This window comes from Natator depressus, chromosome 9 (genome assembly GCF_965152275.1).
Source record: "Natator depressus isolate rNatDep1 chromosome 9, rNatDep2.hap1, whole genome shotgun sequence".
NCBI lineage: Eukaryota > Metazoa > Chordata > Testudines > Cheloniidae > Natator > Natator depressus.
Window position 1 is genome coordinate 61,412,196 of NC_134242.1, and position 72,089 is coordinate 61,484,284.

At 47.7% G+C, this 72,089-nt stretch overlaps 1 protein-coding gene across 1 annotated transcript; it reads right to left on the reverse strand.

Annotated features, from left to right (window-relative positions):
- Positions 1 to 4,393: 4,393 nt before the first annotated feature.
- Positions 4,394 to 45,026, reverse strand: LOC141994191 (Krueppel-like factor 5). Its single transcript, XM_074964368.1, has 5 exons — positions 44,775 to 45,026; positions 16,937 to 16,981; positions 12,006 to 12,900; positions 9,019 to 9,078; positions 4,394 to 4,834 (listed from the first exon to the last, which is right to left on the reverse strand). The coding sequence occupies exons 1-5, from the start codon at positions 44,940 to 44,942 to the stop codon at positions 4,656 to 4,658; spliced, it is 1,347 nt and encodes a 448-aa protein (XP_074820469.1). The 5' UTR covers positions 44,943 to 45,026; the 3' UTR covers positions 4,394 to 4,655.
- Between the last annotated feature and the right edge of the window lie 27,063 nt (positions 45,027 to 72,089).

Sequence of the window (72,089 nt, forward strand, 5' to 3'; positions counted from 1 at the left end):
ATATCCAGAAAAGAAACCTTCCACCACAGTTTTCCAGGTCCCGATTTGGTGTGTGTTCATATTATACAATAAACAATTGCTTCAAATCCACATACAAAAAATCTGTACAGCATTCCCTACTATTTACAGAAATCCCTCTCGTGTGTTACACGCTCAGAAGCACAAATGACAATGAAAAAAGGACATTTACGCCCCAACATTTTGTTCTGAAGGAAGCTTGGGAAATCCAGCGAGTGGGTCCTGTGTCCTGAGGTGTTTCGAACATAGAAATAGCCCCCAGTGCTCTTCCCAAACTTTCTGATGGTCCACTCTTCTCAGCGCCCCATGACAGGGCCATATGTTGGTCTGGGCTTATTATGTTTCTTTTGGGAATAATAATAGACATGCCAGTTGGCAGTGAGAGCCAAAGACCTTCTATAATGATGTTCAACCTAGCAAGGAGGCACTATCCAAAAACCACTCTGGAGTATGTGGCTTCCTCAAATGCTATCAAGCCCCATCCAAAGACCCAGCATGTCTCTCTTGGGGATCAGGTAAAGCTGAAGAGCAGAGTGTTGTTTTGATGAAAAAATGGCTCTTGGACCAAAATTTTTAAAATAATCGATATTTTCTCTTTTCTTTCCCAAAAGTAAAAGTAATAATAAAATCCAGATATTTTTCAGTAAACTAGTTCAGTTTTCAATCAAAAACATTCAGTTCAAAAAACAATGGGGTTTGGTTCAGTTCTGAGGGAACAATTTGATTTTCAAAAAACTAATTTTTAAATTTTTGTTTTAAACTAACCATTTTACCAAAAACCATTTTTCAAAAACAAAAACTTTTTTGCCCCAGAAAGGGCCATCAGGAAATTTTGAAAACCTTGACATTTCCCGCCAAACAAATCAAATGGCCGGCTTTTACCCGCTCCAGTGAATAGGTAATGCCCATTAGTCCTCCACTGCCAGCATGACACTGCGTGGGTGTGAGAGATTTAACAGGGAGGAAGAGAGGGAGTTTGGTTCTTACTCAGCTCTAAAGCCAGGAGATCCAAGGTATAAAATATTTCACATTTTAACCTGCCGTTCATCTCTTTTGCAGGGAAATTTTCCTTTGATTCTGTTGAAGTTTAGCATTTAAAAACAAACACCAAAAGCACACAGGATACCATGCAAAGTCCAGTCTTAAGCATGCTACAGCAAAGCCCTCTGCAGGTAAAGACATCACTCCCTCATTGTGCTGTCACAGTGCAGCTGATGTGGTACTTTAGCAGAGGCTCTCCCACCACCAGCCTTTCACACTGTGGGCTCTGTACTCCCCCAAATCCACAAACAGAATGTGGCTCTTCTCAGTGTGTCCAGGAGGGCTGCCCACACAGCTAGATGGTGGAATATGGTCAACACATAGCCCAACTGTGAGAGTCAGAACTCTGATTTGCTAATGTTGCATTCTCCAGCTGCCCTATTCTACGGAACTGGTGTAACCAGGCTGCTAATCATTAGGATCCTGTGTTGCGGATATTTGGGGTGTGTGCATGTGGGTGGGGGAGTTTCATGAGCAACAGGGATGGTGGGATTTGCAATATATCGCAATGCTATGTCAGCTGAACCCAAGCCAACACTGGGTTGGGCTTGACAGGCTCCAACATGGTTAGTTTGGGTTCCCACCCAATCCATCCACCCAGCCCTAACTTCCAGGAGCCAGGAGATGTGACTGGTTAAACATGTGTTGTTGTTTTACAATGAAATGCCTTTCAGCTTAGATAATTCCGAATGACAGAGACTCTCTCTGTGTGTGCGCGCATGTGTGCGTGCATGCAATACTGAAGGCCTGAACATTCTCAACAACAAGACCTTTCTCAGGGCACAGAGAACTTCCCCACCCTGCAATCATACAGTAGAATCCACACAAGAACCCCTCTCTACAAACGGATGCATGCTGGCACAACCGGCGGAGTACAGATTCAGTGGGAGGCATCTCGTTGATGGATACATGGCACACCGAGCCCAGAAAATGGCATGCCTGGGATTGGCTGTGCTCTGGTGTGACATGGTGTTTGTTGGCATAGCATTGGTCCCAGCTCAGGTTTAGATGCTTGCTACGAAGCTTGCTTTAAAGCAAGTCATGAACTAAAAGGGAACGAGCCATGTACACAGAGAACCGTAGCATGAGAAAGTTGAAGACCAGAAATCCTAGATCATCTAATCTGATCTCTTGTATATCAGAGGCCACCAACTCCACCCTATACACTGAGCACTGGAGAATTAGGACCACCACCTCATTGCCATGTTCCTTTGCACACCAGAATCTGTGCCAATGAAGCAGATGCTGCCCTACACACGCACACACACCCTATATATATATATATACATACACACACACACTTATATATATGCGCACATACATACCTATTTGACAAGGTACATGATAAAATAATGCATCCGTTACAGCAATGAACATATGGCACATATCAATTCCCCAGGGGTCTTTGTATTATAACAAGGGCCTTCCATTAAAGAAATGCAGCCCCCTGACGGCGGTGCATCAAGGAGCCTCCAAAATACCCTAGAAAGGGGTGGGTGCAATTCAGAGTCACACCCTCAGGCTCCCTTCCTCGTTTATTTTGGCTCCAGTTATGATTATCCTCTCTGACTGCTTTTCAAGCCTGGCTTTGGAGGCCCTGACTGGGCGTCTGCCATTTGTCAGGGTCAAAACAGGAAAGACGGGGCAGGCAGGCAGGGAGCATGCTGGAGGACCACAGCCACCAGAGCTTCCCGGACCATTTGGCAAGGAACTCAGGTGAGCTGGCAAGTCTGAAGAGCAGAATCAAGTCAGAGCCGGTAAGCCCAGGGAAAGCAGCTCAACAAGCCAAGACATGAGCCATGTCCCTGTTCACAGACCCAGGGCCAAGCTCTGCAGGGACTTCTCTGCTCCCAGCTCTGCCTGCACATCTGGAGGTCACTAAAGTTTAATCCCAATGAATCACTGCAGTTGGGTAATTGACATGGTCTAACATGTGCCCCCTGGACTGGAGAGAGAAACTGCTTAGAAAGCACTGAATCAGGGACAGCCCAAACATTGAGACTTTGTGGGTAGCTTGCCAGGTATCCCAGGGCCACACCTACAGTAATGCATGTGTAAATCTAACTCAGTAACTAACGAGCGTGTACAAGCCCTGACATCTGCCTTCCCTTGTATCTTCTTGGACAGACATACAGGACTGGCTATGTTCACCAGAAGTTTGATTGGCTTCCTTCAGAGCAGAGATGGGCCACATTTGACTTGTAGGCTGCATGTGGGATAAAGTTTCCAGAATCTCCACAGCCTGTGTGGTTTTGCCTTTTGGTTGATTTTTTATCACACATCACTGTCTGTACATTACTTACATTTGTTAGCCAGGAAAAATCAAAGTACTGTTGAACATGCTAGGCTGATTCCGTGTCCTGATTTGCTTCTTATCTACTATGTTGCTGCAGTTTCAGTGGGTATAACCTATTCTTACTCTGCCCATGTTTAATTTTTCGTGTGCTTCAGGGGCCTCCCCTGTACGCTGCACATCGAGGCATTCTGCGGAAGACAAGTGAAGGCTCCTTGCAGAGCGTGGGGCCATGAACCTGTGAGGTAGGTAACATGATGTCAGTTCGCACAAGTTTGTTTTCAAAGCTGCTTTTCTGGACGTGGTAAAATGCACAAATGGCAACAGGAAAAAGTGGTTTGTAATGACCAGTCTCTTGTGTTTGAGGCCTGAGGGGGGCCCCACTCAATGTATCCTTGGAAATCAAAGGCACAATGCATTCTGGGAAACCAGTGTGTCATCTTTTTTTTTTCTTCATGGGGATTGGCCACTTCCGGCCTTGGAAAGCCAACCTAGTTCTCACAACAGAGAGAGCAGAAGCCAAAACCATCCTCCAAACAGAAATGCTAAGGGCCCGATGTTGGACATGCCTGGCAAAGAAACATAGGAATTCATAACCCAAAGCCGCCTCTCTTGCGGGAAACATCAGGTGGTCTCAGTAAAGCATGAACAATGGCTTTGTCGTCTGCTTTGGATCTGTCCCAGCCGCGGCAGCACTTCTTGGGGATAGGTTTTCCTGCCCTTGTTTCTTGCAACCACAGGGGTGAAGACTAAAGACCTGACTTTCCAAACAAGCCATGAACACTCACTGCTATTCCTGCATGGCCTGAATGTCCTGTGTGCTAAACCTGTGGTGACAACTTGGTTATGGAATAGCTCAGTCCAAGAAGGCTCCACAAAGAACTTGATAAAGGCTTCCCATAGCCCAGCGGCCCATCTGCCCAACATATTTCTGCTCATTCCCAACCAGAGGCAGACCCCGAAAGGGAAGGAAAGGCTCCAAAGAGTTTGAGACAAAAGGGAAAATTGCTTCAGAGTGAAAAATAAATAGCAAATTCACTGGAAGGGAGAGTCCTGGAGTCCAAGGAACATCTCCTGGTCAGGAAGTGGGATCCTGGCCAGGATACAGATATAGTTTTAATCATCCTTTAACTAAGAGTACCTTGGTGACAGGGCACAAGGAGGGAGCGTGCACAGAGCTCACACGCTGCCATTTGATCACAGCATGGTTTTGTTCCTATGTACAAGACGAGTCATCCGTCCAAGAGGAAGGAGTCCCAGCTGCTCCTGGAAGGGAGGCAAGAGCAGTGCAGGAGCTCTACCACTAGTTCTGGTGTCTCTTCATGTGCAGAGCCAGGTGGTCGGAGCGGGAGAAACAGCGCCCGCAGGCTAGGCACTTGAAGGGCTTGGCACCTGTGTGCTTGCGGTAGTGCCGGGTAAGCTCGTCGGAGCGGGCAAAGCGCCAGTCGCAGCCTTCCCAGGTGCATTTGTATGGCTTCTCTCCTGCAGGGGGCAACAGGCCAGAGGTTACGGTGTGCACCAGAGCAGCATACCAGTGTCCAGTACTTACCTGTCTAGGCATCCATCCGTCAATCTCCATCCATCCCTTCTCTTTAGCTATCCATCCATCCTTCCTTCCCTTCTCTTCTAGCTATCCATCCATCCTTCCTTCCCTTCTCTTCTAGCTATCCATCCATCCTTCCTTCCCTTCTCTTCAAGTTATCCCTCCCTCCCTCATCTTCTAGCTATCCATCCATCGCTCCCTTCTCTTCTAGCTCTCCATGCACCCATCCCTTCCCTCACACACATACCCCACTCTCTATCTATCCACCATCCACCCATGCCTACGCATACTCCTCTATCCATCCCTCCCCTCTATCTATCCATCCATCCATTCCTCCTCCTAAGCACATACCCCTCTATCTATCCAACCATCCTCTCATCCCTACACATACCCCTCTAGCTATCCATCTCCATATGCATTCCTCTATCTATCCATCCAACCCTCCCCCTAAACACATATCCTTCTATCCATCCATCCCTTCCCTGCACACATACTCCACTCTCTATCTATCCACCATCCACCAATCCCTACACATACTCCTGTATCTATCCATACATCCATCCATCCCTCCTCCCAAACACATATCCTTCTATCTAACCACCATCCAACCATCCCTACACATACCCCTCTCGCTATCCATCCCCGTACTCACTCCTTTATCTATCCATCTTTCCCCCTCTATTCATCCATCCTGCCTCCCAAACACATCTTTCTATCCATCCATCCATCCCCCTACGCACCCCTCTGTCCAACCATCCATCCCCGGACATATCTAGCTAGCTAATTATTCTGGTACGTAGGCATGTTCTCCTATGACATGTGCAGTCACTCACTGGGCGATGCCTAACTCTTCTTGCTCAGCTGTACCTGAACGGTCACTCTCCAGACCGTGAACTTCCCCTCCGAGATGAGGGTATCCCTACAGCAGCTGAGTCAGGCTCAGTCAGGTTAGGCTGCAGTGCTTTGTACAAAGTCCCTGGGTGTTTCTGCTTTGACTTTTGATGAAACATCAAAATTTTCCATGGAAGAGTCCAAAGATTTTTGTTTTCCAGCTAAATTTTCCCTGGAACTCTGCCCCCACCTCACACTCCAACCAGCTCTATATTGGCTCTTCACACTGTAACATTTTGGTGCGCAGAAGAGCTCCTGCAGGAACTTTTCAGTGTGTTTTTGTGCCTCAGTGTCCCCACCTCCCTGTTTATCCTGCAGATCAAATGGGGAAGTGTCTCTGCCAGCCAGGAGCTTGTGTGGAAAAGCCACTGCCAGCCTCACCCAGCTCCTCTCCAAATCCAGACAGGCTGGCCGCACCCTGCAGCGGTTGCAGCCCGGGAAGCTGAACTGAACTCTGGACTGAGTGCCGCAGCCCACGCTTTGGCAGGGCGTGGTCCCCTCAAATATTAGTCCTCGCTCTTTAACAGCCTGAGCAAGCAGGCAGAGTTCATGGAATGTGCTGACTTTCCCGACCTCAAATATTTACCATTTCATCGGCCAATTATGGAGAACTTAACAACAGCTCAAGTGCACGTACACAGGCAACATGCATGTGCATGCCTTAGGATGGGTGCACGTCAGATGTGCCCACAGACACAGGCATACATATTTGAGCATAAACATATCTGTGCATGCACACAAACATGAGCTCTCACACACACACACACCAAGTTCTCACATGATGCATGCACACACAGACCTGTGCATGCTAACACAGAGACAGGCATCTCTGGGCACATATGACACATACTCATGAACATGCCTGTTTTCATGCACAGAAAGCTTCTGTATACAAGCCTACGTGTACATTTGCATGCCCCCACACAAACATTCCCATGCACGCATGCACACACACAGAATGAGGCGTGAACCCAGCAGCAAACAGAATGTGAAGAAATGCAAAGCAACTTAGCTTTCTGCCAGGCGTGAGAAATATGTTTATAGCTCAGGTCAATAAGAATTTAAGCTCGATTTACAAGCAGCACTTGGGAAATTTTATGGCACACTCAGGATCACATGGGTTTGTGGGCGTCTTTATTAGTTTTCTAAACTGAAAGACAAAGGCGAGGTTTGCCCCGCTCAGACTCAGCCATTGTCCCAGCCAGGTCATCTGGCTGGGTCAGCCACACCAAGGCCTTTTACTTTCAAACAATAACAGGTTGATCTCCAGGATGGAAACAAAATGCTTTCCATTGTCCTGCAAGCTGGCTCCTTCCCCCAGGACAGCATGGCAGGACAGGCTGGAACAATGGGCCCAATTGGCATTCCGATCCCCCGGGAGGTGGGTGAGCGGCCAGTGGGTTATATATTTAATCGCACAATGGCGCCAGGGCAATGAATGGTGTCCCCTGGAGATTGATATGGCCTAGACCATAGCAACAGGCAAACCACAGGGGAAGGTGTTCGTGATTGGGCCTGATAGACTTCCCAGGCTAGATCCCATTGGGTGGGTTATCCCAAATAGCTTTATTAACCCTTCAAGTGACTGAGCGAAGTCACTGCCAGAGTGCAGCTACTTGTGGGATGCTAAGGTACCATGCGGGTTAATACTCTGGCCTTTCCACTCTAGATTTCTGGGTACTCATTAGGCTGAATATGGTGGCCTTGAGCTTGTGCGTGGGGAACACTTGCCTGCTACATAACCTCCCAATATAGTTGACTCATCAATGGCTTCCTCTCCACCATTCTGGATTTCCCCCTATCTATTTTCACCAATACTCCTGCCAGTTCAAGGCACATCCTCTTTCGTCCCTCTGCCCCAGGAAGAGGGCATCTTGAGGCAGGTGGTGGAAGGAAGTGGTCTTACGTCAAACTCAGGCCCCAGCAGGGCCAATAAATGGCTCCACAGAGAGGCTGGGGTTTGCCTCATCGGGTCACTGTACAATGGCTCAGGCAACTTTTGAGAGCTACACATCTCTCATGCGAAGGGCTAACGGGCAAGGGCAGGGCCCTGGTTGGGGTCAGCAGAAGAGCTCTTTATTAGTAAAGAGGGGACTGTTGTTACCATCTCCCCATCCTGAAGCTCCTTCTCTGGGAACTCAGTGCCCTTCCTTACTACCGTCTGCCCGTAGTAGCTTGGACACAGCCCTTGGCCTTCTTTCCTCCCATCTCCTCCTGAGGCATTCTACGTCATACGTCTCTACGGTGCACGGCTGAGAAAATACTGCACCTCATGCCTCGTTCCGGAGCCTGATAAGATGAAATAGGAGCAGAGCCAGGTGGGAGAAATGATTCCCAGGCTTGGGACTTGCTTTGTGATTTGTTCGTTGCTCATAAAAAAAGAAAAGTGACCCCAGGGACAGCTTAATTGCACCCAGTAAAGATCAACACTTCTATAAAAGAGATTTATGAGAGAAGCTCTGGTTCTGGGACTGGCCAAGGATCTGATAAGGGCTCAGGCCGTCCTCGGAGGAGCCCTCCGCCTGCCTGCGTTGAGAGGGGCCAGGGGGCTGGGTTTATGCAGGAAACGCTGGGGCACTGTTGGATATTTTTTGTTTTAATTAATTGTTCAGGGCCCAGAGTATCGAACGCTGGGGCTCTCCCCTTGGCTCAAAGGGGAAACAATTCACCAAGGGGATGGCCCTTCCCCTTCTGTATTCTCCTCATACGCTGTGTATATGCAGCCAAATCACTTCAGGCTGCACTCCCCTTGGCTAAACAGTGCAAGGCCTGGTTAGTACTTAGATGGGAGACCTCCAGGGAAAATGCAGAGGGCACAGAATGAAATGGGCAGGACTCCTCCCCAAGTCTGTATTGAACCAATACCCTAGCCAAGTGCAGGAGGTCTCTAAAGGTAACTCAGGGCATGTCTACACAGTGCGGTAATGTGCAGGTGCGATTTCTAAAGCACACCAACGTGTCACGCACCAACTAGTATGTCTTTTGTTCTCCCAAACACCACTAGACCTCTGTGACTGGTTCCTCCACAAACACCGCTAGACCTCTGTGACTGGTTCCTCCACAAACACCGCTAGATCTGTTTATCTAACTGCATTCACTGTGTTTGCGATCAGATTGCACTTGGAGTAATACCACTGAAATCAACAGCTACCACCCCAATGATGGGTATGGTATAAAAATACCATGGCTAGAGAGATCCTAAGTATTATGGCGTACTCAGGTGTACACTTACCTGTGTGAGTTCTCTGATGTGCCTTCAGGTGGGAACTCTTGGTGTAAACTTTCGTGCAACCTGTAAAAACAAAACAGAAACCCCTTAGGGTGAAAAATGTTTCATTCTAATGAAGCTTTAAAATACACACACCACGGTTATGGTGAGCTGCAGCAAATCCGAGTTGCCAGAAGGAAAGAGGATTGAAAAGAACTGTGGGTAATCGTTTGCAAATTAGTACATGTGTAAGGCTTGTTTCTACAGCAGCTAAACAAGGACACTTGTTCAGACTGAAGACTGCATGTGTCAGTGGGGGCGGAGGAGTTTTTTCACCCATAAGTTGAGAGCTTTTTGCAGCAAGGAGTGCACAACAATGGCAAATCAGGCATGCAAAGGAGCATCCAAACTTTCTAACAGGACCCCCATGTGTTATTCCTTAGTACAATCAATTCTCACATGTACGTGTCTTGACTGGGGATGGGAGAATCAGTTTGAATAAGATCAAATCTATCAGACCCAAGATACCATCCCACGCTCAATCTGAACCTTGTACGTAGGTGGCATAAAAATGTTAACTTCTGCATTATTATTTGACAGTTTTGCGTTGCCTCTGACTTTCTGGATTCTAGAACCACTGCCAAAAGACTGCAAGAAAGGCTCTTTTTTTGTGGTATTTCCAGATCCAGCAGAAGACGATGATGTATGAGAAAGTGCAAAGAATTGGCAAATGTGTGAAGCACTGGCCCAGTTTTCAATATTCAAGAGCAGAGCAGACTGAAAAATGTTCGGAGGCAGAGTTTGCAATCAGAAAATGCAGGTTCATCTAAATCAACGTATTTCGGAGAAATGTGTCAATTTCAATGATACTTTTGAGGACAAGTGCCAAAATTTATGATTTCGACTCTCTCATTTCTTTTCTATAATCGCTAAAGGTTTTCCTTCTAGGAGATAAAAAAGTTTCACTTTTATTTAGTGTTTCATTTCGTTTCATTTCAACTTTTATAATATAAGAATCATTTTAGTATTGCATTATATTTATATATTGCATCATTAATATATTATAGTGTTTTGATATTATCAAAACAATGTCTTTACCTTATTTCAACATAATTGAAACAAAACATATTGATGTTTCTGTACCAAAAACCTTTTGGAATTTTGATTCCATGAAAAATTTTGAAATTCAACTTTTCTGAATCAGAAGAAAAACAAATGTTGAAATGCTAGACTCTCCCATGGGATGGAAATTCTGCTTTCCAATTAGCTCTATTCACAACATGCAGATAGTTCAGCTAAACATCAGATTCATCCAGACATTTGGTGCTCATCGGAACTGAAGCCATACTCCAAATTCTTTGAGTTTGGCACCTCACTAGCTTTCCCAGCTCACAGCTCTTTTATGCTCTCTCTGGAGTTCAGACCTCAGCTTCCCTAAAATTTAAGGGCTATTTTTTCCTCTGCTAGGAATCTGTTTTACCAAGATCAGATTGATTCTTCTTTGTTTGAAGTTTACCATACATAAACCAATGTCACTGAGAGATTGCTGTGTTGCATCTACCAGTCTGGTACTCAGATGCCCCAAGGAAATGCAGCTGATTAGGGGAGTCCCCCACCTCATCGCTGGAACTTGTAGTGACGTTTACATAAGCCACCTTTGCAGCTGAGGTTCAAACCAGGTCTCCTTTGGTCTCTATCAGTTAGAGATGGGACCAGATCTAAACACACTTCAACTTAGAGGGAAACTGGAATTATAACTGAATTTTACTAATGACCCCTGTATGATGGGCTAAACCAAAACGTTGGCTCTGAACATCCCCTAACTTTGGTGTGTCCTAAACAAGGCCACTCGTAAAACTCTTGGTTGTTTTTGAACCACAGCTATTGTAACTCTGGATATTCTCATCACCCGTATCCTTTTTTGAACCTTGCTAACATCTTGGCCTGAGGGATATCTTTTGGCAATGAGTTCCACACGCTATTTGTGTGTTGTGTTAATACAAGCATTTCCTTCTATCAGTTTTCAATGCTTTGCCTGTCAGTTTCCTTGAATGCCTCCATGCTCTTGTATTATTCGTAGATTCCAAGGACAGAAGGGACAATTGTGATCATGTAGTCTGACCTTCTGTATAACATGGGCCAGAGAACTTTCCCAAAACAATTCCTAGAGCAGATCTTTTAGAAAAAGATCTAATGCTGATTTAAAAATTGGCAATGGTGAGAATGTTCCAATGATGAGTTGTTTCACTGGTTAATTACTCTCACTGTTAAAAATTTACACCTTATTTCCAGTCTGAATTTGTCTGGCTAGACCTTTCTCTGCTGGATTAAAAAGTCCATTATTAAATATTTGTTCCCCAACAGATACTTACAGACTGTAATCAAGTCACCCCTTAACCTTCTCTTTGTTAAGCTACATAGATTGAACTCCTTGAGTCTATCACTAGAAGGCATGTTGTCTACTCCTTTACTCCTTCTCGTAGCTCTTCTCTGAACCCTCTCCAATTTACAAACACATTTATTAAGACAAAGGGTAAATAGCAAGACTTGATCTACCTCCTCTGGAGAATCCATTATTCTTTATACCTTTATCATGTCCCCTCTTCTTCAACATACAATCTACCACATGGGAAAGAATAGCTCATATGCAAGCTTATTAGCCAGCTGCATCAAAAGGAGAATGTTGGCTCCAGAGTCTGAAACTGCTTCTTTGATGGCCATTGCAGAGATGAGCTGTCTGTCATGTGGACTGGAGCCAACATAGTATTAGTGGTGATATGCCTCTCACAGATACTACAGTGCACCTTCATATAGTATGCACATAGATATCGCTGCATAGCTCACCACTACAATGCATCCACCTCTGGTGGAGGGTGTCAGTCAGCTACATAGAACAACTTTGGGAGGAGGGGACATTTTGGACAAATGCATGGCAAATTTCAGACAGGCTAGAGCTACGCCCATCACGAAAGAATTCCGACACCAAACCAACACAGCCGCTGTGGCTATACCTGGGTAATCACAGTGATGGATCCTCCTTTTCTCCAGCTCTGGGTTGTTGCGTCTGTTGTATTTGGGCGTTGGCATGATAATATGCCCCTGAGAGAGGGTCCCGAGACCGTTTGGGAGTGTGGGGATCTGGGACGACTGTACCAGCTTCAGTCCAAATGTGGCTTCATAGGAGGGCGGGGGCGAGATGGTGTTGATGAGCTCGGGTTGATTCTCAGGGCTGCCAGGCTGTGAGTTTGGAGGTGAAGGGGGCAGGTTCAGTCCTGGGACAGGGTAGAAATGCCCGGTGACGTTGAAGTTCCCCTGACCTTGGGAGACATTTTGGAAGTGCTTCACTTGTCCGCCGGGCTGGATGGGTCTGGGGAGCATGGCGCTGCCCGTGGACATGGTGACGCCACTGATGGTGTTGATGGCTGTGGTGCTGCCAGTAGAGGGCACCATTGTGGTGACATCAGCATCACCATTGCCAATGGGCATCTGGTAAAGCTGGGCCTGCTGTAGGCTGCCAGACAAAGGGATCTCCGAGGGCATTTCCTGCTTGATGAAGATATTGTTCACCGCCACCGACTGCGGCATGCTGAAGACACTGGTGAAATCTGGCAGCGTCTGCGTCGAGCCTGCTGCGGACGAGCAGGGCTGGGTGAAGCTGGTGCCAGGCTCTGTTTTGATCTGTGGGAAGGGGGTGAGGGGTTTGGCTGGCCGGTAGAGCCCGGTTCGCAGGTGCGTGGTGTCAGGCAGTATCACATTGATGTTCACGCTGTATGGCGTGGAGGAGGGCTTCTCTGTCGAGAAGAACTCATCTACCACAGAGGCACTCTCCCTGCGGTACTTTTTGTCTGGCACCATTGGAACTGGCAGCAGCTGACTGGAGAGGTACTTGTCCATTTCAGAACGTGCCTACGGGGAGAACAAAAGAAAGGAGTTCTTGAGTAAAGCATTCAGACGCTATGGTGATGGGCGTGCTACAAACATCTAAGATAGGAGGGTGGCTAAAGGGCACGAAAGGACAATGGATTCGGATGCAGGAGTGCAGCTCAGCCACTGACACCCTGTGTGACCTAAGGCAAAGCACTTACTCAAGTCTGTGCCTCCATTCCCCGCTCTGTGAAATGGGCATAATCCTTCCCTAGCTGTTGTGAGGATAAAATGGCTGTTAGGTGCTTGAATACTGCAGTGATGAGGGATGCATAAGTAGTTAGGGAGAGAACACAACAACAGCGAAAGGGATGCAGTCAAATAAAGAAGTCTAGGATTTAGATTTTCTATATAAATAATAAGAGGGGGAGAACTTAAAATTAAAGCTGATGAGCCTAAGTCCGAGCACCAGATCCAAGTGCCCTCAAACCTTGGGGGAGTTAGGATCAGGATCTGAACTTTGAGGTTCAGGCCCAACTCTCCTTTAAACTATATAAAACTCAATTGGTTCATTGTTCCTTCGTACTGCTTTGAAAATAAAAGGATGAGGCTGGGTTTTAACTGTCGCCCACAGCCCTGGGAACACGTTGGCCTCGTACTAGCACATGAGATCCTAGATCTGAAACAGACTAGAACAAAAGGGAAACGGATCTATTTTCATTCTCCCTATGAAACATTCACATCTGTAATACAACAGAGCAGAGTTTTAGTCCTATGAATTTCTATGTATGTTTACGAATATCATCAAACTCCAGATTCCTTCATGATTCCTATCTGACAGAGCATCTTCTGGACATGTTCCCATTGATTCAACAGTCTAAGGGCAGCAGCATACTAAGAAATTCAACCCCTAGCATCTGACGACTCAAACTGTGCTCTGTGGTTAACGATACTACCAATAATACTCCTTAATGGAGCTGCAGCCTTTAATTATGTGGTTACCCATGTGTCATTCTTATTACATAGACCTCATATACTCACTCATATGTAACAGAGCTGGCAAAACAGTCCAGTTTCCCTGGGCCCTGCAGATACAGGCTGGCAGAGCCCACTGAATACTGCAAGAAACCAGGCTCATCTCTTCACCGCCCACTGCGCATTCTGCCAGAAGGCTTTGCAGCAATGAACAGCATCGCTATGCGCCAACGTCTTCCCTGGTGCAACCTGACTGCCGTCAATGGAGACTAATTGGGCCCAAGGTGTTTTACTCACCCTGCACATTATATGGCACAAGACATGTCTAAATCTCCTTCAAAGGATTCCCAGACTTTGCCCAATTGAGAGCCATACTGGCAATGCGCCAGGAAGCGAGAACCACGCCTAATTTGTATTTACTGGAGCAAGTATTGCAGCCGCCCTGCTCTTTAAAATGGAGGCAGCTCCCTGACACTACATGTCCCAGCATGCAATGCTCCATCTTGATCAGAGCAGTTTGGCTGGGACATGAAATCTCCAACAGGCTGCTGCTGCAGAACTGTACCGGCTGCACTGGGACCTTAGGCTGCTGTTGGCTGCACCTAGACTAGCAAGAAGTGTTCTACCCACCTGTCTGGTGTTATTAGCATATCATCCTTGTCAAGCCAGATGTGCTGGAAAGCTCCCAGCTATCACTAGAGGGGACATTGTCAAAGCAGGGGGGTGAGGGATAGTTTGTTGCCCCAACAAGTTCAGCTTGTATTAAATGCCTGACCTATTCCCCTAGGTGCTATAGGTTCAAACACTCTCCTTTGATCTGGGACCACCCCTGTGTCACAGTGACAGACAATATGGACCGGAGCCACAAAGTGCAAACCTAGAATCAGATCAAACTCTGAACTTTTCCAACGTTTCAGAGATGTTTGCACTCAGGTACTGGGGCTGGGCTCATTCTAGGGACACGCCCGCACTGCAGTTTGGATCTGAATCCCAATTTCCACAGCATTAGTATCCGTGGTTCTTATTTGGACTCATCCCTGGGTGAGGACTGCACAGAGCCCTTGGAGCTCCGCCTGCTCTCACCTGGTTTTTCTGCACTCGTGCCACTCCAGCCTGTTATTTTTAGAGGCAGGAATCAGATCACTGCTAGGCAGTACCAGGGGCTCTCCCTCCGCCTCTGAATGCCGCACATACCTGAGCAATGAAATGACCCACTCGCCAGGGAGATGGAGGAGGGAAGTGTGGGTGTCAGACATATTTTACTTCTAAGGTTCCCTTATCTCTGGTATTTTGATTTCTTGCTTTCACTTTACAGGAAAGGAGTTTTTCTAAGAGGTTTCCATAAGGATGCCCAGATCCTCCAAGGTATTTAGGCACCTAACTTGCACTGAAATCAATGGGAGTTAGGCACCTAAATAGCTTTGAGGATCTGGTCCACTGGGTCTTTGTGCATGAATTCCATGCTGCTCTGTTTAATCCTGTGCATTCTCAGACAGGGACTCCTTAATCCCCACCTCACCTCTGCAAACTTCACTGAACCACCAATCATAATAAATTACACCATATTGCATCTGCTGCCCCCAAAGGAGACTCAGCAAACTGAATCTACCTCTCCCATTACTGAAATGCAGCCAGCTCAGGGATGGGATAGGGCAGCTGATTAGCAGCACCCCACAAGCCCATTGTGTGGAACAGGAAGTGTACCTAGGCTCAGCTGGAGCACCATTTATAGGCCAGCAGAAGGGGATGACCTGAGCCCAGATACAAGCAGGATACCTGGGCTAGCCCCTGCACTGTAAAGTGCAGTGGAACCTGGAGTAGTTGCCAGGACACCCCTTTGTGTGTCATCTGAAAGGCAATCCCCCTGGCATCAAAGTGCACCCGTAACACTGTAATTGGACACTGGCTCTATCCTGCGTCCCAGGGAAGAGTGTTTTTACTGTTGTATGACTACGCCTGCGTTGTGCCAGGCACTTTACAAGAACATCATAAGAGACACTCCCTGCCCCCAGCGCTTCTCAAAGGTGGCCACCGTGGCCGCATCGCGCCACCAGGGGCTTTTCTTGCAGCCACAGCCTCCTGGGCTGTGATTGGGCAGGAGGGAGGGCAAAGTAGTGGACCTTCCCCGGTGCTCCTGGATGCACTGCCCTGGTGTTGGCTGCTGGGGCCGCCAGTAGGGGTTGGGCCCTGCCCACCTCTGGAGACACCTGGGGCACAGCGCTGGAGGAACAAACAGCTGGTGAGATCCCCACCTTCCCAGGGACGGTGGGCTTTGGGCTTCAGCTACAGCCTCCAGCAGCATGCTTCGGGCTCCATCCCTTGGCCCCATCCTCCGGCCACAGAGCTTCGGGCTTCAGGCTCCAGCCCCCCGTTGCCTCCCCAACCACTCCCATCACCACTGGCCCCTGCTGCCTCCCCCGACCCTCCATCCCGGGCTTAATTTGTCCAAGACTGAGTAAGGCTGCTGTGAAAAGTGATACTTTATGTTTGTTAATATCACTTTTCACAACAGACTGGCTAGCTAGCAATCAATCAATTACAGTGATTTGGATGTGTGTATGTGCCTATTTATTTGGTTTTCCTAAAGCTAATTAAGTATTTTAGGAAAAAGTTTGAAAGTGGCCACCAGCAAGAGTTGGTGGCTGCACTGAGGCCACTCAAAAATTTGTCCTGAGAACCCCTAGCAGATAATATGGAGGGAGGGAGAAGGAAATAGGTGGAACCCATTTTACAGCTGTAGCATAGAGATGCGGAGAGATTCAGAGTCTTGCCTGTAGTCACATATGGAACGTGGTAGAGCCAGGAACGGAACAAGATCTCCTAAGCCCCAAGCCAGAGCTTTCACCACAAGACTCCGCTTCCAATCAGCAGTACAGCTCATCTACAGCGTGTACTGCATCCAGTATAGTGGGGAGAGGGACAGGGAGCGGAGAATTCAGCACGCTCTATTTACAGTTTCTTGGCCCTTAATTGGGTTCTTAGTGAACCCCGGGGATGGATCTGCTAAGGAGAAACCAGCTGCATTTCATGAAGGCACCCGCTACCCCGAGTGAGCTTTACGTGTGGCAGAAATACGCATGTATAGAATAATAAAAACCTTCACCTCCATAGTAAGCGGCATTCGCTGCTCCATCCTCAGTGCAGTAAGCTGTGGAATAAACACAGCCCGTTACTGGGCAGTCGTGAAGCAGTTCATAGTAAACACGAGACTCAGCATCTTATGGAGCTTTACCCCCAGACAGGCCAAGGCGTGCACGCGGACACGCGCGTCTCCATTAACACTTATCACACTGTACCAAACCCAGTGGCCCTGCTGAGCAGCCATGTTGCCATGGAAGCTCAGGGTATGAATGACTCGGACGTGCCAGGGGCCTGGCTGTTGGAGAGAAACACTCCACACAAGGGCCCTGCAGAGCAATGTGTGCTTTGCTAGCCGGTTGGCTGGGGCTTTCTTAATGCTGGCTGCCATTTTGCATGTGCACCGGGGACTGTCCTTCCGTGCCTGGCTGCACCTCAGCAGCCCTCTCCCAATGTCGTTAGTACCACTGGCCGATCAGAAGGACCAAAAACGCACACATGAGAGCCAGTGAGCTAGAGAGCTGTTGCTCCCTCTGCTTAATAACCCCGATGGCTGCTACCTGTGACTCCATCTGGTCCCAGCTGCTGTCAGCAGGTTCCCCCCAGTCCGTCCCCACCCAGCCGCTGCCTTCATCTCCCAGAGGATAGGGGTCTACTTTCCACTGTTGCTTGGTGATAGTTGCTAGGAAACACAGGGCTAACCATTCTTTCTGCCAGCATCCCCAAGAGGGCATCCATAGCAACAGCACCCCACCAGCACAGGCGGTGCAACTACATAGGCATCACCTTGGGGGAAGCCAACAAGCCTGCCGAGGCCAGCGGGGCCCCACCGTGGGCCAGCCAAACCCAGCAGAACCCAACGGACCCCAAGACTAGTTTAATTAGGGAAAAAAGCCTCCTTTGTAATTTGCATGGTCTGTTTTTTAATGCCTATTGCTTTGAAACTCCACTCCAAACAGCGAACTGTTTGAATGCATTTGGAATCAATTTTCATGTGTTTTCCCTAATGCTTCTGGCAGAGCTGCAAATCTTTGCAAATCTGCACACACACAAAATGGAAATTGTTCTAGAAAAGGGTGGGTTTGTTTGCAAGAAATTGTGAATTTGTGTGGGGGAAATTCTGCAACAAAATTCTACCTTGTGACAATATCACAAAATGTCCCTACATTTATTCCTGTGGCAAAATTACCTACGGAACACATTTACACATTTTGCTGCAGGATCCATCCAAAAATTCAAAATAAAACAATAAAGTCATGGGGAAGGTTTCATGGTTTTAGACTGTGGTCAGGAATCCCTAGATCAATGGTCCTTTTCCATACCACAACCTCTTTTTCCATACCAGCACTCCCGAATCCCCTGCCCATGCAGCCATTTAGTAAAATTGGGAATGCAGTGATCATGACCCCCCAGTTGAGAGCCCCTGCCCTCAAGTTTTGAGGAATAAGTTAGTGCTCTGTGTTCAGAGCTGTGGCCTGGTGCTCTGAGCACAGAACTGCAAGCCAGGGAGATACATTCAAACCCCAGAGCTAACACCAGGTAGATCCTGGGCTCAGAATGGAACAAAAGAGAACACCAGCTCCTTTGATCCATGAGTTTTTATGGCTGAGCCTGTGGACGAGTCACTCAGCATCCCTCCTGCCTCAGTTTCTCTACATGTTAAATGTGGGGTGATACTATTTACCTCCCTTCCAGGCAGATGAGGGTTATGAGGATAAGCTGATGTCTGAAAATCATTATGTAAGTGGTTACTATTGCTGTCCGCCCCACCCTATGATCTGAGGGCATCAATGCCCCTCGTTTCTAAGCTCAGCAGTAAATCCCATTTCTTCCTTATAGAATGTGGGGAACCCATTATCCTTAGGTTTGGAGACTGAGAGCAGGGTATGGAATTATGCTGCTTTGCCCCGATCTGCCACTTTCAGCACTTTTCTTGCTTTCCTTGTGGACAATGCACGTCCGGGGGATAAACCAACCAGTCAGATGAGTTGGGAGCTGGTTCTCGGCCTGCTCAGCGGGCCTCGGCTCTCACTTCTCTTAAGAGGCCTAATCCTCCCTGAGGGGCAAAGAGGGATTTCCTGGGGTCGCTGGGTGGGTCTGCTGCCAGGGCGGACATTCTTCAGGTCGATGGGGAAAGCTGCCATGCCAAACCCCGTGGAGCTTGGTGACCCCTGACTTCCCAGACAGAAACGGATCACCTTCTATTTGGGAATAAACCGGCTGGAAACACAGAGATTATGAAAGAAACAAGACTTGTGGGGAGGGAGTGAAGACAAGAATCGCAGTGTGAGGCCCATAGAAGCTATTCCCAAATCCTCGTAACCCCTGCGAGGTCAGGCAGTAACATTGTCTGTTTGTGAGATGGGAGAAAACAGGAGAGAAGTGACTTGCCCATGGCCACCCAGCAAATAAGTGTTAGATCAGGGACTCGTGCTCTCCAGCTGTCAGCCCCACTAAGCAATGCTGCCTGTGAAGACAGGAGTCCTTCAAGCCCTCAGCTCCACTAGCCAGCCCTGCCCTTTCAAGGAAGCAGTCTGAACAGATGAACATAGCAAATTCAGACCTTTGTTAGCACTCTGGAAAAAGCAAAGCGTGGCTTAGCCAGAATGGCCGACTGAGTCCAGGGCCGGGAGGGTGGTAGGCAAGAGCAGTTAAAAGTTTTACGTCCAGTCCATAATGTGCAGACCTGCCACAGCTCCACCAAAGCACTAATGGAAAGGGACAGCAGCCAGGCATCCAACTTGCTTGTGACCAGACCCTGTGAGAAGGCTTGACGTACTTTGAAACTTGCAAGGATCTCCAGGGGGAAGATGAGTGCCTCCCCGGTAAGCTCGGCCTGCATCGAAGCTGTTTGTTGTTTTTATGATAGGTTTTCCCTGGAACGCTTTTGTTCTGAATAAACAGTACTTTGCATAATACAGGCTGGCAGGCCACTGGTTAACCCCTTCATTGCCCCTAAGACAACAGGACTAAAGTCAGACCCACAGCGGATTGCAGGAGGAACCGCATCCGAAATCCAGAGGTAGAGAGTTGTGTGACTCTGCTCCAAGACCGGTGACAGCTTGAGGCCTGTGACCTAATTGGGAGACCCTCCCGGAGGGGATCAGAGATGCAGTTACCTCAGAACTGTGCCACCAGTGTAAGACCTTTAGGTACAAACATATCCCTGGGCTTCTAAACAAATCAGCCCTGCAGAGGAGGAGGTGCCCTGTGACAGATTTCAGTGGATGGAGCTAGTCCTTTGGTCTCCTTCTAGCCCATCCATGCCATTTCCTGTGACTCCTCAGACTAATTAGCACTAGCTGGAGGGAGCTACAGGTCAGAGGAAGCAGGCATATCGACTGACCTTGTTAAGTGACAAACACACCAGGTAAGAGTGTCAAATAACCTAAAAGCACAAAACATCCCCATTGCGAAAATGAAAAAGCAAATCTCATGACATGCATGCAACACAAATCCCACAATGAGTGTGCATTGCCCACCCTTCACAGGCATGCAACATGGACTACATGATGAGCGTGTATCACCAGCACATCACAGGCGTGCAACACAAACCCCACGATGAGTATGCATCACCAACCCATCACAGGCGTGCAACATGAATCCCACCATATGCATGCAGCAGAAATCCCATGACGGATGCACACCATAGTTTGGTTTCTGCTTCCTCTTCCTGGGCTATTCAGTCAAGGGATTGGAAGGCAAACAAGAAATTGTCTCTGCTGCTGGGTCAATGAGTGACACAGATAATGGCTTCTATTAAAGACAAAGGGAAGATGCAGCATGAGCCTTTCCTAGTGTAACTGCCTATCCGAACTCATCACTCTATGACCTATCTATCGGAACAGCAAAACAGAGTCATTTGAAAACCTCTTCCATTCATTTCCTTATGCTTGGTGCTCCATTGCTCGGGAATTAGAAGCACAGCACATGCCAGTGTCATTGGGCCCAATTCGTCAGCGGTCCTGATCTCAGCACCTCCTAGGATCAAGGGCTCAGGGACTACTGATGATGTTTTGGCTCGAATGTTTTCTGGCCAGAACTGGAAGATCTTTGAGATAATGCACCTCACCCGAACCCACTCCATCAGCCAGGCCAGGATGCTTAGGCTCAGCAAGTTGCATAAACATTGGCCCGCTTCAGTTCTGCGCATTCACAGGCAACGAATTTCCACAAACCTGAAAGTGTGAGATAACCGGGTCTGTACTGGTAAGAGAGGCAGGGCGCAGGTGGGTAGTGTGAGGACAAAGAACCCTCTCACTTCCACTCCTCTTGCAATAAGGAGGCAGAAGATCCAGACTGGGTTTTGAGACCTCCTGGAAACAATTCCTTGCTGTGATGCTGGATCGGAAGTCAACCAGTTGGTGTCCTCTATCCCCTCCTCTGGAGAACAGGCTGCCTCTTCTGAGCTAGTCCCACAAGAAGGAGGCATTTTTTTTGTCACCTTATGATTCTCTTTCTTTCTTTCTTTCTTCTCTGCTTCTTTCCAACAAGAACCCCTCCCACCCCCAAAATGCACTATACATTTCAGGAATCTTCTCTCCTCCAGTAAAATCTCTGAGCCCCGTTCCGCTCCAATTCTAGAGTAACTGAGCCCGGTGGAATAAGCGAGAGCTGAATTAGGCTCTCTGTTCCCATGGCACTGGAATGGTGAGAGCAGAGTCCTGGTCACAGCAGCACACTGTAAGGAATGGGATCTTTCGGCTTGTGGCTTAACTGTTATTGTTCTCTAGGGTACGCCCATACTGCAGGGGGGAGACAGCCTCCCCGCCCAGACAGACAGACTCGCCCTAGCAGGGCTTGACCTAGCACGTTAAAAATAGCCGTGTGGACGTTGTAGTTGAGATCAGGGGGCTACCCAGAGTGCGCACCGGAGCCACAACATCCACACTGCTTTTTTTACCACACTATCTGGAGCCCAGCTTTGTGGGTACATCTACACTGGAGATGAGGTGATCGCTTCCAACTGAGGTAGAAGTAAACATGCTAGCTGTGACTGAGCTAGCATGCTAAACAGAGCAGTGTCGCCATGGTGGCATGGGAGGAGGGGTGAGCTACACCCCCCCCCCAGCACTATCCCATCTGAGACCCTAGGCATGGACTGGGAATCTAGCCTAGCCTAGCCCATCCCGCTTCCCACACCGTCACAGCTTGCTAGTTTTAGCAAGCTAGCTCAATCACAGCTAGCGAGCATATGTCCACCCACGCTGACAATTACACTTCCAGCTCATGTGTGGACATACCCACAGGTGTGAGTGTGACAAAAGCCACTTGAAAGCAGAATGCTCCTAGAAGGGCTCTCTCCTTACGCGCGCCGGGAATCGCAGAGAAGTGGGCATTAGCCAAGCCTTCCCACAGAGGGGAGTACGCAGTGCTCTGCTGCCGCTCCCCCAGCTTGCCTGCAAGCACAGGAGCAGCCGGCTCACTTGTAACGCTGCCCATTGAGGTCTTCAAACAACTTCGCTCCCTCACTAAAGAGGCTGTTACTAGCACAGGTTGGAAAATATGCATCAGACCCACTTTTCCCTTGGAAAATGCTGTTTCCACTACACCAAAATATTTCACAACCTCGTACAGATTGTGATGAAACTGCATTTTGAAAAATAAAAATACGAAAAGCCTTTTTTTTTTTTTTAAAGTGTTGGAACTTCCCCTTTTGATATTTCCAGAGCAAAAAGCTTCCAGTTTTTCATTTTCAAATGGCGATAGTTGACATATTTTAAACAATAAAATACAATTAAGTAAGGGTCAAAATCAAAACAAAATGTTTTCATTGATCCCAAATGGCTTTTTTTTTTTTCAGAATTTTGTTTTGCAAAAAAAAAAAAAAAAATCATAATTTTGGCCTTTCCCAAATTGGGATGAAAAAAATGTAACATCTGGAATTTTTTTGTGGGATGGAAAACCATTTTTGGACCAGCTCTAGCTGTTTGCATGCACAATTGTTATGCTTGTCCCTGGGCTGACTGAAGAAAGTGCAGGTGAGGACTCAGTGATGTGCTAACCTAGTCACCCATTAGGTTCTCCTCAATTACATGAAAAGTCAATGAGCTGGTGCTTTAATTTCAATCATTTCCTCTATGCCTACCACAAAGAGAAAAAGGATTTAACCCTTTCCCTGGCTCACTGACAAGTACCTAGCTTGGGATGAGGTTATGGGCAGTAACAATACTTGGGATGTTTAGAGTAGCAGCCGTGTTAGTCTGTATCCGCAAAAAGAAAAGGAGGACTTGTGGCACCTTAGAGACTAACAAATTTATTAGAGCATAAGCTTTCGTGAGCTACAGCCCACTTTATCGGATGCATAGAATGGTATTAGTTGGGGATTGATCCTGCTTTGAGCAAGGGGTTGGACTAGATGACCTCCTGAGGTCCCTTCCAACCCTGATATTCTATGATTCTGTTAACATATAGTAAGAAGATATATATATATATACATACAGAGAAGGTGGAAATTGCCATACAAACTGTAAGAGGCTAATTAATTAAGATGAGTTATTATCAGCAGGAGAAAAAATACTTGGGATGTCTAGATACTGCAGGGAGACACACTCCAGAAATGATTATACTGAAAGTCTTTAGTACTTTCTAGCAGGGAATCACCAAGCTTTTTACAGAACAAATGAATTCATCCTCTCAACTCCTAGTGAGTAGGTATCAGCAGTACCAGGTTTACAATGGCTCCCGTGGCTCCCTGGAGCCAGGCCCATGCCTAGAAGGGGCTCTGGCCTGCTCCGCTTGCACTGAGCCCTGAGACCCCACTCCTCCCCCTGCTCACTACTTGCTCCTCTCCGCCCCCTGGCCCCACCCCCTGCTCCTCTCAGCCCCCTGGCCAGACCCCTTCTGCACCTCCGGCTCTGGGCAGTCTCTGCTTCCCACCACCTATGGGCCCCACTTGTCTCCCCAGAGCTGAGCCACCTGGGACTGGTGCAGAAGCCTGGCCAGTCTCAGCCAGGTGTGTGGGGACGTGGCGGGGAGGGCGGGAGACAGTGTGGAGGGCTTGGCTGGGCAGGTCCTGGCCTGGGTGATTGCGCCACTCCCGAGGGTCCAGAGAGATTCCCCGCCCTGGGACCAGCCCAGCAGACACAGTCACCTCCCAGCAGGGCTGGTGAGTGCGGCCAGGAGACAGGGCTTGGGGGAGTGGGTCCGTGGGGAGTCTGGGGCGGTGCTGGGCTGCGAAGGGGCAGAGAAGATCTGTGTGTGTTGGGGTACTAGTGCGTGAGGGTTCTGTGTGCGGGGTGCTGGGCAGTTGTGGTGGGGCTGTGGGCAGGGGTGGTGTTGTGCAGGATGCTGTGCATTTGTGGGTGGGTCTCGTGGGGCGCTGGGCATAGTGGGCCCTGGGGTCTCTGGCCATAGAGAGTTGGGGGGTATTGGGCGGGAGGGGGGGCTGTGTGGCATGGCATGGGCCTGCCCCCCGAGGGGAAGGGGCATGCTGGCAGCACAGGGCCGGGCAGGCCACTGTGTGTCTGGCAACTGCTGGTTTGTAAATAGTGCCCTCGCATTGGGTGGAGCAGGGCCGCCCCTTCCATGCCATGCCCCAGTGCCCCTGGCTGGCCCCCGACTCCGGGGACTGACCTCCCGTGCCATGCTCCATTGCCTCCATGGGGACCCACAAATATGTTTGGCGCTGGGCCCACAAAAGGTTAATCCGGCCCTGGGTATCAGAACCATTTTTCCAGAGGAAACTGAGGCTCAGAGAGGTGAACTGACTTGTCCTAGACTAGACAGCAGGTCAGTTGTAGAGGCAGGAGCAGAATCCAAACGTACTGGGCTTTGGCCACCAGACTGTAATGTGCCCTGCCCCACCCAGCCAAAAAAAAGGGGGAAGGGAAAAACACTTAAAAAAATAAAATTTTCATTTCCAATTTTATCATCAAAAAAATCCCTGAACAGTTTTGTACAAAACCATACCATACCATTTCATTTCTTTTGAAAATTTTCACAAAAATTAAAATGTCATTTTCGAGTCACACAGATGACTTATGCGCCACGGGATCCTTAGCCTCTCCAAAGAGACAGCTAACAAGGGAAGCAGTGACCAGGATGGCTATCCACTATGACCTGGGCTGAAATCCACCAATTTCAGGATGGCCACCACAAAGGAACAATTTGGTGCTGCTGTCTCAGTCTGGATTCAAACCAATGCCCTAGAGGTAGAACGTTCCATAAAACCAAGATCACATCCTTTCTCCAGGGCCATCCAGTCAGTCCAATTTAGTCCCTTTTAGAAAAGAAAATTTAAAGCATCCTTTCATCATGAAAGCTCATGTTTTAAAAACTGACTAATCTGGGGGGACAGACAAAACAATGGCTTATGCGCCCCCTGCCGTTTCAGCAGCAACAGCAGGCAACGATCACAGTACCTAGAACTGTGCTGATCAGTTCAGGCTGCTGGTTTGATGATTAGGTGCTGTCTAAGCTGAAGCTGTTAACTAACAAACCACCATAGCAACATCAGGTGTTTCCAGCACCCAAGCAGGGAATCAATGTCTGCTAAAAACAGAAAAGGATCATTACGTTGGTAGTGGGGGGAAAAAGCCATTCAGCATTCCTCCAGGATTTTGATTTCTGACCACTCCAACCCAACGTATTTGCCATCGGGTGCTTGCCGTGATACCAGCTTTGAACCTGCTCCTGCAAACAGGTAGGACCTGGTTCAGAGCCTGGTGAAGTGAATGGGACGTCGTCAACAGTCTTTCACTCAGGACCCTTTATGATGATGATGGTTTATTTTGGTAGTGCCTAGGGGCTGATGGACAAGAGGCCCCTATTATGCTAATCACTGTACAAATACAGACCCTGCCTCAAAGAGCTTTCAGTCTCAACAGATAAGGAAGACAAAGGGCAAGGGAAAGGAAATAGACAAGGCCCTAAAGCATGGGTGTCGCTTTACTCACCTGAGTAGACCCACAAAAGCCAGTGAGACTACTGATGTGAATAAAGTTACACAGGTGCTACAGCGATACAGGTTCTGGACCTCCATGTGTATGAGTGGGGCTTCCCGCTAGTAGCTAGGCCACATACAAGACTCAGCAAAAGCAGCTCTTCTTTAGTTCCAGTAGGAGAGACTTGTTGTTTTGAAGCTGAAGGACTAGGATTCTAATCCCACCTCTTCAAGTGTGTAGCAGCAACCCAGATCCAAATCCATAAAGGTATGTAAGCTCCTAACGTCCATGGAAATCAGCAGCAGTTAGGAGCCTAAACACCTTGTGGCTCTGGACCCAAGTTTGTTGTCTGCAGGCATGGATCTGTTACAGTGCAACCACTTTCCCCTTGCACACACACCTGCTAGGAACACAGTTTCCAAGCTCCTAAAAAGGAATTACCAACAATAGGAAGGAAAGACATCAATCAGAAGCCATGACAAGTTCTTGGCAGCATCCCTTTAAAAATGTGTGTTATAAATAGAATGTATTTATATACAGATTTGGTTCCGTATCAGCATTTATTGTCCCTTTAGTTAAATATTGACCTGTACAAATATTTGCATCTCTGATCATTCAGTCTTGATATTGACCTCAACTGAAGTCAGTTTCTGTTTGTTGCCTCATTTGTTCTAGAACTCTCTGAGTATAAGAATTAGTGATAGCACAGGCAGCCCGGCCTACCAGGAGAAAAGTCTGAGATTCCTTTCAAGCAACTCCGCACACACAAACAGAGGGCCAAATACTCAGCCAGTGTGTATCATCATAGCTCCAAGGCAATCAATGCACCCAGATCCCCAGCTGGTGTAAACTGGCCACAGTTCCATTGAAGTTAATGGGTCAAATTCTCAGCTGGTATAAATCGGCGTCTCTCCACTACAGCCTCCACTTAGTATCAATCCCAGCCAGCTACCACAACTTTACAGGTGTTAAACTGTGTCTGCATTATGTGCTAAGTGGGGATTCCAGTGGGGTTACCTACTCAGGGTTGCTAACTCAATATAAAAAAAATCACATTGTTCCCTAGCGTACACAAGGCCCCTGGGGTTATGACCACACTACAGCTTTCTACCTTGAGTTAATGGATTGCCACTTAGCTGGAGGTAGCTAACATGGTTGTAATCCCTAGGATGGGCACCTTACATAGGTTTGTTCCAGGTTTGGGAGTTAGGAGCCTAAATATCTTTGAAGATCTGGGTCAAAGTTTCAGGGTAAACCGCACACATTTATGTCCTGCAACAAAGTTTATGGAGCATCTGCAAAGGCATTGGCTCCCCTGATTTAGTTGGCAATGGTAGAAAACTCGTGCATACAAACCCGGAGAGCCTGAGAAAACCCCTCAAAAGCCTGAAGTTGGGCAGAGGTGTTCAGCTTTTGCAGGCAGGATGGGGGAAATTTCCTAATCAACGCTATTTTTCAGAAATCCGCTGCTCGCTTCGCTGAGGCTGGTGCACAGAGAAGACCCAGTCTAAATCCAAGCTCTAAACCCTAGGTCCAAGCTCCAGCGTCTACCAAACAGAAAATGAGAGGACACATTTGACTGGGGCTTTGGGAAAGGGAGCAGAAACAACCGTGAATCCATAACTGTCATGGTAAGACCTCCCTTAGCAGCACTACAGGCCCTGGCCTTGGATCGAGCTCTTGTTCTGTGTTACGCATGGCTGTACTGAACCTGGGCTGTTGCCATTGATGGAGTCTGTATCTATGGAAAACAACCTAGTCTTCTGAATGAAATATTCCAGATAAGTGACCGGACTGAGGGGCACCCCCATCAGACATTAGTGCAAATGCAGACTCTGCTATCCCCAAGTTGAAGAGTACTCCCTACCTGTTCAACATTATTCATAGATTATAAGGCCAAAAGGGACTTCTGTGACAATCTACTCTGACCTCTTGTGTAGCACAGGCCCTGGGGCTCCCCTGAATTAACTCCTGCTGGAACTAGAGCAATCTTTTAATGCAGGGTTTGTTAAGCAACTTTTTTTCCCCCACCCTTATGATTCCTGGACAACTCCAGGTCTGGTTATTTGGGCCCTTTCTTAGCAGCAACCCTGCTCCAGATCTGTTATTGCCCTGATCTACAGTATCTTCTCTCATCTCACTGTGGAAGATATCTCACCTGACACACACAGCACAACTGCAAATGCTTCTGCGCTGGTCCTCCAGAGCTAACAAACAACACTTCCTATGCAGAATAGACAGCTGAGGGAGTTGGCAGACAGGCAGTGAAGCCGTCTCAGAATTTATCGCTCCCCAGGCTAAGCCTCTCAGGAGGAACCATAGCGTTAACCTGGGTCAATACTCGGATCCCCAGGAGGCCTGCGTTTGGGAAGGCAGGAAATCACAGCTCAGACTTTCCAAAGGAATCGTTTCCAATGTAAATTCAGGCTCTTGTAATTTGTTAGCTAGTATAGGTCATTAAGAGCCTGATCCCTGGCCCACCCAAGTCAGCTGGCATCTTCTCTGCCCCAAGCCCTGGTAGAGCGCATATTAGCAGAGCATTGGTGCAGATGCACTGAGCTGCATGAGGTCAAAGCCTTCGATGCCTTCAACTACCTGTGACAGGGACTGCTAAAGCACTGCAGCCAGCTGGAGCCTACCACGCTTCTGTTATTAGTTATTTTTCAGCCCGCACCAAGACCAGGGCCCCATCATGCTGGGGGCTGTACGCGCACACTGTGACAGATAGCTCCTGCCCCCAAGAGCTTAGTCTAAACAGACAAACCCAGGCTGGGCAGAGAACCAAAACATACAGAAACTTTCCCAAGACCACAGTCCAGAACAGAACCCCAGAATGTCTCCTGACCTCCCAGCCAGTGGCCTGCCCACTAGACTGCACTGCCTCTGCTCCGGTAGGGCTGCCTCGTTGGAAAAGTATTTACTTTTTTAACACCTGTTTTGAAAGGCAGGTTTTCAGTGGGAGTCATGTAGTATGTCCTTCCACTCTGAAAAGTAGTTCCTGGTGGAAGGATTAATCTGATATAAACAGTAGGTGGGGGAAGCTCACCGGGAGGCCAGATTCTGAGCTCAGGCCAAATATGGATTCTTCCCTGGATTCACACTGGTGTAACTGAGACCAGAATCTGCCCCTTCCGCTTCTCGACAGCTGTCACCATATATACTGCACTGCATTTTCTGTCTGAACTTTCCCCCTCCTTTAGCTCCTCCAGGTACCTAAGCTCCAACGGCCCCTTGTCTCCTCCTCCCCATGAGCCTGGTTGCCTTTTTCAGGCACGATTAGTGACCCAACAGCCTCTGCCAGCTCCAACTTTGCAAACTGGGAGTACAAACAAAATTCCATAGCTGCTGACTAGTATTTGCATTGGAAAGGTGGCCTGAGAGGGGCCAGAAAGGGAAGGTTCCTGGGGCGATGGAAGGGGAGGGGAGAGGGAGTTTAAAACTGCCACATCTCAAGCCTTCTTCTGCTTCCTCCCGTCAACCCCCAGCTACAGCTTGATCCAAAGTCCATTGAAATCAACAGAAAGGCTCCCGCGGCTTCAGTGAGCGTTGGATCCAGGCCTGTAGTGAACTACAGTAAGAGCCTTAATGCAGCGTAGTTCATCCTCCTGTCACGTGCTCCTGCAGTGCTGTAGCCAACCTGCAGGGAAAGGCAGCAGTTTCCTATGAAGCATTGTTGCAAGGGGAATGCTAGGACGGAGCAGGAGTTCATGGCTTTTCTTATGAAGTGGATGCTGGAGCTTTCAGGAACTTCTCGGGCTCTCCATGCTTTTCCTGTGGCACTGGGAGCCCTCGAGGTGGGACACAGCAGAACTGCACCAGCCCCTCTGTGCATGGGGCTGTCCATACTTACAGAAAGAGAGCCAGGTTTGCCACATACAAATTGCACAAGTGTATATGGCTTATGGTCCACAGTTTGGTTTGGTGATATTTGAATATGAATAGACTACATTCATTGTGCTGAATGAACAGGATCTCAATTCCTTCCCCATGGAAATCATACCCACTCTCCTCCTTCTTATAAGGGCTGGCTCAGATCTGAACTCCTGGGCCTGATTCTCCTTCTGTTTAAATCCATCCCTTTCACAGGATTTACGCCTAATTACAGCTGGCTGGGAATTTCCGACAAAACAGTTTTTCATTAAAAAAAACAACGTCCCAATTTGTGGAAACTGAACCATTTTTCAGGAAAGGGTCAGTTCTGACTAACGCTTCCACTTGAAAAGTTTCAAAGTTGTCAAAATTTGCTGTTTTGCCATTTTCTAAACAAATCGTTTCACTTTCCCAGTGCAAAATGACTTCACTTTGAAATTTTAGCTAAGAATAGTAACAAAAAACGTTAAATGATTGGAAGCAAAATGAAACATTTTGAAATGATCAGAATGAAACACTTCACTTGACCTGAACCAATTTTTTCTAAGATTTTTCAGTTCATTAAAACTTTCAAACTTCTGACTTTTCCTTCCACGGGAAATGTTTCCAAAAACCTGAAAACATTCACAGGATGGGAAAAACATTTTCTGCCAACCTTTGTTCCTGATCTACACCAGCATGAGAGGAGAATAAGGCCCATAAACATTTGCCCAGTACAGCAAAATAAAAAGCAAGTCTCAATTTACGTTGGCAGATAACAGGCAGCCTGGTTCTTCCATCCTTTCCCAGGTCTTTGTTCCCATCTCTGCACAGTCAGGATCTGCTCCAGCACATATGGGAAATGCAACATCTCACAAAAGCTTCCAGCACCACACGACATATGAAATTTACCCATCTGTGGCATATCATGGTAACACCATGCACACACCGATCTCAGACGCATGCATGTTTCTACAGCACAGCGTCAGGCCTTGTGCGACCTACATCCCTGCTTTCTCAGCCAGTGAGCACACACAGAGTCACACACATTTTGATCAATAGTGCCAAGTACATTAGCAGATTAAATGGTATTTACAAATAAATGACCGAGACACCGATTCTGTGGAAATGACTCCCACTGGCCAAATTCTGCTCCTATTTACACAGGTGCAAATCTGTGATTCCAATGGGAGTGCTGGGGCTAAGCTACCCACCCAGCACTAGTGGAGTACTTAGGTGTAACTAAAGGCAGCATTTGGTCCTTACAAATCATTATGAATCACTAGTTTATCTAGCTAATGAGTGTAAACCTAATTTTCCGTTGCCTCAGCAAATGGCCACGTTATGTCAGGATGTGGCAATGCAATGGTATCACTAATTGATGCAACGCTGAGGCATCAAGACCTCTGAACTACACCGGTGACTCTTCAACTGCCCTTCAAGCCAGACAGAACCTTGAAAATGGGGCTGTCCCATTAATTAATGTCATCCACAGCCTCATCCAACTGCCCGGTACAGTGTGTGGTGGCATAACATTCTGTATAACGTGCATTCATTTATAAGGATTATTTTTTGTATTACCATAGCACCGATGGGACCCAGTCCACACACTCACCTGTGCTGGGTGCCGTACAAACCCAGGACAAAAGAAATTGGTCCTTATCCCAGAAAGCCTGCAATCTATTCCTTACTAAAATACAGTCCCGTGAACCAGCCCCTGAGGGCAGAGGCAGCTGGAGCTGTCAAACCCCATGAAAAGCCAGCAGTGCCCAGCACACTTAATGTAGATACTGGTGGGGAAAGACTACAAAATGGTTTGTGAAAGCTGGGACAGGATCAAGTGGTTGAGGCCAAACTTGCCTCATTATTTACAGTGGTGAAGGACCAGCCAGCTCCTTGTGCGCTGAAGTCATCGGCTGATCAGTGACACCTTGCACACGGCTTTTGTGAAAAGGTCCTGGGAAAGCCCGTTATCAGGTGCCTTGATCTGGAGTGCCAATAATGGCTCAGCCCGGCAGCCAAGGAAACAACCTGAGAACATCTTGTTCCAGCACCATTTCATTTCCTTGAACTCCTTCCTGCTACCGCATCTGCTCCTTTCTGACCCACATTTCACAACCCCAGACCTCCTTGTGGAGTGAAAGGGGCACGCTCCAAGCAGCAGGGGAAGCGAGACTCAGAATGGATCAGACAAGGGGAGCTCAGATCAGCTTAGGTGGGGCCAAAGGGAGCTCCAAGCACTGCAGTCATAGGGGCCACACTGAGGGAGCTTGGAGCATCAGATGGACTGGACAGAATTCAGGAGCAAGCTTCCCACTAGAGCTGGATGTATTTTTTTCAACAAATTGGGGATTTTAAGCCAAAAAATGAATTTTCTGGAGTCCAAAACTATTTGCTGAATTCAGGTCAAATTCCACAAATAGTTATGGTTGGGGGAAAAAAAAATCGCAGAAGAGTCAAACCATTTTGTATTGACTTTTCAACTCAGAATGCTGTTTTGATTTTAAATTTGGCTGGTTTTAAAGGGAAAAAAAGGCATACAACATCCAAAACAAAGTGGAAAACTCGAAGAAATTTCCTCTTGGGGCTACTTGAAACATTTTGCTCAATTCAAAACGGAATTTTTTTAATTTGACCAAAAAAATTGAAATTTTTTTCTTCCAACTGAACCAGATTTCCAATTGTTTCTTTTCATTTCAGCCCCTGAACCAAAAAAATCCATCACTTACTCAGCCCTATTTCCCACGGAGTCACTAGGGGATTTCTCCTTTAGTCCCCTTTGTACCCTGTCGCAGAGTCCTTCCCTCACACAGGGCATGGGGCCCTTTCCATTTACTTCAACGTGGGTCAGATCAGGCGCCCAGAGAGCTGCTCAAGGCCATCCATGCATGACTGCAGAGCAAACAGAGGTGCTGACTTCCCCTTGAGAGTGAGAATGGTCCCTCCATAGCACAGTCAGCCTGAATGAAGCACCCAGCCACACCTCAACACATCAGGGGCTTGCTGTTATCCTACTGCTGTTGTTTGGTGCTGTACATTTCACTGCATGTATTTCTAGCTCTGGAGAAATGATTACCGAGGGAGATCGTCAAACCCAACTGTGACGTTGCATTCTATATGATTTTATAAAAATATGCTAATGAGTGTGAATATAATTTAACTGGAATATGCTTCATGCAAAAGATCTCTTGTAAGGTATCATTGCAAAGCTTATAATCTACTAAGTGTGGTCATCCTATTTGTATGTATGTATCATTCTTGTATCTGAAACTAGAAATATGAAATATAACTCTGAGGGCCTATTGTAATTATGCAAAGTGTGGGCCATTAATGGTGGTTTGGAATCTTGATGGCTCCCAATACCCAGGACAATTGACTGTAGAGGCTGCTGCCAAGTGGGTAATGAAGTCTTACCGTGCTATGTGATCATGTCACCTGAACTGGAATCCATCTTTAACCTGGTGCTTTTCCATTTAGAAGGAGGGATGGGAACCCAGAGAGGGACAAAGGATTCCCACCTTCTGCAAAAGATATAGAAGGCGGTGGAACGGAACAAAGGGGGCTGCCGTCATGAGAAATCCCCTAGCTACCACCTGAGCTGGAACAAGGACTGTACCAGGGGAAAGGATTGTGCCCAGACTAGGAAGGGGTCCAGTCTGTGATAGAAGCTTATTGAAACATCTCTGAGGGTGAGATTTTATCTATATTCAGCTTTCTTACTGTATTAGGCTTACACTTGCGTGTTTTATTTTATTTTTCTTGGTAATTGACTTTGTTCTGTCTGTTGTTACTTGGAATCACTTAAATCCTACTTTTTGTATTTAATAAAATCACTTTTTACTTATTAATTAACCCAGAGTATGTATTAATACCTGGGGTGGGGATGGGGGGTGGGGCAAACAGCTGTGCATCTCTCTCTATCAGTGTTATAGAGGGCAAACAAACAATTTATGAGTTTACCCTGTATAAGCTTTATACAGGGTAAAACGGATTTATTTGGGGTTTGGACCCCATTGGGAGCTGGGTATCTGAATGCTGAAGACAGGAGCACTTCTTAAGCTGTTTTCAGTTAAGCCTGCAGCTTTTGGGGGGACCAGGTTCAGACCTGGGTCTGTGTTTGTTGCAGGCTAGCGTGTCTGGCACAATCAGGCAGGGCACTGAAGTCCCAAGCTGCCAGGGAAAACAGGCTCAGGGGTAGTCTCAGCACATTAGGTGGCAGTCCCCAAGGGGTTTCTGTGATCCAACCCGTCACACCAACCTCTGGTCTCCTACTGCCCCATTCAATCATGATCAGCGCCCTGGGTACCATACACCCATGGACCTCACTCTGACAGTGCAGCCCCAAGCTCCCAGAATGCGATAAATGGGCACAGATCCCATTGGAGTCGTCTGACAGCAGGCATGCCGCGGCATGGGCTAACAGCAGGGAAGAGGTTAATAAGACAGGCGGGTGTCTCCTAGGGTATGTCTACACAGCTGCTGAGAGGTAAATTCTGCTGCAGGTAGATGTTCAAGCACTAGCTCCGCTCAAGCTACTGCCTACAAGTGGCGACACTGGCTACCCACCAAGCCCAATCCTGTCCAGTCCCCCCCAAGTACATACTGTCACACTGCTATACTTAGGCACTTGCTCAAACAGAGCTAGCGTGTGTCCATCTACCTGAGCTTGAATTTACACCTCCCAGCTGCTGTGTAGACATTGAGCCTTTGCCATCACTTACATACATGTAAATCCAGAGTGACACTAGTTACTCTGACACTGATGTCTGGGGAGTGACCCTGGACTTATACAGGGTGGAATCTGGCTCTTTAGCTGGATGGCCAGCACAAGCCATTGAATTCCCTCGATCATTCCTATAATCCACTGGTAATTGCCACTAGCTTGGTACAATCTGAACCACTTCATTTTAACCCAGGATCATTAACCCCTTTGTGCCCTCACTGGTGTCCCCTAGAACCTCCATCCAGATGATCAGAGCCGTCAAGGCAGAGTAGGAAGAGGCACAGGACCATCTGCTGTTCAGCATGGAAGGCATTAAACTCCATCCTCACCTCCCATGGCTACGTGTTCACTTCCTCCTAGAAGCTTTGCCTGAGCATGGAAACCTGAGCCCTTTTCACATGATCTCACTCCTCTTGGCAGGGGCCCAAACACAGCTGATTTCATTGCAGGATCCGGGCAGGAGCAAAGAATTACATCAGGTCACAAGGAAATCAAAGGGGGGCTCCTTGCACAATCAGAGGGTCCCACCCTGCTCCTGTGCGAGGCAATGGCAAAACTCCTGACAAGGATCAGGATCAGGCCCAAGCCCAGCATGCCATGGGGACAAAGGAAGAGGAAGGGGGCTGGGTGTCTTAGGGAATTGGCAAGGAGATATGGAGCTTCTTACCTACCACCAGTTCAAACCCAGCCCAGGGTGGTAGAGATCACCTGCAGGCATCATCTCAGGTGTGTCAATGACCTACATGACTCTGTGTCTCAGGCTCATTTCTGGGGGCTCGGTCTCTAGTCACATCACCAAAACCACCATCCATCTTGTGTTCTCAGCAGGGAGACCAAGGGTTGAAGAAAACATGGGGACTAACATTCCCTCTCACTCTTAAGGTATGTCTGCACTACAGTATAAGCCCAGAGTTTGAACTCAGGCTCAAGCCTAACCCTCCTTCTGTCTACATGCAAATTGTGCTAGCCCAGGACTTTGTGGGAGTGGAGGGTCTGAGCCTGAGACATGCCAGGACCCAGGGTTCAAGCCCTATCACTTTGCAGTGTAGATGCAGCCCCACTGGACTCAGGTGCTGAGAGCCTGCCAAAAGTATTTCACAATCTCACGGGCTGACTTTCCATGTCCTCTAGACAATCAAATTTTACCACACTGTATCATGACCAAAGGGCTAGAGTGGCCACATTTTGGGAGGGCGCTAGGAAGTCTGGGATATGGGTGGATAGACTCAGACCCACATGATGCAGTATAGACACTGAAGCTGCAGATTGGGACCCAGGATTCAACAATTCCTAACCTGTGGTTACAAATCAGTTAAGATGCACAAGCCCCAGGATAACAAACCCAGGGTCTGCTACTCGAGTTCTGCTAACCCTGGGCTTACATTGCAGTGCATCTACACATAGAGATGGCAGAGGTGAGGCACTGAGTAGCGGGGCAGGGAGCTTGTCATGATCTACCTGTCCTGGGGTGTAAACAGAGGTCTCCCGAATTGTCCGCCAAGCATCTGATCCACATTGGCAGGTCATTTATGGTGTAAACCACAGCAAGGAGAAAAGGAAAGAGCAGGGCCAGCCAAAGCAGATTGCTAAGGGAGTGACCTGAGCTGTCTACGTGTGGATTCCCAGAGCACTTGGAATGGGGAATGCTTGCTATTAATTACAAAAGGCCCAGATATTGTGGGTGCTAGCTGCTGGGAAGGGGCAGTGGATTTTAAGGCCAGAGGGACCTCCAGAGGATCCAGTCCGACTTGTCTATCACAGGCCACTAATGCCACCCAAGCATATCAAGCCCACTGGCCAGAATTAAACCAAAGTATCAGCCCCCAGGAGACTCAATTATCTGGGGCCACAGGCAGAGAATAGGAGGGACCCAGGCCCCCTAGCACTCAGGACCCCTGCAGTGGCAGGGAATTGATCAAGTGAGATAAATGCAGCTGTTCTGCCAGCACAGGGATGGCTGGTGGGTGAGGGAAGAGCATGGAGCACTTTGCTGAGCCTTTCTTCCCCCGCTGGCATAGGCTGCACACCACAGCTGCTGGGATTGGGAATGGCCACGCCCCACTGTCCGCAGGCCACGCCTGGGGTTGCGAAAGAACTGGCTCTTCTCCACGAGTTCACAAGCCTGCTGTGTTGCTGCATGGGGGCAGGAGAGGGGCTCCCTGACTCTTCCCCCCCACAGGCGCCATTGCACTGAGTACAGATGGGGGTGGTCACTAGGGATGGGCTCAAGCCATGAGTTCTGAATGGGGATCCGGACCCGGAGCCAAGTTCACAGGAGCTCAGATCCGATGCTCTAGGCACGGCCCGACACTCAGTGCCACCTTGCTGACAACCTGAACTGGTCGGAAACCAGCATTTCTTCCCCTCAGAACCATTCAAACAAAAGAAACGATTTTCATTGTTTGAAATTTTCCACCAACGGTTTTGATTTTTTGGGTCAGATGAACGTTTGATTTAAAACAAAGAGTTCCCCTTTGATTCTGTCTGATTCAAGCGGGAATGAAAAATATCAGGTTTTCTCGTTTATATTTTGACCACCTTCTCCCTTTTCTCCCCCTTTTTTTGTTGAACTGGGAAAAGGCAAACGGGGGCTGGGGGGGACAAAATTAGAGCATCAAAAATGGTTTGGTTCCATTCAAATAAAATCAAAATGACTTTTTTTTGGTTGGGATTTAAAAAAAAACAAACAAAAAAAAAAAAACAGAAAACGTAGACTGATCCCAACATTTTTTGCAATAACTTCCACAGGGATCAAAAAGCTGCTTTTCAAGGACAAAACTTTCCGATGGAAAAAATGGGCCACAGCTAGAGAGATCCTAATACATGAAAACTAGCTTCTGTCCCCTGTCAGGAGAGGAGACCATAGGAAAGACTAGTTTTGCACGCTCTGAGATGCTGTCTTAGCGATCGTCTTGGGTCTATTATTGCCCTGGTGACTCATTCACTGGGAGTAACCTTTTTAATAAACTCCCATCAAGTAGCTCAGAAAACCCCCTTCTCCTGAAGCAAGGATCTCCAAAACTCCCATTTATTCAGCTACCACCCTGACACAACTTTGAATTCTCTCTCTTCCTCATTTAGAACTAATAAACAGAAGCGTTTCTCCACACAGATGGCTGCCTCATGGGACATCATGTCCTGGGAAATCTCAGAGCCTGATACTGAGGCTGGAGGACTTTATCACTAGGCTGAGAATTTCATGTCCATGGCCCTTCTCTCCACATACACAGTATCGCACGGTTAACTGGGAATTTGTAGATCTAAGTACTTTTCTGGCCCTCATAAGGCCATGGTGTCTGAGCAACTAACACTTATTAATGCATTTTATCTTCAAAACATCCCTTTGACGAAGGGACGCATGATCTCTATTGTATAGATGGGGAAACTGAGGCCCATGGAGCTGAAGTGATGAGTCCAAAGTCACACTGGAACTGAACCCACAGCTTCTATATACTAGTGTGGTGTCATATCCACTAGGCCACCCTTTCTGCCTCTCACATGCCTCTGGATCATTGGGGAAGAGACATTAGGTATAAAAAAATCCACCCATGGCAGTGAGTGTCAGAGCCCAGGTCTACAGACTCAGACTCGTGCTTTGGCACTACAATTAGCAGTGTACATTTTCCCATTTGGGCTGGAGATTGGGCTCTGAAACCTGGGGAAGGGGTCTCAGAGCCTGAAATCCAGTCTGAACGGGAACACCTACAAACCTGGACTCTAAGATGCGGGTTTTTTTGCAGTGTAGACGTACCCACTGGGTTTGATTGCCCAGGGGTCTGACCCAGCATGGGAAATCCAACGTTCCTGTTAAAGTGGAGACAGGAATATAGGCTAAATGGTCCAAGACTCATACTGTTCTGCAGCATCCCGGATGGCTGGCAGCACTGAGATTTGATTGGTTAGAGCTCCACAGTGACAGAAATAGCCAGAAGCGAGATGTTGTGAAAGGGGACGTGGCAGCCATTCTGTGCTGCTCAGTCACAGCTGATACCAGATGCTGCTGAAGAGAGAGGGTGAAAAGATTAAATTTAAAACAAGCAGACACTAGCTCTGTTTGCCTTGGTGGTTCCTTGGTAGCTCCCTTGATTAGTAACCTTGAGTCCAGCTGGCTAATCATCCTAACGCTTGGGTTATGACCACTTAATGAAGAGCAACGTGGGGAGGGAGAGAAGCAAACTCCTCGCTTGATTGAGATCAAAGAACAAACTAATTAAGGACTGATGCCTGTGTTTGCCAGCCTGGCTTTGAAAGAGGCTCCCAATTGTGCAATGCAGGAACCCCTGGAATAACAGACAGGCTGGACAGGAGCTGCCACCACTACAGACAGCAGCCAGAGCTACTTCGCTCACGTGCCAGCCCACAAAATTCCTCCCCTCCTCCAGCCAACCTGAGCCTCCTCCTGCAAAGGGCCCCTTTTGGCTCTGAAAAGCCCCTGGGATGCCTTCTGGATCCAGGATCAGCCCGGTCTTTATAGCTCTATGCAACTGCTGCTATTGCCCGTAGGGATCCTGCCCTGACCACGGCTGCGTGCCTATGAAAACAAAAGGCCACAGGGGCGGCGGGGGCGGGGAGGGTACAGTCAACGGCTGGAGTCACAGCCTGTCTTCTGCTCAGTGAAATTGATGAACTCTTGGCTGGCTCTTGGCAGCAAGCGAGCCAGGCTGGGAAATCTTAAGTTAGCCCAGCTGGCTGTGGTTCAGCTTGTGGCATCAGGGTGGCTCCATCCCTGTCCTCATGAGCTGCAGGGTACCGAGCGGGCAAGAAGAGGACTAACAAGGTGCCCCATGTATGCACATTCATGCGGCTCCTGGGGGCTTGCAACTACAGGGCACCCCAACTCCCAACAGAGCTGCATTCTCACAAGTTGACTGACTCGGATTTCCCAGGTTGGGGGTCCACTGGAGGTGGTCTCTCTGATGGCACTCCCTCGAAATGGACACGGGAGGTAACTAGGGCACTGTAACATACCCTGCTGAAGTCAACAGGCATCTTTCCACTGACTTCAACAGGCACTGGATCAGGTCTACAGTCAGCAAACCATAATGCAAACCCCAGAGTCCTGGGAAACGTGGGGTGTTGGAAGTCTGGTCTTAACTCTGGGGTTGTCTTGGTCCTGCTTGCAGGCAGGTGGCTCTGTAAGAAAGTCTACGATCAGAGTCAGCCAGCACTTTGCAGACAGCCAGTCCAGAGCAAGGACAGGTGAGTTATGCCTTAGGGGAGCAGTCTGCTTTGTCTCTCGCTGCTTTTGAGGGGAGGGGGTGAGGGGGGGACTGTGTTAACATTCTGAATTCTAAGAAATAAAGCCATGTTAGGTTCCAATCTTCCAGCAAGAGTACTGCTGTTTTTATCCAACTTCCTTGTGTGTATGCCATGAATATCACAGGAAGCCCATGCTTCGTCCTTACTAAGGAAAGTGCCAAAAAGTGTCCTGTATACAGGTATCAAGGTCCAGCCCTCAGAGGGTAGGAGGGCATATATTCCCTGGCTGGGACATTACTGATGTTTAGTGCCAGGGAACGGATAGAAGAGAGGGGAATGCCATGTGTGGGAGAGAGATTTCCCTGAATTCCTCCACTACAGCAAATCAATTACTGCCAATATCCTGCCTCCTTCCCAGGCCCTGCACTGGAAGATCGTGCCAGAAGGAATCAGCCCAGAGAGCCCATATCAAAAGGAGAAGTGGCACTTACGCTGGTGCAGATCTGGAGCAGCTCCTGAAACCAAGGGTGTGTCTACACTTGGAGCTGGGGTGTGATACCTGGCTCCTGGAGACATACCCACGCTAGCTCTGATTGAGTTAGTGCACTAAAGATAGAGTGCAGCCATGGTGGTGCAAGCAGCACAAGGCACTAACTGCCCAGAGTATGTACCTTGTCTTTTGGACAGGACTGTACTCTGGGCAGCTAGCCCCTGATGCTGTTTGCACTGCTGCAGCTACGTTGCTATTTTTAGAATGGTAGCTCGATAAGAGCTGGCGTAGGTATGTCTCCTCGAGCTGGAATCACCCCTGACCTCGCAGCATCAGCAAACCCTCAGAGAAGTCAGTGGGAGAAATGAAACTGAAAATCAGAGCACTGATTTGGGTGCTCAACTATGGATCAAGGAGCCTAAAGTAGGCCCTCATTTTGTAAAGTCTTGCTCTCTGGCCTCACATTGACTGAGATGAGAACCTGCCCCAGAACCACGATGGGCCTTGTGCTTCACATCCTTGTTTGGTTCTTGAACACAAGAGCTTGCTCCAGGAGCCCCACAAATCTGGCCTTTCCTTTTCTCAATCCATGAAACTCTTCGGAATGGGCACTGCTACATGCACACGTCCCCGCTGACGTCACCGAGCTGTGAGGGGAGAAGGCTAACCCCCGCCCGCACGTCCCCGAGCCTGGATTTCCTGAGCTTACACCTAGGGTGGGGCTTCCTTCTCCTGAACTTGGAGCTGGCGAAACTGACCGGAGGCAGCACAGTCACAGCCCTGCCTCGTCTCAGCATGCCTCAGGTTTAATCCAAGGGGCTTCCCCACGCTACACCCACTTGTCTCTCCCGTTAGAGGTGCTCTAGTTCACCAGAAGTTATGTGCTATGTCTGATGCTATGCGGGATCAGACGTAACAGTACAGATCAGAGTTGGAGCTAAACCAGAATGAAGCCTAAACCAACCCCCCATCCACGGACTGAAGGGGACATGCACAAAACCAAGATCCAAACTTCTTAGCCCATTGCTATCAAGACCCCCAAACTGGAGCCCTGAATCATGAACCCACCTCCCCACCAGAGCCATTTACCGTGGGATCTGAACTGCATGGCCCAAGCCTGTCCCTGTAAAAGTCAGAAAAGCTCTTCAGGGAAGAGAAAGGCAGAAATCGCTGTGTGTGTTGTGGTGCAAAGCTATGATTTCACGGGTGAAATCCTGTTCTCATTGCAGTCAATGCCAAAACTCCCATTGAACGGCAGTGGGGCCAGGAGTCAAAACAAGCAACCACACAACTTTCCCTACAACTCTGCAGGGAGGTAAAGGACGGTTCATTCGTTCTCCCCAGCACAGCCATCCCGTCTGCTTTGAATGGGGAGTGGGGGGCAACAAACAAGAGGGGGGAGTGGGGAGAACTACGAGAATGTGACCCCGCCATATTCTAAGCGTGTGCACTCGTGTGCATGCGCATTGTATGGGAGGAGTGTGGGGAGGGTGGTGGGGGGTGAATGCATGCGCTGTGTCTGGGAGAAGGATGGGGGAGAGGTGTGTGTACGCATGTGCATTATGGGTGGGAGTGTGTGTGCATGCATGCATGCGCATTGTGTGCGGGGGGGTGTGCGTGTGCAAATCCTCAGCAGTCAGACCACTGAGGAAAGCATGTGTCATAGGTAACAAGCAGCCAGGGTGTTGGCTCTGAAGTACTCTCCAGCTGTCTGTGGGACTCTCAGGGTCACCAGGGGTGTTCCTTGCCTCAGATTAACTCCCCAGGAGTTTGCCGAGAGATATCACAGAGTCTGGGCTGACTTAGCACTCGGAGCAGCCAGTGGTTCTGTTTGCAAGTGGGAGAGCAGGGGCAGCCCAGGATCCAGTGGGACCCAGCCTGCTGCAGAGGTGTGGGGGAGGGATGGGGATAGCACCTCCCTGTGGTTCTGCTCCTGGAGCGGGAGACGGGGCCAGCCTGGCATCCCCCTGCCATCTCAGTGCTAGACCATGTCTTCCTGCACATTTGTGCAGTGTCCTGATGCCCGCCCAGGGCATCCCCAGACCAAAGAAGGAGACAGGGCCACCCCACAACATCCCCTCTTTTCCTATTGCCGAGGGATGAGATTGCTTCCCCCCCGTCCCATTGCCAGAGTGGGAGATCAGACCAGCTTGCTGTGTCCCCCTCTGGTCCCACTTTTGAGTGGCACCCACCCTGATCCTGCTGCTGGAGGGTGACAGCAGGCCAGCCTGAGAATTGCTGAGTCCATTTGTTACCTAACCCAACCCTTTGAGGGAATTGCATCAGTAACTCTCATGGCGGGGGCGGGGGGAGGGGAAGGGGGAAATCAACCCCATGGCTGGCACCCCTGGCCTCTGCCCTGTGTGTTCCCAGCTGTGCTGGGTCTAAACGGCTCCATAGATGCACCCTTTTCTTTCTGGCCTCTAGTCCATTGCCATGGCACACATTCTACTGCTGGTGGCAGTAGTGGTGGTATGGAAAGCTGGAGCTTCCACCACCAACCTTCCCTCCTGTGCCCACTGAATTGTCTCACACTTCCCCAGCCCACCCTTGCCAGGGGCTCTAAAGACAAGGGGAGGTGGGTTTGGATTGCTGGCTGGTTGGCAGAGTACAGACCTGATGGATGGGCTGCATGCCACTCCCACCTGGACAGCAGAGGAATCACTGGCACAGTGCAAGGGCCGGTAGCAGAACACACAAAGCGGGCTGTGGGTGGCACATGCCACCCAAGGAAAAGGCTGCAGGGAATGGTCCCTCTCACTAGACTTTAAAAACAAAGTTCCCAGAACACCAGCTCACAGCAAAGAGGCCGCGAGTGGCGTCCACTCCTCCTAGCAACTTCCTGTCATAGTCTTTTCTAATGCCAGCAGCCCTGAGCTAGCAGATTCCCCGCCAGAATTCTGGCACGACCCAGAGGTGAGAATCAGGGGGACCTCTCGGGGGACCACTTGACCCAGAATTATTTTATTTGTTGGTTCTCCCTTCTCTGCCCACACAAAGTCAGGTCCAGGGCAATGGCGCACCATGCCCTGTCCTAAAAGAACCACGATCACCCTTCAAATCCAGGAACAGCCTTCCTGCTCCCCTCCTGCCACCCGCTTCCCAAAGCCGAGCACATAGACCCATTCTAGTTCCCAGCGCCTGCAACAAGATGGCGCTGGGAAGGCGCGCACCCAGGGTTAATCATTAGCCAGCTTAGCACTCTGACTTAGCAAGACACCACAGAGCAACGCCAACCTCCTCACTTTCTGCGCCACTTCTGGGAGCAACCAGGCAGGCTGCTCTAGGGAACGGCGGCAAATCACTAACAGGAGACACGGCTCCAAGAACTGGCCCATCCAAGCCTCAAAACCATGAGCCAAAGTCATTCAGATCCCAGAGTTCCTTTCACCTTCCCATGAAGGCTCGTTCTTTAGGGACAACTTGATCCTTGGTAGAGCCCCACTGACATCAGGGAAGTTACACCAGGGGAGATTTGCCCCACTGGGTTTCACTTCTTTCCAAGAGCTCCTTGAAGGGCATTTCCAAAACTCTCGCTCATTTCTACTTGGATTGGATGGGGGGAAGAAGGGTGATGCTAACCTGCCTTAAAGGCAGATGAAGGAACTGCTCGCCCCTGGGACTCCTGCATTTCATCTCGAAAGAGCAAGGCAGCAATACAGCGACAGTTGTAAAATGGTTCCCCAGCGTGGGGCAGGACACTGCCCGTGTTTCACAACCGGCCCCGCAATCAGAGCGAGCGGGGTTGCCGCACCCAGAGCTTTTCAGCAATCTTCTCTGTCTGGGATCTTTGCTTGTGACTCGGGAGGGGGGCTGGAGGCTGATTTCCAGGCAGCTTATCCACTGCTTTATCTCTGGCCTTGCTGTTCACAGAGGGAAGCAGCAGCGCTGGGGAATTTCAAGGAGAATTCCATTCTTGTCTCCACTAGTGTGATTTGAAAAATAAGAGCCTGAACTACAGGAAAGTACCCATTCCTGGAGCCCTTCCTTAGTGATCTTCTCTGTTTTACAAGAGGGACTGTCCTACTGCTTCTCCAAGATGAAAATCAAACTCCTATAGAACTTAAATATTTCCACACTGGCTTCTTCCGATCATGCAACAAATGACTGGAACTATGTTCCAGAGGATTGTTCACTACCCATTTGTTTCACACCTGGCAGAAAACACTTTCTAAAATCCCCCTCAAAAAATTTTAATAATCGGGGGGGGGGGGGGGGGAGGTCTATTTAAACAGCAAAAACAAAACAAAATCCAGCTGCAATTTTTTTCCCTTTAAAAATCAGATCCGCACCTTTATCATCTAGTGACCGACGGATTCTTTCTGTCGAAAGTACATGCTTTGAAATCTTTCCAGTCTAGCACCCACAGAAAGGGAATTTTCATAACTATACACTGATGGGCCAGATCCTCATCTGGTGTATATCAGGGCAGTTCTGTGGACTTCAATGGAGCTACACCAATTTGCACCAGCGGAGGATCTGGCCTTTTGTTTCCCCAGGCTAGGCTTGTTTTGCAAGCTGCAATTTCTGGGGGAGGGCTGTGTTCAGTGGAAGTATTCTGATCTGGCTTTTCTCTGAACATTTAAAAAAAAAAAACCAACACAAAAAAGTGGCAAATAATGAAAACCAACCTCTGAAAATCGACAGCCAGTACCTCATTATTCCACATCAATAAGGATACTGAGGTGTGATGAGAGCTATTAAGGCTTTCTCTTACCTGCGCCAGGTCATGTTGGTTTTCCAAGATCCTTATAGCAGGTTTGATGTCTTCAAAGACTGAGGTGTCTTCAGCAGACTCCCCGGACATTCTGACTGGTTTTAATTGCGTAAACACTGTACTTTCTTCAAGATTTGGGGTGCTCAGAACCAGCCCACTGCTGCTCATCCCTCCTACAGTCCCCTTCCCCCCCTTCTGAATGTGTTACAAACCAAAAACTAAAAAGAAAAAAAAAGGGGTTTGGACAAAGCTGGAAGGGATTCAAGAACTCGGAAGCAAGCCCGTTGCTAATCCTTAGGAATCCAGGTGCACTGTAGCCTTAAGAAGTCTGATCTGTTATAGAAAAGTCTTACCTGTCCTGAAGTAGGAGGCACACTAACCTGGCAAACTTCAGTGACAGGCCGGCTGAGCCAATCAGGACTGGAGCTAACACTGCTCTGGCCAATAAGCCAGCCGACATCTCTTTAAGGCAACATAAGATACAATGAGTACAGAGCCCTGCTTTCTGTGACTCTTTCCACCAGCCATGTTACCTGTAGCAGGTATACCTAGAGAGAGAGAGAGAGAAAATTACAGACAGACCTGCATGAGAATCTAAGGCCAGGGCTAGGCGAGAAACTTTTGCCAGTATAAATCATGTCGGTTAGGGCTGTGATTTGTCACAACGTTTTTATACCAGCAAAAAGCCCTAGAGTACATGCAGCTATACCAGCAAAAACCTCGTTTTACCGGTACGGCTTATTTCACAGAACTGCTAGAAGCTATACCAGCAAAAAAACTCTTTTGCCAGTATAAGCTGCTTCTCTACCAGGGGATTTGCCAGTATAGCTATAGCAGTACAGCAAACCCTTTCTAGTGTAGACAAACCTTAAGTGACACAGTTGTAACTGTGTTCTGTTGTCCCCTGTCAGGGCCTGGATGCTCACACTGGTTTGACACCCCTCACATAAACACTGCTGGGTACAGCATCACAGCTCTGCTCTTTCAGCCAAGACAGGACTCATTTTGGAGCCTGTAAGTGCACTCCTTGAGCGACCAGAGGTAGAGGAGCCATGTACGGTGCTCCCTTCTTGGGCACTGAATGCTCCACCAGGTTGGAGATCTTGAGACCATAGCCCAGGGATTTGCACTTGGCTTTCTGCAGAGCAATGCTCTAGAGTCTAGACCGCCAGACCATCCTGCCCTAGAGAGATCCAGAGTATAGCAGATCTTGGAAAGTAATCTACTAACTTAGGAGTGTGGTCAACAATTTTTGACTAACTGTTTTTTCCATCAAGAAATGGGGTTTCATTGAAAATGAATTTTTTGGCGGGGTGAAAATTAATATTTTGGTTTCCAAAAAAATTCTCACTGAAAATTTTCATTAAATCAAGAATTTAAAAAGTGGATTCTGTGTAATGTGAAGGGTTTAAATCAAGTTCTGAGGACTTCAGAAACTCAGCAAGAGGTTAGAGGGTCTATTACAGGAGTGGGCGGGTGAGGTTCTGTGGCCTGCAATGTGGAGGAGATCAGATTAGATGAACATGATGGTCCGTTCTGGCCTTAAATTCTATGAAAGCCTACAAAAAAATTGATTTTTTTTTTTTAACATAATGGGAAAATTCCCAGTTCCAGACTTTTTACTATTCCCTAGTTTTTTCTACTGGGGGGGGGGGGGGGGGGGAAGGTTAAAAAAAAAAAAAAAGAGTGAAGGAAAAACAACACTCTTATTTTTTTCCCCCACCAGAAAAAGTTGGAAAAAAGTTTTAGAAGTAAAAGTAAGGGTGGGGGACACTTTCTTGCACTTTTAAACTTTTTCCAGTAGAGAAATGTGGGAAGAGCTCTGACTTTTCCCCGGGGAAAAAATGGAGCAAAAGAATGAGAAAGACAAAGGAAAGAAAATCCAAAGCCAAAATGAAACATTTCCAAACAAAACCATTTAAAATGAGTTTTTCTATGTTGCTTCAACACATTTCATTTCACAAATCAAAAAACAGGGTAAAGAAAGTAAAAACTTGAAAAAAATGAACAGTTTTAATTTTCTGAACTTTTCATAGAGAAAACCCAATGTTTCAACCAGTTCTGCTCCTAACATCCCTGATCTACTCACAAGGTCACCACTACAGACATAAGCCAACCAGGTCCGGTAGAGTAAGAATGAAACTATCACCCACTACTGTTTCCTTGCGCTCTGCCATCAGTCTGTTTGCATACACCTGTCTCTTGTCTTATACTTCAACTGTAGGCTAATTGGAGCGGTCTTTTTGTTGTGTTTGTACATGGGGCTCTGATCCATGACTGAGTCTCCTTGGAACTACCATAATAACAGTCATTCAGGATGAAGCCAAGTCTCTCATTTGAATAACATTTCCTATTTTTAAAAAAAAAAAGAAAAAAGAAAAGGAGTACTTGTGGCACCTTAGAGACTAACCAGTTTATTTGAGCATGAGCTTTCGTGAGCTACAGCTCACTTCATATTTTGCTGTGTCTAGCTGCAAAAGCAGGAATGGCCAAACTAAGCACATGGGGAAAGGTGGTTGTCCTCTATTTCTGGCTCATGTGGAAGCAGGAAGCATCCGAATTCCCACAGGAAAAGAGGAAATCTTGGTTCTCAGAAGGTTTCTAGCTTTGCGAACACACAAAGTTGGATCATCACAAGCATTTCTGGGGATTTCTCTGAACCGCCTCTCCAAATCTTTGCGGTTCATTTGTCTCTAGCCATCAAAATGTTTGGGAATGATCACAGTTTTCACACTTCTGTGCTCTGACCAACAAGCTGGGAAACTAGAGGTTTATAAGGCCTTGCATCACGCTATTGTGTTCTGACGTTGCAACATGCAACACGTCCCAGCGATATTGCAACGTGTGTCCCCCAGCATCATAGATGAAGGGAAAATAGCCATGGTGGGGCATTATGACACAGTGGGTCTGTCTACTCTGGAACTGGAGGGATCATTTCCCTGGACATACCTGCGCTAGCTCTGATGAAACTGGTGGACTAAAAATAGCAGTATAGCTCCTGCAGCGTGAGTAGTGGGATGGGCTAACCACCCCAAGTATAATCCCATCTTGAAATCCTAGATCCTGCCATCCATACAGCCATAGATACACTCCTATTTCTAATGCACTAACTCAGTCAGAGTTAGCCCGGGTATATCTACCCAAGATGGAAATTACAGTGTAAATATACCCAGAGGCACAGTGTTACGATGCGATTATATTGTCCCACATTGCACTTACAAATCGGTGGCAGCTTTACCTGTATCCCCTGGGTCAGACTCCCCAGTCCACTCAGGGTGCTTTGGACTGTGTAAATCAACATCATTCATTGGAAATCAATGGAGCTACGCTGATTGACACCAGCAGAGGATCTGGCCAAGTTATTTCAGTAGGGGACTCAAGTCCCTAAAGCTCTGTTTTCAGCGGTCAGACTTAGAAGGGAAGGTAGAAGGCAATCCTTGCTACCTTGCATCGGATATGGATGAAAAATTGATCCCAGACCGAAATTCTTCCGTGCTGCTGGCAAAAGCTTCAGTGGGAGCTGAGAGCATTCAGCACCTCACAAGATCAGTCCTTTAATGCAAACACTGATAGTAAATGTTTCCAAAAAAATGCAAGCAATCAGTCAGTCTTTATTAGCGCCCCAGGCTTTCGCCAACAGAACACATAACAAATATGTAAAACAAATAGCTTATATCAGATGCAAGACTTTGGACTTCAGTACACTCAGCAACGTACTCATATGCTCTTAAAGAACTGCTCTGAATCCAGTTTGTTGAAGAAGTCAAAGTTCTAATATTAAAGAGACAGTGTTGGGAAGAATCAAAACATTTACAAATGCAGCAAGTTGCATAAAACCTATTATTATCAGAAATGTTTTCAGGACTTTTTTTTATATCAATGAAAACATTTATTTTTAATCCAAACCCCCCACTGCAGGATTTGCAATTATTGTTATCAATAATAGTTATTATTATTTGTATGCTAGAGTACCTAGGAAACGCAATATGGACCTAGTCTGACAAATCCAGAACTGCTCTGTGCACAAGTAAAGCTGGTAGCAAAATAATGAACATTTTCCACAACAGATTTTTGATCCTTTTTGTGAAAAACTTTCATCCAAAATTTGTATTTTTTTAAAAAGTTGACAGGCCCTAATAAGAATTTAAGGCAATGAAACTGACTAGGAGGAGAAAGTGAAAGTGCCCAGTCTGAGAAAGTGATCAGTCTCTTTCCTCTGTCCATGAGAAGTGAAATGCACACAAATAAACAAACTGCATAAACAGCTTACAGCAAATTCAAGTTTTAAAATTTCTTCCATTTCTAATAATACAAAGTGTTACTATAACACAGCTCAGGACACTGTTCTGATTTGAAGGTATCATTCCTTGGGTTTAGAGACTAAATGACATTCTGCTATGCAGTGAAATCGATCTTTTATTGCTTTTTTTCCCCCTTGCATTCACATTTGGGCCCCTCTAGGAATTCAACAAGACCTGCGGGCATTTCCCTGCAGTGATCATTCAGTCAAATTCTAGGACTACACTGATTTCTGTCAATGATTTCCCAGCAGGAGGATCTTTTGATTTCAGCATTAAAACAAAGCAATCTGCAAAGCTCTTATCTGCATCAAGTCCACTTGTAAGGAAATGGCCTTGAGTCTATAAATGATCTGTGTGACTTGGTTTGCTCAACACCTTTCCAGCAAAAGGCAGATATTGCCTCTAAGGAAGCACTGATATATTTAAGCCAAGAATAAGGAGATTTGTGGAGGTGTTGTTCTGCAAGCCCTTTATCTTTGTGTCTCACACAGCACTGAGGACAATCTCTGTGCTCAACAAAAAATTAACACCAAACACAAAAAATAAACAGTGTCTTGGGACTGTACTATGGACATCTTCTTCCTGTACTTCATCTGGCACAGCATAGTGCTGTTAAAATCCCTTCTTCAGTGCAAACTTGACTCAGAAATGCTGGAGGATTTTTAGATCAAGGGTGCATATGGTGGAGGCTTGTCCACACCTAAATGGTCAGGAGATTTGCCTGCACTTAGATCAGGACACTGGTTGTCATGACTCTTGAATTATATTCAGAGATGGACCAAAACTCAGATCCCATATATGAAGTCCCACCTCTAACATTCATTTAGGAAGGGAGTGTTGTCTAGTGGTTGGTGTGGCAAATCTGGGAGGCAGAACTCCTGGGTTTTATTGCTGGCTATGGAATCTAAGAATCAGAGCAGACGGGATGGCGAGTCAGAATTCCTGGGTTCTATCCTCAACCACAATTTGTTGGGCCAGATGCAGGAATTACTGGGTGAAGTTCTCAGGCCTGTGCTATGCAGGACAATTCATGACTAACCTGTGGAACTCATTGCCATGGGGTGTTGTGAAGGACAAATGTATAACTGGCTTCAAGGAAGAACTGGATGAGTTCATGGAGGATAGGTCCATCAGTGGCTATTAGCCAGGATGGTCAGGGATGCAACCTCATGCTCTGGACAAACCGAAACCTCTGACTGCCAGAAGCCGGGAATGGAAGACAGGGGTCAATTGAGTGATAATTGCCTTGTTCTGTACATAGGAGAGAGGATTTAACCTACATCTAACACCCTTCAGATGCTGGGCCAAGTCAGCAGTGTCTGAGATCATTCCTCCATAGACAGGGGCTCCTGGACCCCAGATCAGTGTGGGACAGCTTTTCCCCCACCCTGCCTTAAAACTCCTGGGTGGCCACACACCTTATCCTAGGGAATACATACACCCCAGCGTGCTCTGCTCCAAGGTGAGGCCACAGCAGTCTATTGGCCTGATCCACCCCTGACATGTCCCCCAAGTCACTGGGAGGGTTTCCATTGACTTCAATGGGAGTTTGATCAGGTTCCAAAAGGGCCTGGTTCTCTTTCCTCCCGCACCTCACAGTAATTTGCATGAGGTGAAGAGTGCAAAATGGGTATTAATTGCTTCCAGCGCAGAATGGAAATGTCCTACAAATGCTCTGCTCAGGAGTGAAGGCCAGCCCAAGGGGCAAGGCAGCGGAAAGCCAGTTTACTCCCCTTTCCCCAGTTCCCGTGACAGCTTCCTAACAGCAGACAGGAACAGGGTAGTATCCCTTTAAATAAACCGTGGGCCTTTTAGTGGCGCTCATCTTGTACTACGTGTTAGAAGCAGCCACAAATCAGTCTGAGGTGCAGCTTGTGCGTAGCCAGGCCTCGTATGTTGTGTATAGTTAGTAAACACGGTTATTTGGGACCCAACCTGGCCCTGTGATTTCTTCATGGTGTTTGTGTTGGGTAAAGGAAAAAACCCTACACATGCACACAACAGAGGGCTACTGGGAACAGGTCAGACTCTCACCAGAGATATACAGATATATGCTTCTGACAGTATATAGGTTTCAGAGTAACAGCTGTGTTAGTCTGTATCTGCAAAAAGAAAAGGAGGACTTGTGGCACCTTAGAGACTAACCAATTTATTTGAGCATAAGCTTTCGTGAGCTACAGCTTATGCTCAAATAAATTGGTTAGTCTCTAAGGTGCCACAAGTCCTCCTTTTCTTTTTGACAGTATATAGGTTTCCTGAGCGGCTTAGCTAGGCTGCAGCCTCAATATCGTGTGTGTGTTTTAGTCTACGAAATGCCCTGGAGGTACTGGTTTGGGCCCGTCTCTGGTGATGATGGTCTCACAATACTGCATAAACATGGGAATGTGCTCTACACCCACACTGGGGACTCCATGCTCAAGAGTGGACATCCAGATTGCAAACTGGCCCATGCCCCCTAAATCCTCATATATGAAGAGACAAAACTCCAGCTTCTGTTGGGTGAAGTTGCCATAATCCATGGCACTCAGATGAGTGATGCTGGATTCATACCAGGGTAAAAAAGAACAGACTTTAGTCCCCTGGTCTTTCCGAGGTTGAATTTGGGCTTCCGTAAGATGTAAGTCATTCAGGGCCCTTGTGCTGGCCCTCAGCGGCGGGAGAATTTCACCCCTAGAGCTTGTATTTCATCACTGCCAGAATGCAAGTGTTCTTAATGCTTACAAAACAAAACGGAGCAGACCCCAGCCCCAGCACCACCTCTGTCACAGAAGTACAAAGCCACCTGGGTTTATTTTCCCACTGGGAAATTTGCATCTAACAAATCCCTCTCTGGATCCCTTCAAAAGCACACTGCTTCCCCCAGCTCCCTTCTGCACCACATCTACAGTCACCAAACCAGTCTGATCACTCCGGGAATTCGCTTTGAAAAGAGAGTCAGGGAGGGAATGTAAACCCGCACACCTATGCGGCCTTGTGCAATAAGGAGCAGAAGTATTGAGGGGCCAAGAGGGGTCAGAGTGGAAGGGAAGCTAAGCCAGCAGCCTGCCAATGAACAGTTCGGGCTGCAGACAGCACAGAGGTCTACAAGCAAAGACTCAATCTTCTAGATCCTCAACTGATGCAAATCAACTCTAAGCCCAGCTGTGTGTTGGCTGAGCATTGGATCCCAAGGGAACAGAAGACCCTCCAGTCCCTGAACACCAGTGAAGTATCTGTAGCCACAAAGGCCAGCCTGTTGTTAGTGTGAAATCCTGGGAACAGTGAATTAGTAGAAGCAGCAGAAGCAGGATTCATGTAGTCGTAATACAAAAGCATGAGCAATATACTGTGAGTATTACCAGTCACCCAGACGTACTGTTACACCTGGTGCTGCACAATCACACAAGAAGACACAGCCCGTGCCCTGAAAAGCTTCCAATCTAATTAGAAACAGGATGCAGGCAGCAAGTAAGAGTGAAAGCAAAGGGCCATGGTGAAATGACATTGAGGTGAGTGAGGAAGCTGAAGGTGTGTGTGACGGGGCAATCCTGAATCGGAAGTACTGTTAGATAAAAACAAACAATGATTTATTAATTGACAGGTTGACTGAAATCAGGGCTCCCTGATTGCCATTAGACCCAGCCATTGTTGGCGGGTCAGTTACTTGTTGGGGTCACACCAGCAGTGGGTGATCTGAAGGAGGCGAGGGTAGTGGCTGTCAGGATCAGCTCAGGAAAGAGATTCTGGTGCATGGATGGAGATACAGAGACATCCCTGAGGGAAGGAGACAGACATTTGGAAATAGCATCACTGGTGGAGCACAGGGGGACACCTCGATAAGAGACAAAAAATGGCTGAGGAGGAAGGGGCAGAGCTGTAGCAGGCCCTCAAGATGTGGACAAGAATCTGGAATCTGATGCTGTGGGAGACAGGTGGAGAGCTGGTAAGAGGAGGTAGCATGGTGTAGTTTTAATTTTTAAAAAGTGAGAGTAATTAACCATGAGAACAACTCACCGAGGGGCCTAGTGGATTCTCCGTCACTGACCATTTTTAAATCTAGATTGGCTGTTTGTCTAAAAGATTCTCTCTGGGAATTATTTTGGGGCAGGTCTCTGGCCTGTGATGTACAGGGGATCAGACTAGATGACCACAATGGCCCCTTCTGGCCTTGGAATCTATGATCTGAGAGACAACCCACGCAGCTCCGTGCAAACTTCCTTGGTAGGTTAAGGCTAGCAGGGTTCACCACCTCACGCTGACTAGCACAGGTAGCATTGTCAGCCTTTGTTGTAACAGGAGCTACTGGCAAGGGCTCTGCTTAGTGGCTGGGATCCAGGAGACATAACAGTTGTTAGCAAGTATATAGCTCAGAGCTCAGCTCCCCATGACAATGAGTGCCTGGGGCTTATGAGAGGAACGAAACCACAGCTCACTGTGTTTTAACCCATTATATGCCACATTTCCTGCTTCCTAAAGAGTCGACTGGGTCTTGGGGCAAAATTTTCAAAAGTCCTTAATGGCTTAAGGCCCAGATCCTCCGAGGTTTTTGGGTACCTAACGCTCACTGAAATCAAATACGTTTGGTACATTTGGGGATCTGGGCCAAAGAACCTTAGTCCCATTTTCAAAAATGATGTGGGTGCTTAGGAGCCTAGAGACCACTGAAAGTCAAATCAAAGGCAACAGCAAGCGTGTAGCCAAAGCCCATAGGACTCTAGATGTGTCAGGGACCTTTCCTCTCCAAGTTGCTGACCAAGAACTTGGCACAAGCAAAGAAGAAACCAAAGAATTCATCCCAGAAGATGGTGGGACAGGACTTTGGTCCATGCTGTGAGGATGCCCATGCTATGCTGCCACAATCCATAAAGTGCAGTTATGCGCCTCGTTCTCAAGAGTCAGCCCTTGGGTTTGACGTGCTCCCAGGAGCCTAGGACATAACCTCAGGCTTGCTGATTTCAATGTGTCAGCCACAGGACACCACATGCACAACCTGGCAAGGACCAGGGCACGGCTGGTGCACAGTCCTGTATTTTATGGCAGTGGGTTCCGGACGCCCATGGTCCCAACACACGTTAGCTCTTACTGCCATGCGGAAATGGTAGCCCTCGAAGCAGCACCTCCCATGGGTCACAAAGAGGAGGTACCATCAAGTGGAAGTAGCTGGGAGTGACGCAAGGAACTGATGGCACAGCAATTCCTAAAGGGCTTGGGTGTCCACCAGCCCGTTAGTAGCACACGTTAGCCCAGGATCAACACGCATTTTACAAGGATTCAGCAGGTAAGGCTGAAATTTTCAAAGCTGTCTAAGAGCTCTGGATGTCCAATCCCCATGAAAACGAAGGTTTAAGCCTCAGCTTCCTAGTGCCCTCTGAGACAGATAAGTATTATCACTACCACAGTACAGAGAGGGAAAGCAAAGGTGTAGAAAGAGGAAGTGATTCACAGTGAGCCAGTGATGCTTACAGAACCCAGGTGTCCTGATCCCTGGTCCCCTGCTCTAACCAGTAGCCTGAGCTTCCAAATTATTTGCCCGTGATAATTTGGACAGTCAGCGGCACAGCTGAGAGTGGAGATCCAGGATCCTGCCTCCCATGCATGTGCTCTAACCTTTAAGCCAGGGGTGGGCAAACGACATCCCTTTTAAACTGGCCCACGAATTCCCACTGGGGAGCGGGGTCTGGGGCTTGACCCGCTCCGGCGCTCCAGCCGGGGCTCCGGGTTGGGGGCTGCACCATGCAGCTCCTGGAAGCCGCAGCATGGCCCCGTTCTGCGGGGCAGGATCGGGGGCTACACCACGCAGCTCCCGGAAGCAGCCGCATAGCCCCACTCTGGCGCTAGCAGGGCTGGGGGCCACTCCACACAGGAGAAGGGACATGCCACTGCTTCCGGGAGCCACTTGAGGTAAGCACCACTCGGAGCCTGCACCCCTGAGCCTCTCCCCACGCCCCAAACCGCTGCCCTGCCCTGATCCCCCTCCTACTCTCCAAACCTGTCCATCCCAGCATGGAGTACCCTCCTGTACCCCAAACCTCTCATTCCCAGCCCCACCCAAGAGCCTGCACCCCCAGCCAGAACCTGCACCCCTTCCTGCACCCCTGCCCTGATCCCCCTCCCGCCCTCCAAACCCCTTGGTCTCAGCCCAGAGCACCCTCCTATACCCCAAACTCCTCATCCCCAGCCCCAACCCAGAGCCTGCACCCCCAGCAAGAGCCCTCACCCCCTCCCGCACCCAATTTTGTGAGCATTCATGGCCCGCCATACAATTTCTATTCCCCAATGTGGCCCTCAGGCCAAAAAGTTTGCCCACCCCTGCTCTAAGCTATGATCTTCTACAGCTAAGATGGAGTCCGTCCACCAGCAGCCTCTGACATTACATCCTCACTGGTTCTGGCCAGTGCCAGAGGAATTGTGGTCAACATTTGAACATTTTATGAAGAACAACTGGGTCTGTGACAGCAAAAAGCAGCAGGCATATTCTGGGTGCCTGTGCGCTACAGGAAAAATACAGGGACATGTCTAGGCAAGCATCAATGGGGAGAAACCAGCAGCCAGGCATGAGAACAACTGATCCAGCTGCCTCCAAAACCCCTGCGTTGCACAATAACGATTTCCCAGCATGCGAACGGTTAATTCCGAGCGTCTCATGCCATCGGAATGTGCTGGTTACTTCTTTCACCTATTGCCTCCTGTGTGAGGTGTATCCGCCCAGCTGGTTTCTCATGGAAACAATTCTTTAAAAGCAGTGAAGCTGCAAAACATCTACATGACATTTCACTCTGCTGGACATCCCATTCATCACAGCAGTCCTGAACCCACCTGGTACCAGCCACTAATGGGCAAGCAAAACCATCCTGCCTCAACAGTCACCACCCTTCCATTCCTCCATCTCCATTCTTTTACTGCAGGTCTTTCTCCAGCCTACCCGCTATCTGCCTCTTTTTTTTTCCTGTCCTGGATGTAATCTGTATGTTCACTTGTGTTGCTTTTCTATTGCGTCCCCCCCACTCCTTTACTATTTTCACATCATTTTCTCTGCTTCTGCCTACGTATTTTTGCTTCAGCTTGTCTATACACAAGTTATGTCAGCTTAAAGTATACCATTAGAGTTCGAGTGGTACAATCCCCCTACTATGGATACAGTTATATTATACAAAAGCAGTTTAGCTACTCGCATACAGGAAGGGGATTAAGCTATAAAGTATACCAATATAACTGTGTCCCCACTGGTGATTGTACCACTATAATCAGACACGTTTATTAAGTAAAAAACCCTCATACCCCTAACTGAAATAGTTCTACCAGTACAAAGCCTGTGTTTAGAAGAGGCCTTAAGGCCTGGACTACATGGGCACTTTTTTTTAATCTAACCTAAGATGTGAATTTAAACCAATATAATTAGACCATGTGGATGTTCACACCACAATGTGTGTGGCACATGACATATCCCATGTAGATAAGACCTTAGTAGTTTGGCGGTGGGAGGGGGGAATTTGGGTGATTAGGGAATTTTGTAGAAATTTCTGGGAAATTCTCCTTCCCCCGCACCTCTCAAAATTCCATCCACAATTTGATGGCCTTGGTTGGCACCCTGGTTAAGTAGCAGGTAAATTATGTTCCATTTATTTCAATCCGGCCTCTGAAGGATTTCTGCCCATGGCACATGGGGGCGGGTGTCCCGTGACTGGCATAGCTGTGAGAGTTCTATTGCACGTCAGCCCTGACAGGCATTGGCTGGCGGGGGTATATATGGGATCCAGGACTGAGGTAGCAAGGGGCGCACTAGGTTAGGACAGAGCTGTGTGCGGGGATCCCAGGACTGGCACCGTAGGGGAGGTTAGACTGCATGTCGGGACTGGGATGCACAGGCAGAACCACATGGGGAAAGCTTTCTGAGCAACAGTATGAAATTCACCTGGCTTTTGCCATTGTTATTAGACACTCGCCTTTGTAAGCATTACATTCACCTTTACCCTACCCACAATCAGTCTTCTCTGTTCCTTTTAGATATGGGGAGGAACTGAGCGCTTCCCCAGTTAGCCAGGGGCCTGGCCAACACGGCATGAATCAGCATCCCTTTGGCAAGCTGTAGGTGTTAGCTGTATTTGTACAGTGGGAAATGACTGTACAGTACCTCGCACCAGCAAAAAACGAGATCGAGCTATTCGAATGCTTTGCTTTGGTTTTCACTGCTCCTTGCCACCTCCCAGCTGCCAATCATCCACCCAGCACTGGAGACAAAGGGTGAGCAAACACGGCTCCTCTGGACTCCAGTGGGAGGCAAGCAAGGAGTGGTGAAGGTTTGTGCATAGTATAGGAATTAAATATATGAGAGATGCTTAAAGGTGCTGTCAAAATCTGATAGAAACAGACAGCCAGATTAGGGAGGTGTGAGGAGCGACTCCAGAGCAAAGGCTGGAACAGATAACCAAGGAAAGTGATGGAGAATCCATCACTTGGAGTTTTCAGATCCAGACTGGAGGCCTTTCTGGAAGAGATCCATGGATGGAATTCTCTGACCTGTGCTATGCAGGAGGCCAGAGTAGATGGTCTAAGTGTCCTTTCTGGCCTTAAAAATCTATGACTTTGCACTTAGGCTGGGGTTCTCAACAGGGTCTGAGGGAATTAGCCACCTAAATCCCATTGAAATTTCAGTGGTGTCTGGGCGGCTAATTCTCTTAAGCATCACTGAAATCCCCAGCCTTAAAAGGGAACTCAGATCCCTCTGCTTCACACTTTTGGTTATGTTTTCTCTTCAGACCCAGCACAAGAGCACAGCAGGGATCCCCAGGACTTTAGCATGTGTTTGTTATAGGCATTACTAACTTCTGCAAAGGAGTCATTTCCAAAACGGGGCCCTTGTGGGTACGTCTACGCTACAAAAAGCCCAACAACCAACCAACCAACCAACCGCCACAAGTCACAGAACCCAGGTCTGCAGACTCAGGCTCATGCTACGGTGCTAAAAATAGCCATGAGACGTTCCCGCTCGGGCTGGAGCCCAGGCTCTGAGACCCTCCCTCCTCCCCCAGTTTCAGAGCCCAAATGAGAACATCTACACTGCTACTCTTAGCCCCCTCATGCAAGCCAGAATCTGTAGATCTCTGAGACTTGCTGCTGGGGGATTTTTTGTTTTCAGTGAGGGGGATTCCCAAACCTGAGCTATTCTTTTTAGGTCACAAATCTGAGGAACTGTCCCAGATTGAGGTGTCATTAGAGGAGGTTTCGGAACACACTGATAAACTAAACAGTAATAAGTCACCAGGACGACATGGTATTCACCCAAGAGTTCTGAAGGAACTCAAATATGAAATTGCAGAGCTACTAACTGTGGTATGTAACCTATCACTTAAATCAGCTTCTGTATCAGGTGACTGGAGGATAGCTAATCTAACACCAAATTTTAAAAAAAGGCTCCAGGATTCCCGGCAATTATAGGCTGGTAAGCCTGACCGGGAAAATTGGTTGAAACTATAGTAAAGAACAGAATTGCTAGACATGTAGATGAACACGATTTGTTGAGGAAGAGACAACACTCGGTTTGTAAAGGGAAATCATGCTTCACCAATCTATTTGAACTCTTTGAGGGGGCAGGTCAACAAACATGTGGACAAGGGGTGATCTAGTGGATAGAATGTACTTAGACTTTCAGAAAGCCTTTGACGATGTCCCTCACCAAAGGCTCTTAAGCAAAGTAAGCTGTCACGGGATAAGAGGGAAGGTCCTCTCGTGCATTAGTAACTGATTAAAAGATAGGAAACAAAGGGAAGGAATAAATGGTCAGTTTTCAGAATGGAGAGAGGGAAAGAGTAGTATCCTCCAGGGGTCTGTATTGGGACAAGTTCTATTCAACATATTCATAAATGATCTGGTAGAAGGGGTAAACAGTGAGGTGGCAAAATTTGCAGAAGATACAAAACCACTCCAGATAGTTAAATCCAAAGCAGACTGCGAAGAGTTACAAAGGGATTTCACAAAACTATATGACTGAGCAACAGAATAGAATGGCAGATGAAATTCAATGTTGATAAATGCAAAATAATGTACATTGGAAAACACTATCACAACCAAATAAAATGACGGGGTCTAAATTTGCTGTTACCACTCAAGAAAGATCTTGGAGTCATTGTGGGTAGTTCTCTGAAAACATCCACTCAATGTGCAGCAACAGACAAAAAAAGCAAACAGAATGTTAGGGAATCATAAAAAAAGGGATAGATAATACTACAGAAAATATCATAATGACTCTATATAAATCCATGGTAATCCCACCTCTTCAATTCTACATGCAAATCTGGTTGCCCAATGTCAAAAAAGATACATTACAATTGGAAAAGGAACAGAGGAGGACAACAAAAGTGATTACAGGTCTGGAACAGCTTCCGTATGAGGAGAGATTAAAAAGACTGGGACTTTTCAAATTGGAAAATGGATGACTAAGAGAGGAATATGATCGTGGTCTATAAAATCTTGACTGGTGTGGAGACAGTGAATAAGGAAATGTCATTTACTCCATCACATAACACAAGAAGTAGGTGTCACCCAATAAAATGAATAGGCAGCAGGTTTAAAACAAAACAAAGGAAGTATTTCTTCACACAATGCACAGTCAACCTGTAGAACTTGTTGCCAGGAGATGTTGTGAAGGCCAAGACTATAACAGGGTTCAAAAAAGAACTAGCTAAGTTCATGGAGGATAGGTCCATCAATGGCTATTAGCCAGGACGGTCAGGCATGCAACCCCATGCTCTGAGCATCCCTAGCCTCTGTTTGCCAGAAGCTGGGCATGGATGACAGGGGATAGATCACTCAATGACTGCCTGTTCTGTTCATTCCCTCTGAAGCACCTGGCATTGGCCACTGTCAGAAGACAGGATACTGGGCTAGATGGACCATTGGTCTGACCCAGTATGGCTGTTCTTTTACACACACACACACACACACACACCCATAGGATGAGCGCATTAGTGGCTTTTCCCATCTGACACCTGAACATAAAGAAACTTCTAATAATAAGCATGAAAAAAATGGTTATAAAATATAATTTGGAATGGGCTGGAAGCACAAAAGTTAGAGTGCTTTGATCTGACCTCCGCTCCCAGAGGCAGACCCCCACATAGTTTGGGATCCAAACCCAAAAGGGCTCTAATTTTCCAGATCCTGGTTTTGATACAGTCCAAAACTGGAAATCTCACAGGAACTGCTACTGAAGTTTCAGCTCTGTGAAACCCAAACATTGGGCCAAACCTCAGACTAAACCCAACCCAGATCCAGCTCTTTCTTGGCCCATCTATACCTGCCATCCAAGGATCTCAAAGCAATGGTGTCGATATTAATGAACTGAGCCTCACAATCTACTAGTCTAATAATATTATGCACATTTGAGGAAACTGAGGCAAGAGAGGTTGCCCAAGGTTACACAGTGAATTGGTGGAAGAGTCCAGAACAGAATCCAGGCAGGGAATCATAGAAGTGTAGGACTGGACGGGACCTTGAGAGGTCATCTAGTCCAGTCCCCTGCACTCAGGGAAGGCCTATGTAATAACTAGATCTTCCCTGATAGGTGTTTGTCTAAACTGTTCTTAAAAATCTCCAATGACGGAGATTCCACAGCCTCTCTAGGCAGCTTATTTCAGTGCTTAACCGCCCTGACAGTTGGGAAATTTTTCCTAATGTCCAACCTAAACCTCCATTGCTGCGATTTAAGCCCATTGCTTCTTGTCCTAACCTCATTGGTTAACAAGAACAATATTTCACCCTCCTCCTTGTAACAGTCTTTTATGCACTTGAAAACGGTTATGTCCACACTCAGTCTTCTCTTCTCCAGACTAAACAAACCCAATTTTTTTCAATCTTCCTCATAGGTCACGTTGTCTTGACCTTTAAACATTGTTGTTGCTCTTCTCTGGACTTTCTCCAATTTGTCCACATCTTTCCTGACATGTGGTGCCTAAAACTGGACATAATACTTCAGTTGAAGCCTAATCCGTGCAGAATGGAGTGGAAGAATTACTTCTCATATCTTATTTACAACACTCCTGCTAATACATCCCAGAATGATGTTTGCTTTCTTTGCAACAGAGTTACACTGTTGACTCATATTTGGCTTGTAATCTGCTAGAACCCCCAGATCCCTTTCCACAGTACTCCTTCCTAGGCAGTCATTTCCCATTGTGTATGTGTGCAACTGACTGTTCCTTCCTAAGTGGAGGACTTTGCATTTGTCCTTATTGAATTTCATTCTATTTACTTCAGACCATTTCTCCAGTTTGTTCAGATCATTTTGAAATTTAATTCTCTCCTCCAAAGCACTTGCAACCCTTCCCAGTTTGGTGTCATCTGCTAACTTTATAAGTGTACTCTCTATGCCATTATCAGGGCCGGCTCTACCGTTTTTGCCGCCCCAAGCAGGATGTCTGAAGACAGAAGCTGCTGCCGAACTGCCACCACAGCAGCCAGAAGAGTAAAACTGCCACGAAATTGCCACCGTGGCAGCCTGCAGAGTTAATCTGCCGCCGAATTGCCGCTGCCGTGGAAAGACGAGTGCTGCCCTGACGGCACACGGACTGCCGCCCCTTTCACAGTGCCGCCCCAAGCACCTGCTGGGAACGCCACCCCAGAGCCCGACCTCCTGCCGCCCCTTTACATTTGCCGCCCCAGGCACCTGCTTGGTTCGCTGGTGCTTGGAGCCTGCCCTGTCTTTGCCAACTCTCTCAACCCATTTTTCCTCTTAGACTTGCTTCCCATGGGAGCTTACTTACCAATTCCCTGAGTTTGGTAAAGTCTGCCTTCTTGAAATCCATTATCTTTATTCTGCTGCTTTCCCTCCCACCATTCCTTGGAATCAGGAACTCTATCATTACATGATCACTTTCACCCAAGCTGCCTTCCACTTTCAAATGCTCAGCCAGTTCCTGCCAGTTTGTCAAAATCCTCTCCCCTAATTGCTTTCTCCACCTTCTGAACTAAAAAATTGTCTCCAGAACCTTCCAAGAACTTGTCAGATACTCTGTGCCCTGCTGTGTTATTTTCCCCACAGATGTCTGGGTAGTTGACGCCCCCATCCTGTGTCCCAGTCCTCTACTCTAACCGCCAGACACCACTGACTCTAAAGCTGGAACCTACCTGACCATCAGCTCCCGTGCAAGTGCTGTCTGGAGTCAGGGCCCTAGCAGCAGAAGGTTCAAGGGCTGCTTGGCAGGAATGCAACAACTTGTTTACACTGTTGGCTTTCCACAAGCAGATTTCTTTCCTTGGGGCATCTTGCTTGATAAAGATTTCAGGGAGAGGTAAGTTAGTAAATGTAAAAGCAGGGAGGGTCCCTTCCAGAGTCATGTGACGGGGATGGGGATAGTGAGGAGACAGTTGGGGCTACCCAGCCATTTTGTGTGTAATATTAGTAAGATTAAAGTGACTTCTAAATTCCTTGATGTAGCTTAAGCAATACCTATTATTGCTAATCACATTTACTGTGGAAGTGCCTAAGGTCCAACCAAGAATGGGCCCCATTGTGCTAGGTGCTCTACAAACAATGAGTAGCAGATGGCTCCTGCTCTAAAGAGCTTAAAATTTAAATAGGACAGGCAGTAGGTGGGGGAAAAGAGACCCATCTATCCATCCCCATACCTTCCCCTCTATTGATCCATCTTCTCTGTTTCAGGTTAAGATATCTATCTAGAGCTCCATCCGCATACACATCCTTCCATCTATCCATCCCCATACACACCCTTCTCTCGCCGGCCAGCCATTCTCAGACACACACCGCCCTCTCGCCATCATGCCTAGAGTCTGGGGACCCGATTCTCTAGTTCCTGTGTCACCCCTTGCAGAGATAGTTACACTTGTGAAGAGGCAGGGTAGAAGGGACGTATTGTGCTGCCAAATCAGAATTGCCCAGTCATTGATACTGGTGTAAGAGATGGACTAGTGCTGGCGGAAAGCTATGAAGAATCAGATGCTATCACCTCTGTTTAATCTAGGTGCTTATGTTGCCTTCATGAGTACAGAGTCAGAGTTGCTTCCAAGAATTGAAATATACAAATAATAATCTCTCTCCCTCCCCAGCCTGCAGGAGAAAAACCCTAATTAATTTATAGGCAATTGAAAATTGTGTATTTATTGTGTGTTTGCAGGGCAGAGTTTGTCGAGGGAAAGCCTCATCAAACAGATGAGCCTTGCATCTAGTCCTGACTTTGGGAAGCAGCTTGTCTAGTGAACAGAGGACAAGACCAGGAGCCAAGCATGCTTGACTTCCAACCTGGCCACTGATTTCCTGTGTGCTGTCCATCTGCCCAGCCCATGCTAGGAAGGGGATCTCATGCTAATTATATCAAGCTGTGAAGCTGCCTGTGTAACATGATACAGTGTTATTTGCAGTGTGGTGTAACCGTGTCAGTCCCAGGATATTAGAGAGACCAAATGGGTGAGGAGATCTCTTTTATTGAGCCAGTTTCGATTGGTGAGAGAGACAGCTTACACAGTGTGTCAATAACACACGAAAGAACTGATCATATATGTTATGTGTAAGGTTTCATGTGCCCAGGTTTCAAGTGGCTGATTGAACTGGTTGAGTGCTTCTGACTGTGAAGGTAAAGGGCCCCTGGCGCCAGGGTTGCCAGATGTAGCAGCTACATCACGGTATCCCCTTGGGAGATCATTGGGACTCCCATGGCCCGCTGCTGCATGCCACAGTGACTGGAAGTGATAAATCACCTGGAAACTCTCTGACAACATGCTGCATGATTCCCAGTCTCTGCCCATCACTCCCAGTCCCCACCCCCATCCACTGCAGCTATCCCAGTTAGAACTGTGCAAACAGATTTTTAGTTTGCTGGAAGTTAATTCCAAACTAAAGTGGGGTGGGGGATTTGTTTCAAGACGAACAAAAAAAGGAAATATTTCAAACTTTAGAGAATTGCAGAGTTGGAAATAAAATATTTTGAATTCAAGCTTCTTTTTTTTTTACTTCAATAAAATTAAAGTTAATTTTGAAACAAAAAGTCATCCCATATTGACAAATCAAAATGTTTTTTTTTTTTTTTTTTTTTTTTTTTTTAAAAAAAAGGTTTTTTCCAACCAAAACAATTTGGCAAAATCACCACAAATGCCTTAAAAGTTTCAGTGTCATTGAATCTGTGTTTTTTGCTGGGAAAAGTTTTGGTAGAATAATTGCACTGCACTCTAGTCCCAGCCTCTGCCCTGCCTTCTCCCCGGACACTAGCTTTGTGATAGGCCTGAGTGGGAAGGGAGACCATGACTTGGAGGTCTGGGTAGATGGTGTTCATGTACAAAGGGAGAGTTGGGGTACCTAAAGACCCCATTTCTCCAACCCCAGTAAGTTAAACCTATTTCTCCTCTTGCCTCCTGCTTGTTGCATGGCTTCTTGACTGCCACAGAAGAGATCAACACTAGGTTAACCTGTAACATCAGCTTGCACTCCCTACACTGTGTCCTTTTGCGGTTAACCAAACGTACATAGTACACAGCTTCCTTTGCACTACTGCTAAGACTAGGTTTCCTGCTGTGCATTCCTCCCCTTGCATATAGGACAGCCCATCTCAAAAGAAAATCAAAAGCACTTACACAAAGTGCACCTCAGCCACACAAGAGCATACAATGTGTCATCTCCACTCAGGTTAGAGGAGCTACAGGTTCCACAAGTGAATTGTATCAGCCACACCATGGCCAAGAGAGCCACTTACTCTGCATGTGAAACTTAGCAGCTGCAAGGGCTGTGCACTCTGCATGCACAATACATCATCCATGCTGCGGCCATGACAATCCTGGCTTCCATCTTTGAGCTCGATGGACAAGGCTAAGGAGTAGGGTGATGGTTTGGCTCTGTGGTCCGTTCATTCTGATTGACGTGTTTCATGACTGAAAAATCACATCCTCACTTTGAGATGGTCCCATCTGACCCAGTGACCAGGAGCAACCTGATGGGCTGACTGCCCAACAACAGGTTGCTGGATTTTGTTTTAAATTGTAGCACAGCTTCAGCTTTAAGGGTTTGAATCTACAAGAGAAATTGACCAGCTTAGCTATTCCAGAATAAAATATGCCACTCTAGCTATTCCAGAATAGCTTCCTATGCAGACACTCTATTCTAAAATAAAAGTGGACTTTGTTCTGGAATAAAATAGTTTCTATTCCAGAACTGAGTATGCATACGGAGGAGTTATGCCAGAAGAGCTATAACAGAATACTTAGGCTAATCAACCCCACCCCCCACATGCACACCCTTCAACTCCATGTAGATAAAGCCTAAGAACGAGAAACCAGAATGTCCCTCACTCTGCATTTCCAATCTGTCCCTTGCAGTGATAAACCGAGCTGGCTCCAGGATCTGGGATGGAATGAAAGTACAATAGACTGCGGTTTCCCCGCCCTCTGTGGGTTAGCGTAAAAGGAGCTAAGTCCTTTCCCAAGAACATATCAAGTGATGAATGACTAATGAAAGGTGCTATAAATAAACAGGCCACTCACAGAGTGACGCACGAGGGGCACGGATGCCGATGTATATGAGTCAGCAAACATCCGCTTAAGAGGATGCCATCTCCTGGGAAGGAAAGCAGTTTTTTGAACCCTGGCCTTAACCTCCTCACACCGAGATGCCTACAGGAGGAAGTTATCTGAAACCATGATAAACCGCACCTGAGGAGCCTTCACAAAGTCATTTCCTCACGCCATGCCTCGGTTTCCCCATCTGTAAAGTGGGGATAGAGGCTCAAATTTTCAGAAGTGCCTAAGTGACTTAGAAGGCTAAGACCCAGATCCCCAAAGGTATTTAGGTGCCTAACTCTCACTGAATTCACACCTAAATACCTTTAAATATCTGGCCCTAAACCACTTTTGGAAAAATGGCAGTTAGTGATTTAGAATCCTTAGTCCTTTTCAGAATTTGACCCAGGGCTTGTCTGCATGGCACAGCCATGCACAGCACAGGGCTGTAAACTATTGTGCAATGCTTTAGAGCGCTCTACAACTGCCCCGTGTAGATCTCACTGATATGCTCTAAAAGATACCTAGTGCACATTGATGTAGTCCCATTTGAAGCAGTACTAATTAATGCACATTAGGAACCTTTTAGAGTCCGCCAGCAGGGTCTCCACAGGGCAGGTAGAGTGCAGCACGTCAGAGCAACTTGCACCCTTCTGATATGCATTGCCGTAGCATGGAGACAAGCAGCCAGTAACACTTTCCTACATCACAGGGAATATGGCTCACTGATGTTAGCACAGTGCTTTGAGATCCTCAGCTGGAAAATGCTAGGAGTACAATACATTATAATGGACTCTCTTGGTCACCACTGAAAAGACCTGGCTCTCAGAGGGCAACATTGCACAGTGCGGGCCAGTCAGACTTAAAAGGGTGAAGAGGTGTTTGGTTAATGCACTGGACTGAGTCTCGGGAAATCAGGATTCAATTTGCCTATGGCCAGTTCTCCCAAGGGCTCTGTACTGCACAGCTTCCATGGAGCCCCTTGGAAAAGCCTTCCACAATGGAGCATTTAAAAAAAAAAAAAAAAAAACCCTCAGCCAAACTTCTTTTGCGTCAATAAAACCCTTTTGTTCCACCCTCAATGAAACTTTCGGTTTCTGTTTAATTTTAACCTTTAATTTTTTTTTTTAAACAAAATTGAAGTAAAATTCAAAACAAAAAGTTTTGCAAATCAAAAGATTAAAATGCTTCATTTTGAAAGTGTAAAAACAAAATGTTTCAGCTTTTTCAGATTTTATTTGCAGGGCGGAAGGGGAGGAGGGAGAGAAACAATTGGGCGAATTTGACATACATTCGCAAGACCTTTCAGCTGACCCGAATCTGCATTTTTGTTGGAACAAAGTTGCATCTAAAAATTTTTGCCCAGCTCTGGAGGCATTCTGGGACAGGGCCTGTCTCTACCTCTTTGTTTGTACAGCACCTGGCACAACAGGCCCCAATCTCAGTTGGGGCCTTTAAGTGCCATTGAAAATATCAAAAAATAAGGACAATGGGACAGCTACTGCTTTATGCATAGGTGGGGTGATTGATGTTGGCACCAGCATCCCAGAAGTTTGGAGATCCCTACATTGCCTCCTTTCCCATCTCACCACACCACACCGGCCTCCAGCCAATGGCACCTACGAAGGCCCCTTTATGCAACAGGGCCATTAATCTGATTATTGCTTCCTGTCTCAGTGGCATCCCAGCCCTGCTAGGTAAATAACACTGAGCAGTGACACATGCCAGAGTTCTGAAGCCACGCTCCATCTAGGATGTGCTTAACGGATAGTTTTACATCATAGTTTTAAAAAGATTAACTAATGGTGCAGGGGAAAGAGGCCAACACCTTTCCCAAACAGCAGGGCCTTATCTCACTCACCAGCTAGCAGTGCCGTGGGCTTCCCACTTCCAGTACAGTAGCTCCTCACTTAAAGTCGTCCTGGTTAACATTGTTTCGTTATTAGGTTGCTGATCTATTAGAGAACATACTTGTTTAAAGTCGCGCAATATTCCATTATAAGGTTGTTTGGCTTGTTCCATTCTGCCCACTCAGCGCTCCTGCTGGGGAGTGGGTCAGGGTGCGGGGGTTTACCCCAATCCACCCTCCTGGCATTCCAGCCAGGGAGTAGGCAAGCCCCCGACCCCGCTCCGTAGCAGGAGGGCCAGGTGGGTGGAATGGGGCAAGCTCCCACGCCCCAACCCCGCTCCGCGGGTGGAAAGCCGGACGGGTGGAGCAGGGCAAGCCCCTGCGTCCTGACGCTGCTCCCCAGCAGGAGTGCCAGGTAGGCGGAGCGGGGCAAGCCCCCACGCCCTAACCCCACTAGACCCCTGCCTCAACCAAGCTTCACAATCATCATTGGGGAGTCCAGTATTAAACTGTTTGTTTAAAATTATTTAAAACTTATACTGTACATGTATATAATGTCTTTTGTCTGGCAAAAAAAATTTCCCTGGAACCTAGACACCCCCCCCCGGCCCAATTTACATTAATTCTTATGGGGAAATTGGATTCGCTTAACATAGTTTTGCTTAAAGTAGCATTTTTCAGGAACCAAACTACAATGTTAAGGGAGGAGTTACTGTACTGCAAACACATGGGGATCAGCAGCGAGACGCAAGAAAGGCATCGGAGGAGTGCTGCCAGCTAGGATGCACTAGCTGCAATGCCCATCTGCAACGTGCAAGCCACCGTGCACAGAGGGACGGGGGTGTGGTGACAGGGAAAGGAGACCTGGCTGAAAAGGCAGTGAAGTACTGCCCACCAATGAGAAAAGGGGCCATTCTAATAGGTGTACATCGGGCCTAATCCCATCGTCACTGAAGCCAACGGGAGCCTCTATAGAGGAGCAGGCCCTGGATCAGGCCCTCAAAAGTAAAACAGCCACGGTAGATCCCTACTCCCCGTCCCACATGGTACAGCCCAGCGATGTACATGTGCCGCAGTGGCTGAAGAGATGAGGGGTGAGTCTAACTTCCAGGGCTCACCTGCGAGCAGACACCGTGGTGGAACGGTGGCTCCCACTGCAGGATCCCTCCCTGCCCAGGGTCAAGTGTGGTTCACTCCTGCCACGTTACATTGACCTCCATAGAGCCACTTCTCACAGCCTGAGCTGCAAAAGGGTGTGCGTGGAGGGCAGGGATGGCGCGCTGCGAATGGGTGACCATCCCAGGCAATGGGAGCCAGCATCTCTGGTGGTGACACTCTGTCAGCTGCCCACATTTGCATGCCCAGCTCCTGATGGCAAATGAAGGTCAAGCCAATGGAGGCGTTAATCCTATAACAACCGACGATTATAATAATACTGCACAGAGGCCCCAAGCCTGATTGTGCTAGGTGCTGCAAGCCCCTGCCTTGATGACCCAGTGATTTAACAATGGCACTCTGAGGGCCAGATTTGCACAAGCACTCAACAGACCATGTGCTGAGCTCACATAAGAATCTGGCTGCTTATTCCCATCTACAGCAGCCCTAGGGTCACCTGAGGTCAGAATTTAGCACTGGGCTCCTGGGTGTTGGGTATTATCTAGCCAATTCCATGCAGATCGATTCAGAAGAGGCGATCTGTGAGCTACAGCCAGACAGAGTACAGTGTATTCACTGAGTATACCCTGCGTTTATGAGCCAGCAGGCTTCCGATTGGTTGGGATTGTAATCCCTCAATAGCAACGTCAGTATTGAGCCATCCAATTGGATGTTGCATGTCCCACTTGGTATAGCAGCGGGTAAAGCAAAATACATTTTTTGCTTTGACAAAAATCTTAACCAATCCAAACACACCCCAAATGGCCCTCTCTACTACCCCTGCACTGAGCGTGAAGGGAAATCAGACCTTGCTTCTCCTAATTTTGCTTTAAGCGGTGCTCAGTCTTTACAAGGGGCCTTCTACCCTGGAAGATTATTACCACCTTCATTTTACAAATGGTGAAATCAAGGCACGGGGGGGGTAGCAACTTGCCCAAGGTGATCCAGCAAATCTGCGGCAGAACTGAATTAGAATGCAATCCTGCAGCTCAGAAATGTGCTCAACCTGCTTAGACTAATGCCGCCCCAAGTTCAATGGGTAATATTTTCTAATGATGATCTGGCAAAATTGGTATGAGCTTGAACTCCAGCAGACCGTGAATTCCTTACCTGCATCATCACCACCCAAAAATCTTTTGCGTCCTCTCCCTCCCCATGCCCCCATCCCAGCTTGCTTGGAGGATCAGTGACTCCTGGGGTGAAGAATTCAGATCAATGGGCTGTCTTGACAAAATGCAAAGGACAATCTGCTATGCAGCACCCCAGCATTGCCTGCCACAAGCTAAACATCAGGGAGATGATACAAAACAGGCCTGGTTCTTGGAAAACTTCAATACTGTAGGAAACTGGGATTGCCCTGGGAGAACTGAACTCCCCTGGCAAAGACCTGTGAGCAGGACAGGATTCAGATTCCAGAGCAATGAGTGCAGTAGAAATATCTCCAGTAGATTACGTAGATCAATCTTTTCCTTTTACTCACTTTCTTTTCCCCAGGCCTTATGATGTTTGCATGGCAACACCTGCAGTAAACAATTTACACTGACACGGAGCCTTTCAGGCTGAAGGGCCAAAAAAGACTTTCCAGGATCACTGAACTGCAGCCACCTCTTGTAGCCTCTGAGCACCTGCCAACAGCTCGGGATGGGCCATGAAGAATGCCCTAGTCAGTTGACACCACTGGATATAGATCAGTAGAATGCAAATGCCCAACTGGACTGTGACAAGGACAGAAAGAGTTTGGGAGAGATTTTCCAAAGGGCTGAGGAGATTTAGGAGCTCCAGTCCCATCATCTCCTAAACATGGAGCTCCTAAATCTATTAGGTGCTTTTGAAAATGTCCCTCTGTCCATCATGAGAGGGTGAGGGAGGGGATGGTAACATTTTCAAAAGTGCCCAAGTAACTTAGGAGCTTAAGTTCCATTTTCACAGTGACATAGGCACTTTGGAGCCAGATTGTTACTGGTACGGAGGCACCTAAAGATACAGGTGGTGGGATGTCAATTGATAACAGTGGTAGGTAGGTTCCTGAGGATCTGGTCCCTAAGGGTACATCTACACTGCAATAAAAATCTCACATGGCCAAGCCTCAGAGCACAGGTCAATTGACTTGGGCTGTGGGGCTATAAAAGTGCAGTGCAGATGTTTGGGCTCAGGCTGGAGCCCGGGCTCTGAGACCCTCCCTGCCTCATGGGTTTTCAGAGCCTGGGCTCCAGCTCCATTCTGAACATTTTCGCTGCCGTTTTTAGCCCTGCAGCCTGAGCCCCGCACCTGAGTCAGTTGACCTGGGCAAGTCATGGCCGTGCCATGGGTCTTTTATTGCACCGTGAACACACCAATCTACCCAGGGTCTAAGTTGTCCGATTCCTGCATCAGCAGAACACCTCCCAGCGCCATGCCAGGGCACGTATTCATCATTGCTTCAGGGGAAACACTGCCCCTCTCTAAATCCCCAGACCCGTTTCTAGCGCTGTCTAAGAACTGAGCACTATTTCTCCATGCACAAAGAGCAGCCCTGTCCCTTCAGCCTGAGTGGCTTTTATTAGAGATGCAAGGAAAACAGGCAAACACAGAATAACCAAATTAATGTGTCTCATAGGAAGGGCAGAGCAGAGCACATCAACGATTGGCCCATCTAGCCCAGTACCTGGCTCTGAGCAAAGTGCAAAAACCCCTTTAATGGATCATTATGAGCTAGCCTGCCCATTGGGGGTAGGGAGGAATGGCCCCTAACAGCTAATGGCAGGTTTAGGTCCTAAAACAGGAGGGATTTTATCCTGTCTAATTTAATTGCAGCTGTCGTTCATCAAAAGGGCCCCTCCTTGTTTGAGGCCTGCTAAACTCTATTCTTGTGGCTCTGAGCCATGGCCAGATCCTTTCCCTGGGAAACAACAGTTCATTTGGAACCACTGATGAGTAGCTGAAGTTATTCCCTGCCCTATGCATCATTCACACTTACCTGCATATTTCACCTGCCCTCATACTGCCCTTTTCCTTAGCTCGGGGAGGTCATCAAGTTCAAGACCAGAAGGGACAACCAGATCATCCAGGCTGACCTCCCGCATATCCCAGTAGCCTTGAACTGAGCCCAGGAACCCAGGTGAGACTAAAGCATCCAGCCTACAAGAGACTGCTCTGTGTCACAAGAAGAGAACAGAAGGGGCCCGGGGTACTGCCTGCACCTCTGAATAAATATAATCCACGTTCTCCCAGCCCTGATCCTCAGGGGAACCCCATCCCATTAAACATTCTTCGTCTGCAGCATGCTGCAATTGCTCCATTGAACAAAATGGCAGCTGCCTGTACAGACAGAGAACAAAGTCATCTAGTCCAGTCCCCTGCACTCATGGCAGGACTAAGTATTATCTAGACCATCCCTGACAGGTGTTTGTCTAACCTGCTCTTAAAAATCCCCAATGATGGAGATTCCACCACCTCCCTAGGCAATTTATTCCCATGGTTAACCACCTTGACAGTTAGGAAGTTTTTCCTAATGTCCAACCTAAACCACCCTTTCTGCAATTTAAGGCCCTTGCT

Coding starts and splice junctions, on each gene's coding strand:
- LOC141994191 (XM_074964368.1), bottom strand. CDS start 44,942: ATGAGCAGCAGTGGGCTGGTTCTGAGCACCCCAAATCTTGAAGAAAGT. Junction 16,982..44,774: donor ACCAACATGACCTGGCGCAG/GTAAGAGAAAGC, acceptor TTTATTCCACAG/CTTACTGCACTGAGGATGGA. Junction 12,901..16,936: donor GAATGCCGCTTACTATGGAG/GTGAAGGTTTTT, acceptor TTCTCCCCGTAG/GCACGTTCTGAAATGGACAA.